Raw genomic sequence first — 59,315 nt, forward strand, 5'->3', positions numbered from 1 at the left:
GTGCCGCGGAAATATAATTATAATGTTTCTTCTGAATAAAAATATTTCAAATTTGTTGCCTTACAGTGAGCAATTATTTTGCACGCTTTTCACATGGATAGTACAACTCGTCTTACATGGAAAAACTTAAAAGTCAGTTTCTTTCTTTTCGTTGGAAAAATAAATAATGTCATTAAGTTGTGACTTGTTAACCTTTACACAATTAAATATCTTGTCGGTAACATAAAGTTTGAGCTTTGACTCTCATCAATATCCATTAGCGTAAAGGCTGATCTCTGATCGTATTCAAACAGGACGAAATCCAGAAAACTTAAAATGGACTCCAAAAGCACAGCTCAGCAAGTTACCATTGTCAAGAACACACAGCCGATCGTTTCTGAAGAACAGAGCCTCGATTCCAGCCGAGCAGATCAACAACTAGCAATGATACCAGTCAATGCAGAGCCCTCTTCAAAGTAAGCGAAGATTTAGTTACAATCAGTTGTTACGACTGAGGTACATAGAAAAGTTATAAATTTTACGGGGAAAATCGGTGGCAAAAATACGGTAAAGTGTTGTATGAGTCGTACTGTTGTAAAGCCACCTAGCTCGGAGAAATCATGGCATGTTAATGACACACTGCAAATTCAAAAAATATGTTTCAGACCCAAAATGCCAATCAGCTCTAGGCCATTTTGGTCACAATTTGGGACCAAAATGGCGCTACCGGGGATCATTTCAACCCACTCTGGTTATCTATTTTAGCCCCTGGGCGCATTTCAGAAGTTTAAACTAGTTTTGGTCTTAGTTATTAGAGTCAAATTAACCCTAAAAGTAACCCTTAGATACATTTCATCCCTAGATGTTAGGCTATTTTAGCTTTCATTTGGCAAAACAGAACCGATTCTTCCGAATTTACTGCGCCCTTTGAGAATGTTTTAAATTGCGAATTTACAAAATATGTTGATTTCTTCCTTTTTTTTTTTAATTCAAGTTTCATTTAGAATTGCGTTTACGGCAAACGGCAAACACAGAGTCCCGCTTATGTTTTCTTAAAAAAAATGAGTATTTGGACGCGAGAATAGTACAAAACAATTCTGGACTTTGATGCTAACGGCAAACTCAGACTCAATTTTGTTGAGAAACTGAAAACAGCGAGCGGCAGATGAAAGATAAACATGGTCACGTGGTCATTTCTGTTTTGTTTGCCGTCAACGCAATTCTAAATCGCTCTGTCATTGGCGAAACAGACCCGATTGTTCTGATTGGGTGAAAATTTACTTTGTTTTTGACCACACTGGGAGAATTAGATCAAGTGCCTAACGCAAAAAAAAAAGAGCGTGTACTGAGTTTTCCACCCCAGCCGCCTTGCTAAATAGACCACTGTTTGGCGTACTTTCAACAAGATGTGCTGCTGAAATTTATGCACGCTTATCACTCTGTACCAACGCCATTTTTTTCTCTTGTTTAGCCTTCCAATAATGCACCACACTGCGATGGAGAGATCGTTGTTTCACCAGTCTGCTTTCCATCCTGTTCATCACTTGTCTCCAGGCTTCCTCCACTTCAACCACGCCCACGGTATGTTCCACGCCAGACCTCTCTCTTCTCCATACTTGCCGGGCCCCCCACACCGTAGCATGCCTGCCTACGGACCACCATCTCCTGCTCTTTATGGAGGCGGATTGCAATTTCTACGATCGCTCCCACCCTACACGCACAAGTTTGTAAACCCAGCTGTTATTGTGGCTAACAGAGCACCGCCAAGAGAGCACTTTGCCTCGGATGATGGTCCTAAGAAATGTCCCGTATGTGGAAAGTCGTACGCTCGCCTGTCAACTCTGAGGCTTCATCTGCGCACGCACAGTGGTGAGAAACCATATCAGTGCTTGGTTTGTCTGAAATCCTTCTCACAAGCTGCCAATCTCACAGCTCATTTCCGAGTTCACTCCGGTGAAAAGCCATTCAAGTGCCAAATCTGCAATCGCCAATTCTCCCAATCTTCGTCCGTCACGACACACATGCGCACTCATAATGGCGAGCGGCCCTACCGATGCCGAGTTTGTACCAAGGCCTTCGCAGACAGCTCTACTCTCACCAAGCACATGCGCACTCATACTGGAGAGAAACCTTACCAGTGCGATATTTGTTATCAGCGATTTTCCCAGTCAGGAAATCTCAATCGTCATAAACGCATACACATGGAGCTGTGAAAGTACTGTCCTACTCGGCTCAGAACAAATTATTTTTGACAAAATCACGTTGAAACATTCAAAGAAGTTTAAATATTCAGTTGTAAATTCAGTATTGATACAAGGGCTTAAAATGTTATTTCATCTAGTATTAGCTGATATAATATTTCCCCTTACGCTATGCGGGGAAACATGTAAAGTTGTTATACATATGGTATTTCCAATTAATCAAGTATATATATTATTGCTAAGAAATGTTTTGAAAATGAAAAAGTATTAATCGAGGTTCAGGATAGGCCAATCGAGGTTGATTAACCAAATAAAGTTCATCGTTCTTCACTTCAGTACCTACCATGATGTTAGTAGTCTATTTGTCCCAGAAACAAAGGCAATAATTATGAAAAGTAACAGAACCAACTACAAACTATATAGCCGTACGCAACTAACGGTCAAGTCAGTTGTACTAGCGAAGTTACAGTTTCGCCGCGAAAACTTTGCACCACTGCTTGCAATACTGCTTAGTGTCCTCTTAGTTCTTTGTTCAGATATACTGCCTCGTTGTTCGAAAGCCGATTAACACTAACCTCCCATTAAAAATTAACCAAGGTTTTCATCTCGCGCGTTAAAAATGTTACATTTAAGCTAATGGTAAAGAAAGGTTCAAGTCAAAACTAAGGGAAAAAATATTTTGGGAGAATCTTTCTTTATTAGTGGATAAAAGCTCATGTTAACCTAGGATTAAGCTTTGAACAATCAGGAGCTGAATAGCTTTCGCTAATACCAGAAGAATCTCAAAAACATTGAGATACAATAATCAAAAAATCAGGAAACAAATCAACATATAAACAAAAATATGCGGGTCAAAATGATTGTTACAGGCACTTAACAAGCTTTGTAAGCTATACAGATTACAGTTCGTGCCATCTTCGGTTGTAACCACGCTTCACAAGCTGAGGTCGTGATTCGATCTGCCAGCTAGCTAAACCCATGCAACACCGAATGTCCAAAACCAGGGTCCAAAACTACAAATGAAAGTGTCTCTAGCTGTGATCCAATGAAAATCAGAAATGTTTGTTGTACAAATAAACCAATTCTACTCACCAACCGTAATACAAGTAAACGTACGGCCAATTCCACAGCGTGAGGGAGGTGGGGGGGAGGGGGGGTTGCTCTGAATAAGAGTGAAAATGAAAAGAACATCGGCTAGAGCCGTCGAGAGAACTCCATGGGAAAGGTAGTCTCCCTCGCAGCCGTTCTGTGTTCTGTGTTCTGTGTTCTGGGGGTGGGGAAGGCGTCGGGGGCGTTCTTCTCAAACGGCGCTAATGTAGTTCTTGGGTGTCAGGACTTTCCAAAATAGGAGCAATAAAGAGAAATCATTTATTAGAGTGACATGAAATTAATGGATTGCATCAGTGATTTAAAAATGCTAGTTGGGATGTGAAGTTATCATCATGGTATTTTACAGCCTCCCACGTATCGTTGTTAGAGAGTCATTTTTTTTTTTTGACTGCGTGAGAGTCTCAATATTTTAGCAGGGCACACTGTGAGTTACGTCTAGTACAAATGTCCCTTTTCGTCAAAAGTGATAATCCATGTTGAAAGAAAAAGTGCCAGGGTTGATTCCTTTGTGTCGGCGTGGTATCCTGCATCCGAACGGTCCTGCAGGATACAACAGCATATAAGGTAAACGTTCGGCACTTGCGAAAAAGAGAGAGCTTTCATCTCTCAGTTTTCCCCCCAGATTTCACTAGTGATCCTATGTGGAGGTGACGCATGCCGTAGCGGGCGAGCGCCCCACCGCCCTAATGTCGTACCTAGATTTCACTCTTCTTTCACACTCACACAAAAAATTAAAAATTTAAGAACACCCGGAAAGCTTGAAGCAATATTGTTATGTTTTCATTAGTTTAGTTTTATACTTTTCATTTGTTTTCACATACGTCAGTGGTTGTATAAAACAGGACAGTGACCAGACTCAGCGCCCGCGACAAGAATTTCATGGACAGCGGTTTATCAAACCCAAGATGGAGGTTTGCGTCTCTGGTTGCGTGTTTTCGTCGTTGGTTTATGAACTGGAAAACAGCCAAGGAGATGTGGTAAGCGGTTCATTCATGGCTTGTGCAATGATTTAATGTATCGATAGTAACTTCAGTTCTATCTTGTCGTCTTAGGAGGGGCTGTTACTTGGCCAGATCACAAGCCGTATAGTCAACACCATAACAGATTCCCAATCAGAGAACTTGAGACATGAACGAGTAGCCAGTGAGTTTTCCGTCTGTTTGCAGTTTGCATCGTTTTATTCGTATTTATTTCTTTGTGGGTAGTTTCCTGGTATTGATCGTTTGTTCAATGCGTTCATTTTTACAGCAATTCAAGGATTCGTGCCGTTTGGTGAAGTCCATCGGTGAGCGGATGTTATAACTTAATTTTACGTTGACAGGAAGTGACAAATTGAAAATTTTAGCTTTTCACTATAGCTAGTCGTAATTACTTTGTGAATATTTTCAGCCAGTTAGTTTAATATGAAAGAATACTTACCTGGATCTATAAAGTATATATAATTTTTTTGCAGCTCAAAGTAGAAATGTTTAATTCTTTCTTTTAAGAAATAGTGTAAATTACAGTGTACATTGTTGTGTGGTATAAAAAGAAGTTATCCTTTCATTTTAAAAGAGTATTAAAAGGCATTGAAGTAATAGTAAGCTAATGTAGCGATTCTCGGATATCTGGCCACCTCATTTAGCACAAAACACATAAAAACCCATTTTTAGTTAATAACATGTAAATTGGTGGCCAGGTATTCTCCAGTTTGCCAAGTTTATTAATACGCAGTGGCTATTCGTACGGCACCCGTACGGCGACTTGTATTTGCTATTTGTACGGGAGTCCGAAGATTTCAAAGGATTTCTCTGTAATTCCTGATTCTCGCTTATCCAATTATCATATTTACCTTTAGAAGGAATAAGCGAATCCAGTGAGTGCCCTTTCTTTGAGCGAGATAAGTTTTCGTACTCTCTGCTCACTAACGAGCCACTCGCGACACTTGGAATTGTTTTGCGCTATATTCACGCACACGTCGCGCGATTACAAGAGACCGTACAGCGACTGGTATTTGCTATTCATTTGGGATTCCTATGAGTATCAGTAAAAATTATCATTAAATTTAAGAATCGCTAACCTGGTTGAGAAATTCAGACAACTGATCCTGACCGGTGGTATACTGATTAAGCAGTTCCGTGGACTCCCGTATTCCCAACCTGCGTGATGCTATTCGTACGGCCAGAAAGCCGCGAAATGGGAGTTTCACTTCATGGAAGAATTTACCTATTGGACACTCGCATTTCCGTAAAGAAATTATGTTGAAGATAACAGAACACACCTCTCCTTCTGACACAGGTATAAATTTTCACTGCAATGACTGAAACTGCGCATACTATAGAAGGAAGAAGAATTCCCGTATGAATAGCAAAAATGCGAATAATTCTTACGGGATTACCAACGTGAGTTCAAATTCATTGAATTACCAAGTTGTCACTTACCCGATCCAAGCCAGTGTATTATAACTATTTATAAGATATAAGAAATTCTTTTCGCACATTTTTAAGCTACAGCGTACTAATTGTAGCCAGTTGATCTGTGAAGAAGAGGTTGCGTGACATGTGCGAGTTTATGTTAGTAGCTCGCAAAAAGTTTGAAGTGTCGCGAGTGGCTCGTTCGCTTAGTGAGCAGAGAGTACGCAAACTTATCTCGCTCAAAGAAAGGGCACTCACTGGATTCGCTTATTCCTTCTAAAGGTAAATATAATAATTTCGATAAGCGAGAATCAGGAATTACAGAGAAATCCTATGAAATCTTCGGACTCCCGTACGAATAGCAAATACAAGTCGCCGTACGGGTGCCGTACGAATAGCCACTGCGTTATTAATATGATTATTATTTCTAACAGAGACTTGTGTGAGGGTGAGGTCTCCACATAGCCCCATAGATTAATTATGTTTATGTTGTGGTTTAAAATTTTTCAAAACAGTAAATTTTTTCTTTTTCTTTGTGCAGTATAAAATTTATAAAAATCAAACTGGTTTGCAAAGTAAATGTTTTAAGGACGGTGCCTACTTTTGTTACTGCGCATATGTTCTGCGCATCTCGAGATACTTGAGTTTCCTGTAGATGGTGCCTACCTAGACAGGGATATTTTTGCGTGGTTCAAAACTATGTGGAGAAAGCAGAACTTAGCAAGTGGACCGTGTTGGTATCCGCATGCGAAAAGAAAATTTGGGGTAACCATGCATTTTCAGAGATACATGTAAAAAAGCTTCAATTTGGGAAAAAACGCCATACATTTCTTTGTATTTTACTGTTTTTTTTTTTAGAGTAATGGCTGCTTTATTATCTCTAAAAAAGGCGTGGTTACTCCCAATTTTCGTTTTGGATTTCCATAGCCATTGCTGAGATCTGCTTTCCCTGCATAGTCATAAACCACACAAAAATACTTCCTTATTAGTAGGACTTGCTGTTTTGCAAGAGGATTAGTATATATGTATATTCACAGGGGAACATGTACACGTATAATTAACATATGGGACTGTGTGAAAATCTTTTCCATGTGAGTAACACAGTAACACAGGTTCTACATGTAGGTCAAAACATTAAAAAATATATATTTCAAGTTACCAGTGTACATTACATTCAGAATCGTATTGAAAACAAAATTGTTCAGTATCATTTTGAGACTTTCTGACACTTTCTGTTGGACCAACTGCAGCTGTACTGTGTACACAGCAAACTTGTGGATTAGGATTCAACTGAAGAGCAGATAATTTTATCCAAAGGATAAATCCTATCCAACAGAAAAATGTGCTCCAGCTAGTACTTTTTATCTGCTGGATAGCAACTTATCCACTGAATATTCTGTTATCCACTCTTTGAGCAACTAGGTCAAAGTCTTAAAATCATAGACTGAGCCAGTCCAACCCACTACACTGGATGATCACTGGGAAAGCTGTAACAGGCCTCAGACCAGCTAATGTTTGAGCCATCTTTTACGTGAACCCCCCCCCCCCCCCCCCCTCGAATTGTTCTTGAAAATTTCTGTTCCATTCAGTTCATGACACCTGATATTTCTAGAATTTTTGATTGAATGGAAAGTGCCCTTTGTGTTGAATATTTTGAAAGATACATTTGACTGTCAATGGAATTTTGTTTCTTGACCTATATCAAAATTTAAAATTGCTGTCATATGGTTTAAAAATTTATTTGAATTATGTGAATTTAAATCAGAAATAACACATTAATTTTTAATAGAAAGTGCTTTCCCAGAATTTTACTACAATCAGTGACTCTCTGAAGGATTATGGTCTCAGATCTGTCTGTTACGTGTACATGTACATGTATGTAGTTTAAACTTATTAGTGGACAGTGGCAAATTATTATCACTGGAATGCACATCGTAATTTTTGGGATGCAATATAATTTATATTGGCTAAAGTACAGACTGAGTATAGTGGCACCAGTTTCATTATTCTCAACTTTGATACCAGAAAATTCAACAAAATCAGCCCAGCAAAATAAACCTCTCATATCTCAGGTCGTTTTATGTATCTTTTTGATAACAGTGACCTTCAGATTTGAATATGATGACAAGATTGAGTACAAGTGCAACTTTTCAAATCTAGTTTGCATGGTGTAGATAACCGCTTATCACACCAATCTCAGTCTAGCATCTCCTTGTCTGCTGGTAAACAACAGGAAGGGGTGAGAGTTCTGGGAATGTTCACGATGGATTTGAAATTTGAAAGTCGTACTCGTACTCTGATCTCAAGGTCTCTAATGTAGAACTGAAGTCCCATTTCCACACCCACAAAGCTTAAATTATGGATTAGCTTTTGAATAAAGTTAACCAAACATTCGAAGGATTTTCACTGGCCAACCTAACCCGTTTTGAAATGTGACATTTTCAATAATAAGTCCTCCCTAAATGATATGCTCTACAGCCTTAAAGTGTGTTAATGAGCATGAAAAGGGGTGATGCAATGAGAAATCACTCCTTTATCCCAAAAAATCCTGTCACCCCACCCCCCCTCCCCCCCCCAAAAAAAAGGGGGAAAAGAGGAAATAAAAGGTAAAGAAAAAATTACAAATTTCTGCTGTCATGGTTACCTAAAGATTTGAAAGTGGTAACTTGTGATTATTAACATTATTTTCATCTGAATGTATGTTTGATATTATTTTTCTGTTAACAGTTTCTACACTGGTATTGGTCAAATAGTTGATGACACTGTTTCAGAGGAACTTAATAACAGTGAAAAGACTGAAGTAAGTACATGTATTAGAGGACTTACTCGATTGGTCACACTTGCTGAGATATGCTGAGCTTATCTGGTTTTAGTTTGGACAATAATTACATACCACTGCAACTGCTTAAAGAACTGTCAAAATGTGTAAATATCCTTGTTAATTAAATGCCTGAGTGTCCTTAAATTAATGTCATGTTCAAACACTATTAATTTAAGGACTGTGCCTAATTTTGTTACTGCGCATACGTTCTACACATCTTGAGATAGTTGGGTTTCCTCTTTAGTGGTGCCTACTAATACAGGGATATTTTTTGCATGGTTTAAAATTGCAGAGAAAGCAGCACTTCAAATGCCAGTGCTTTTGGTATCAAAAATGAAAATTGGGGGTAACCATGCATTTTTCAGAGATAATAAAGCTTCAATTTGCCAAAAAAACCCATCATACATGGCTTTGTATTTTACTGCTTTTTAGAATGATTGTTGCTTAATTATCTCTAAAAAATGTGTGGCTACCCCCAATTTTTTTTTGGATTTCCTTAGCCCTTGCTAAGATTTGCTTTCCCCGCATAGTCATAAACCGCACAAGAATACTTTAGTATTAGTAGGCACTGTCCTTAATAATAATAGTTTCTCAATATAATTGCGGTTATTTTGCAGAAAGTTATTGGTTGGTTTAAGTTTCGTCGCAACACTCAAGCTCTGGTGTCCATGAGGGAGAGATTTATTCATCACAATCTTATTGAAAAGTTCAACTTCACTCCTGCCAGAGGTATTTATTTAATTTCAATTATTTTATTTTTATTTTAATATTACACCCCATTTATTTTTTATTGTATTTCTTCCTGGCAGTTTATGGATATTATGAGTAATATTTTAAAGATTATTGGGCAGGTTGTAATTTCCCGCTACCAGAGTCTCCTGTTTCATCATATAATGGGGGCTTTGCTCAATATTGTAATCAGTTTGTGATTCATGACTCAGAATGGGACAACAAAAATGGTGAAGACCATTGCTCCACCCGCTCACAGGGTTTTTTCTGTATGGGTTCCCATGCTCATGACAAGCTTTCTTCTTTCAATATTGATAGGCTCTGACTAGCAAAAGGTCTCTTGAAAGTGAATTATTGTTTGCCCTTAAATTCTATTCATGACTCTGAACATAGATGTACATGTACAAAGATCAAGGGGAAATTTAATGCCCGCTACCAATCAGTGACTGAAGTTATCAAATGAATGCACTCATGTGTAGCATGTGTGAGTTTGCCATTATTAGCCAAATCCCATAAGTGTCACAGTTTGTTCTCCAAACATGCCCTAATTTGGCAATATTATAATTATACAGATTGGTAAATTATCTCGTCAGAAATGTAGTTTTGTATTTTGTGATCTAAAGGCTTGAATTCAACAAAATTAATAAGTTTCTGACCTTTGCTGTTAAACTTATTTATAAGAAATGTAAACAAAAGGAGAGAAGGTGCTTGGTTGATTCCTTTTTCAAGTTTAGCTTTACCGAGAGAAGTTCTAAAGGATTGAAATCATTCATGCTTTGCTTGAGTTTAACATTTGACATTTCTGGTATGATAACCTGTTTGTACACTGTACGGCAAATTACATTTTTAAATAACAAATTTGGAAAAAAATCTGGATTATAAGGCCATATCAATTTACAAGTAACTGGCATCCTTTTTCCAGGTAGCAATTTAATTTTAATCAATGCTTTATGTAAAAAAAATGATGTGTTTCAAATTTGTCCTTAAAGAATTCATCATGGCAGTCTTCACAGCATCCACAAGCAGGGACATGTCAACTCACAAATTTGACTACACCTTTTGTTGTTCATCAGACAGAGAAGGGTATGACTGAAACTTACAGTATTCTACACAATCAGTTTTGAGTCTGTAGTCTTGAACTTTATTATATCTCTCAGTTAGTACACTTGTTGTGATTGATCATTGTTGTGGGCTATATTTCACTGTAGAGCCCGCTAAATTTGAAAGTTGTTCCTTTCCCACGCTTCTGATTAACCTCAGAGATAAAATAAATATCAGTTACTAATAAACCTTGTTTTCTTGGTCTGTACAGTAAGTTATGGATCGTTGTTTTTTCCTGTTGATTTATGGCCTGTGCGCTTTATGCTTGGGCCATAAATCGACAAGAAAAATCTTGGTCTGTAACTTACATTATGGACCTCAAACTCAGTTAGTAAGAGGTATCTCTTGTCATTAAAAGAATTCAGTAAGAAATAAGGCTAGTTAGCAGGTCAGTTCTTTACAGCTGGTTTGCAACAGGTGCATTATTTTTAGATCGATCCTGATATTATAAATTAATACACTGTCAAAAGAATGTGAAAACAGCGGTGGCACAGTGAGTCTGTCAGCACTCCACTCCCACCAATGTGGCCCAAGTTTGATTCCTAGACTCGGTATCATACCAGAGCTACCTGAAACCAAATTTTATTTCAACATACACATACACTGTGCGAGGGTTGAGTTTTTCATTGGTTGTTGTCTTTGCTGTGTTTTTCTCAACATCTCCAAATTCCAATCCATGCAGTGAACTTTAATACATTGACACTTACTAATAAATAATAAAAGTGATTCATAATGTCATCGTCGTCGTCGTCATCATCATCATCATTATTTTATTTTTAATAATTATTTTCACTTATACTGTAAATTCAGAGGAAGTTAATTCTAAATTGAAGAAGTTGATTTCTTTGTTGCAGGGTTTTTGAGCCACTTCAAGCAAAAATACTTAACCTTGGGGACACGTCACATTCTGAGTACAGGCTAAACTGCCTCTCTGCACAGGCCACGTCAAGCTTGTTTTATGAAGTTATTGATTCTTACAGGTATGATAAGTCAGTAGTAATTTTACAAGTATTTGAAAAAAAGTATTATTGAATGAATACAAGTCTTGGGGTGCATTTTTTTGGGACACAAATTATTTTGGATATTCCAAAATCACAATACTTCATAAAATTAAATATTAATTAATATTAATATTCTTCTTCTAGACAACATTAATAAGAGTTTGATTATTTTACATGTACTTATCCATTTGGATATTTTTTGTTTCCGGGTGTTCCGACAACAGAGATTTTTCAGTGTAATCCTTTTTCAGAATATATCCCAACAAAAAAAAACAAAAACAAAAAAACGTGCCCATGGTGGTAAATTGTGGCTATTCTGGGATTTCAATGTTCCATTTCCAATTCTTCTTTTACAGTTGATGAAATTAACTTTGTGACTACTGTCAGTGTTGAGCTACTGTCAGTGTGTTTATCAGCAGACTCTTGTCAATAATTTCATTATGTGGTTTAAAGAGTGTTAAATGCAGACTGAGGACACATCTATAGGTGTCCTTATGCTACTAAAAGACGTTTTAATTTTTTGAAAAATCAGAGTAGATACAAAAATACATGAACATAATTCATCTTTAATATTTATTTGAACTGCATAGAAAGACCATCACAAATGTGATTTTTTGATAATATTATTATAATTAAGAAATTATTAATAATATTTTTTGGTAGGAATGACTTTGTTGATGATAAAGGATGCATACAACAGTCTTCAAATATGCATGGCATGTACATTACAATGATGAAAAAATTACAGGTATGAAAGAAAAGGCCACATAAATTCTTAAGTCCCTCCTTATTGGACAGGAATTACAAATCCTTTTCAACATCAACAAATTGACATCTCCTTATTAATTTATTAAATTTAATGTTTACTTGATTCAACTTATCACTGGGATTGTATTACAACAATAAAACAGCTGTATTTGTAAAGTACAGCTAAATTTAATTGATTTTAGTCATTAATTTTATTAATTAATAGTTTTTAAATTAACATCTCTTCATTAATTAATTTAATTTAATGGGATAGTGTAACAACAACAAAATGTCTGTATTTGTAAAGTACCAGCTCTGAATTAATTGATTTTAGTTATTAATTTAATTAATAGTAATTAAAATTACAGCTCTTCATTAATAAGTTTAATTTAATGTTTACTTGATTCAATTAATTGATGAGATTGTGTTACAACAAAACAGCTGTATTTGTAAAGTACAGCTAAATTAATTGATTTTAATTATTAATTTAATTAATAGTCATTAAATTAACATCTGCTCATTAATAAATTTAATTTATTATTAACTGAATTCAATTGATTGATGGGATTGTGTTACAACAACAAAACAGCTGTATTTGTAAAGTGCAGCATAATTAATTGATTTTAGTTGTTAATTTAATTAATAGTTATTAAATGATCATCTCATTAATTTAATTTAATGGGATTGTGTTACAACAACAAAACAGCTGTATTTGTAAAGTACTGGCTCTGAATTAATTGATTTTAGTCATTAAATTAACATCTCTTCATTATTTAATTTAATTTAATGTTTACATGATTTAAATAATTGATGGGATTGTGTTACAACAAAACAGCTGTATTTGTAATGTACAGGCTCTGAATTGATGGATGTATGTTATTATTTTAATTAATTAATAATTATTGAATTAACATCTCTTCATGAATTAATTTAATTTAATTTAATATTTATTTGATTTAATAACAATTATTGATGGGATTGTGTTACAACAAAACAGCTGTAAATTGTAAAGTACTGGCTCTGAAATAATAGATTTTAGTTATTAATTTATTTAATAGCTATTAAATTAACATCTCTTCATTAATTCAATTAATAGTTATTAAATTAACACCTCTTCATTAATTAATTTAAAGTTTACTTGATTCAATTAATTGATAAAGATTGTGTAACAACAGCGAGACAAGTGCAGCTAAATTAATTGATTTTGGTTATTTATTTAATTAATAGTTATTAAATTTACATCTCTTCATTGATTAATTCAATTAATTGATGAGATCGTGTAACAACAACAAAATAGCTGTATTGGCATAACAATTAATTTAATTTGTTTACGCATTCAAGTTCATTCAGAGTTAATGCCACAGGTAACAAGCCAGATTAGGTGAACCTACACAAGTCATACAATAACTATCCCAAGCAAGAAATTAAAACAAAGTAAAGTAATACTTAACTTGTTGTCATTCTCAACCCCAGAACCTTTGGCTTGTATACATGTGTAAGTCTTACAAAAGACCCTGGAAAACTTCAACATGTGCCATAACTTCAAATTTCCACAGGTGCATATAACAAATTAAGCAACTGGAAGTATTTGTCTCATTGTTTCAATATTGAATACCAGTCAGAGCTGGAATTGTTCCTGAAGTTTCCTAGAGGTCTTCCTGCCATCAGTCTGGTGTAGAAGGAAAAGGCTCTGGGCCCAGTTGTTCAAAGCCCGATTAAATTAATCCGGGGTTAAAGTGAACTTTGATTCAACTTTTATTGCTAATCAATAAAGATTCCTCTAAAAAATATTTTTGTCACTAAGTTATGACTTACCAATAATTTTAAAGCAATAATTATTATTTAATTCATTTTTCATGTGTTTGTCTTTCAGGAACTGGTTGAATTAGTAAAAATAAGTGAAACAACTGTCTCATCATTAACGGAAGAAGTGGAGATGAGAAGAAAGGAGGTGGAAAAATGCCGGGAGCAACTTGCCAGTGAAAATGGTCAGCATTGTTTATATGCAGCCCCTGTGCATTATTTTTATCTTACATGTAGTTTTATCTTAATCTTTAATTTACTTTTTGTTATGAAGACCTTTTTGAAAACCACTTAGAGGGATGAGAGTTCAGACTTCGTAAAAGATTTAGTATTAATAGTTATTTCCATCATCATCATTATTGTTATCTAGTTGCCCATTGGTTTTGGATGAGAAGTCATGGTTGAGTTATGGTTAAGCACCACGCTGTATGTAAACAATGGAGTTGTTGGCTGCCACCTAAGTAAAGTGGTGAAGGTGTTGTTTGCTAAACTTACCACTGATTTCATTGATACGCGACCCTCGAATAAAAACTCCCATGAGCATTTGGCGATTCGGTTCCATCAATCATGCACTCCTTATATGGTGTTATAGGAATGCTGCTCTTGTTTTCAAAAATATGGCAGCCACTGTGTAGCCTGTTTGTTTGACATGGTTGCTTCTTATTCTTCAAGTTTACGTTGGCGACTGGTGTTTTTGCTCGTGTAGGGGTTGAGCAGTGGCCGCCATATTTTTTGAAAATAAGAGCGACATTCCTATAACACCATATAAGGAGCGCATGATTGACGGAAACGAATCACCAAATGCTCGCAGGAGTTTTTATTGGAGCGTCGCGTATCAATGAAATCGGTGGTAACCCACTGTTAAATGTTGTATTGTTGCAGAGCGGTTTTGTGAAGTTGAGGAAAGAAGGCCTGTACAGCTTAACTCTTTGTCAAGTCAATCAAACCAAGATACTGAAAATGACTATAAAACTGTTAATGAACAAAGACCAACGATTCCTGATGAGGATAACAGAAAACAGCACTCGACTTCTGAAGATAATAACTCAATGGAGATAAACAACCAGCATATCCCAATGAAAAAAGAGCATTCTCGGATGGAAGAAAAACCCCTTCATGGATCTGAAAATTTGACCAGAAAAAGAAAACAAAGGGCACCTGCTAAAGTCGTTAGTCGTCCAACTTCAGATGACGATGATGATATTACAGATGATGAGACACAAACATATTCTATAGATGACAATGTTAAAGGAAATGCAGTGGGCTATGAAGAGACATTTTCACAGAATTTAACTATGGAGTCATCTTCACCAGTTTTCTAGTCCTGTTTTCATAGCTCTATAGTTCTTTTTTAAAGATGGTTTTGCTTTGTTGGAATAATTATTTAGGGGTATCGAATGGTCCCTTAGAAGATCCAAGAACTTTCAAAATGAAGCCTGTGCTGCAGGCAGAATAATTATAACCCTGTCTGCAGGGAATATTATATTCTATCTGCACCTCAGGGTAGCAAAATGTTACTTTTGCCCAAATTGCTTGCCAGACGTTTGTAGGGTCCCTGTTTTTTCATGTTCTCATGATTTTGGCAAGTGCTTGCATGCTCTCACACTCATGAAAGTTGGTTGTAATGCAGTAATTTTTCTTTTAAACAATTTTTTTATGGTACAAATTAATATAAAGTTATCTACCTCTGGAAGGTACTAATCATCTATCGGCTTATCAAGTCAGAATAATTATTATTTCTTTCTTTAGTCAATAGTTCATGTACAATGTACATTGTTGCAAGGTTGGTTAGCATGCTTCAAATAGCCTAGTTTTCATAATTATTATATTTGAGCATGAGATCTTGACTGGTAGCAAATGTTTATCACCAAAGCAAGGCTCCAAGGAATAGTTGTACTTTGAAGTGTTTTATCATAAACATATTAGTGTGTAAAGTCTTCTTTTTACCTCTTGGCATGGTTTTTTAACTTCAATATTCAAGTTACAGTTGACTAATCTGGCAACATTAAGCAAATATTATTGTAAGTTATTCATTAAATGGTACTTGTTTAATAGGAAGAAGCAGAGGGTGAAAAGAATTATTGTAAGCTCTTCCAACACTAAACAAGCTGAAAAGAAAGTTGAAAATGCAAATTTTTCCAATTGCTTGGCAGGGGTGTTTTGCAGAATGCCAAATGCTGAACGCCAAATGCGGAATCAAAGTAATAAATAGAAATAGAACGAAGTCTGTTTATGCAATGGCTGCCATAACAACAACTTAAAGCTAACTGTCTGTATAATCAGTGCTTAACTCTAAACAGCATACAGCAGTGCTTAGACCTAAATAACTTTTAATTCATTTGTTGCTTATATGCTAAACTCTTATAGGTGGCATAAAATGCGATGTTGGGTGTTCGACATTCTGCAAAAAACTATATTATTTTGGTCTACTGTAAGCACTTTCTATATTACTCTTTAGGGTTAGGCACTGATTATACAGACAGTTAGCTTGTACTTGCTGTTATGGCAGACATTTGACATTATGAATTTGGCATTCAGCATTCTGCAAAATACTGCCAATTGCTCACTACTTATTGATGTGCTTATTGCCTTGAAGAGAACCCCGGTTGATTGCTTTTCTTCATAAAGCTAAAAACTGCTTCCAATGGTTAGAAAGAAAATTGCATGCCCCTCAGTTTCATTACTAGCATTTTGCAGCATATTGCAGCCTGCCTTCATACATGCCCAATGTTAAGGAGCTTACTAGATTTTTCATTTTATAATTTTGTACAGTTGTGGTCCTCTCCTATAATATTTCTAACAAAAACACAGATTTACTGGTCAGATAAGTCATAAATGCATGTTTTATAAATAATATTATTAATACAAGTTCATAATCTGATGTTGATTGTAGCTAGTAAATAATATTTTTATTATTAAACATAAATAAATCCAACTATAATTTTCCCTCAATAAACAGCATGCGGGTGAAGACTGAATCCAAGGAGACTCGACAGAGTCATGGTAAGGGCAGTGTTTCACTGAGTAACTTAAACTTGCAATGGCTCGTACAACTTGGTGTGCAGTGGTGTTTTGTTGTACAAAACTTTGCATAATTAAACATAATTGGCAACAGTCAAAATCAGTGAGACATGTTGAATGGAAAGTACCAACATTTGCCTTACTGTCAACAACCATTGACCAACATATTTGGTTATTGCACAGTAAGTTATACTACTGAGAATGTTTTTTGTCCTTTTTGTCTTAAAATGACACTGTGAGACAAGTTGCACCGAGACTTTGCACTTCTGTAGCAAAAGTGTGACAATCCATCTTTCATGGTAAGTAAGAAAAAGATCTGTTAAAGGGGTTGTATTATGGGATAGAAATCAACTCAATTCTTGAAAGAAGTAGATTGCAACCGAGTCTCTTTCTTCTAGATCTGTCACGCTCACATGATTTCTAGTCTATGGAAGAAGCAGCTCATGATCCGTTCTAGTGCAGTTTGAAAATGTAAGAAATGAAAAGAGTAAGCTTGATCTTTTTCAAGTTGCAATCCATTCCAAGCCTGATCTTTTTCAAGTTGTAATCCATTCCAACCCAGCCCATTTGTTGCCAGAGACAACTCTTTTAGTACATTGGGATGGTAATTTATAACAACAAACCTGCGGTCAGATTCACAAAGCCCTCTTAACTTAAGATAATTATTATCCTCATGTATTGTTTCTTAACAATAGCCTATGTTGGACTAACAATAGGTTATTGTTAGTCCAACAATATGCTATTGTTGGATTAACAATAGGCTATTGTTAAGAAACAATGCTTTGATTACATCTTAACTTAGGAGGGGTTCTTGAATCCAGCCTGTACTGGACCGTTATTTTTTAGGTTTCTGTTGATAGAAAGACGTTTTGGGGGTTTTAAAATGACACATCCCCTTTAAGAGGGGAAGGGCTTGAGTATAACTGACTTATAGTGCATTTCTGATCACTTTTTGTTGTTTTAGCTGAGATTCATTGGACTTTTGTATGTGGCCTAGAATTCCTTCAGGAGACGTTTCTCTGATGTTTTATCTGCTGCTTTGCTCTTTGTTTGCAATAAAAAGCTATGATCATGGGCAAAATGAAGCCCAGAGCAGCAGACATTGGAGCAGTGTCTCCTGAAGAATTCAGATCGACAAGCAAAAACTCAGGTGAATCTGAGTTAAAACAACAAAAAGCTATCTGAAATGCACCATAGGTTGGTTATACCTCGAGACCTTCGATCTAAAACCAAGAAAAAGAGGAAACTAAGTGAGGCAATCAGAAATTGCTAAAAAAAATCCTGAATGGTCTGTCCTTTGGGTACATGTGTTCTCTTAGGCCTACATTGGCCTACCTTTTGATTGGTCAGGGGAAAATATAAATGATCCAATGAAAAGGAGAAAAACTGATGAGGGGCATTCAACTCTGAAGTACAATCACTGTATCTGAAGAATGAAACAGATAGATGTAGCACATGTTAATTTCCAGTCCACTGTTTTTAATAATGAGAAATCCTAAATTAATAACAACAACAACAAAGAAACAAGATGCCTGCTATACTGGCATTACGCGTGATGCTGGGGCTGATTCGTTTATTCCAACTGTATGCTTGGCCGATTGATAAAAAAATCGTTGCTGAAGGACTAGTTTGAGTCACGATCGCGTTACGTTGTTTCCCTTGTGTTACGCGACTCAGACTATCACCGGAAATTTTAGCCTCCAACGCAGACATTCTTAGGGCAGGAACGCGTGACGAACCCCTAAGAACGTCTGCGTGGGAGGCTACGGAAATTTGTGAAATTCCATTACGAGAACGTAAGCTTCTCAATGACCTCTTTTCAGTCTCGCGTCGTGGTCTAAGACTGTCAAACAAAGCACGATTTCTTCGCCAGGAACTCACCAATTTCCACCGTTTTAAATGTCGGGTGCTTCTTGGAAGTTATTCTTTCGATTCACCGCTTCAAAATGGTGAAATTTCCGTTTGAAAACAGCACACTTGAGTCCAGAACATGTTAACAATATGGCAGTACAATTTTATCGGTTTTTAATAAATATATCAAATGATGCGTTGATGTCACACAGGTAGGGGTGAGTGGGTCCCCTCCCTCGCGATATGAGCCAAAAGAATGGATGTTGATTGGCCTGCTGTTGTTGAAGACAATCAGAACAATACATCCCGAGTAGGAGAGGGGAGAGTTTAATGAATAAATTAATGTACACATTTGTGGCTACGACGAAGAAAAAAAAAAAAAACAAGAAATCGACCCGTTTTTAGACATGGTATGCCCCCTCAGGGCATCCCGCGTAACAAATCCAAGAGAACAAAAACAGTGTGTCATGTTTTATTTACAATCATTGGCTACAGTAAGTTGAGGTAGGACAGAAAGCAATTGACAGGAATTCATCTTAAATGGCTGCTAGAATAACTTGGGGTCGTCGTGGAAAGCTAAATACTTCATTGTCACAGGCATGAAACCTAAAAATAAAAATAATTACAGTTACTGTTCATGTGAAAGACGAGAAATAACATAAAAATAAATCCAAAAATCCATGAAGTTATTGAATACCCATAGCTCTAGCTCTCCCGATAGCTCTTGATATTTCTGTTTGCTTTTTATCACATAACCCTGCAAAATGAAGGTTAAACTCAAACTTGTTTCATTTTTTTTTTATGCTGAATGTTCACAGATTTAGAAATGGTATTTTAACTTACAACAATAATTTAGATGAGACAATTTCTTTTGGCAAGCACATTGTTGAGTGAGTTCCACCTTTGCATTAGTGCTCCAGGCTTTTAATTTTTTTTTATCATAAAAGACTGTGACTTGAAGATCTATGTGAACCTCAGAGGTAGCATGTAACTTTTAGACCTGAGAATCCGGCAACAGGTAGGGATAGCAACTGTGATACTAATGTCCCCTACTCTTTGTAAACAGTGTGTGGTTCTTTAATTTCCCGCAGATTATTAGGAACGAGACTTTTTCTTTTAAAATTCAAGATGGGACCTATGGTTTATCATCCTTATCCGAGAAGACTGGAAAGTCTGCAGATGTCATTACAAAGGCAGCACTTTCTCTTGAGTTATTTAAAGACTCTGAGTGTTGGTCCAACAGGGGGTTGAACCGGCGACCTCCTGCATGATCAGCGTGATAGTCTGGTGCTCTCCCAACTGAGTTAACTGGTTGGCAGTTCGGAACTTCTCGGCGGTTGGAGTGGAACTTGTAGCTAAGTGCATTTCCAGTATAAACAACACCTTGCCGTTATTTATCTCTACATAAATAACAAAAGTAAACATAACCTATGAAAAATCCCAACTAGCAGGAAGCAGACCAGATGGCTATCTATTATTTTACATTCATCATAGAGAGATTGAACTTTAGAAGGCAAACCCCCAGAAACAAATCGAGCTAGGAGACAGAGTGGGACTTGAGCCCACAGACACCAGATTTCAAGCCCAAGGAATCATTGGTGTTAAAAAGCTACCTCAGTCTCTAAATGTACAAAAAAAATTAAAACCTCTGTCGGCTGGATGAGGACTTACTGCCAGTGTAGAAAAGCACTGACCTGTCAAAGTTCTTCCATAGATTCTTCCAGTGTGTGGTGAAACAAACTGCGACAACAAACGGACGTTCTGCATCAAACAAAAATGAACCAGAGTAAATAAAATTATCATTTACACTGCAGTGGGCATTGGAACAAAAAAAAAATCAGCTAGGTTCAAACTCATGGCCTCCCCCTCTACCCCCCACCCCTCCCCCTGTGGCTTAACATTTGGTAGTTGCATAATTACTTTATAGTTGATTTCTATTTCACTTCTCTTTGGACAGAGTAAGCATCCAGTTGGTCTGTCTTCTTCATCCAATCTCTATAAAATAAATAAAAGAAAGAAGATCAAATAATGTATTTATGCATGCATGGCTGACTAGTTCTTATAAATCAGTTCAGGATTCAGAGTCCACCCATGCAGATACTGAACCACTACAAATAAACTGTAGGACAATAACAGAAAAAGATTTCCCTTCAAACATTAATTGAACAGAACCAACAGGGAAGTTGTACACTTAATAATATTACAATTACTTTAAGGCCAGAAGCGTAATTGTGAAAATAGTGATCAAATACATTCATATGGTCGACTGCCATCTCGTTTCGTTTATCAGCTTTAATTTTATCCCGGTATTAACACTTCTATTGTTTTGAGGGGCGGAAAGACAAGCTTGAAACGTCAAAGTTGCTTAAGTTAATTGCTACGGTAATTTTAATAATATAATAAGAGATCTTGTAGAAATTAAATGTACTTACCCCGAGTCTAGCTCGTAACTGAGAATTTCTACGTTTCCAAAGCTTCCTCTTTTTTTCTACGTAGTGATATTTTCCATCCACTAACAAAACAGAGAGAATTATTTCACAACAAATCTTGACTTTAGTTAAATCCCATAAACTTCCTTACGATTGGTACCATGATCATATGGGCAACGAAATTGTAATTGCTTACCTGGCGTAGTCAGGTGAAAATCATGACAAAGTATTGCTGGAAAATAACTTATGGGTGATAGAAAACTATTTCTGCTAGTTGTTAAGGCAAGCGAAACAAATGGATCCCTTGATAAACCAACCGACATGGAAAGACCTCTCAAGGCCGCCATCTTACTTTTTGAAGAAAACTGCTGGGGACTGCAGGCTCATAAATGTAAAGCTTTCTAACAAATGTTTTTATTGGTCAACGCGAATATGGACCAATCACACCAATCACAGGTATTAAACTATTGCTCTGGCAGTTTTCGAAGAACGCCTGGAAGTTATTTGTTCAGTATGGCCGCATTTGGGTCAGTAGCTCGCCAGTTTACTAGAGTGAGTAGACGCGGCGTTTTCCGAACTGTCCGCGATTTTAGCTTGGGCTCTACTTCCCGCACGTCAGTTGCTGTGGTTAGTACAATTTTAGTTTAAAACAAATTGGTTATATGTCTGTCACCATGTATTTGCTGTTGCTTATATAGCAGCCTCTCAAAAATAGCCCACTTAAACTATTCCCAGGTGCTTTCTGGAAATGGCGTGTTTGATGGCTCGGAAGTTCATGAAGCTTCAGCGTAAGTGCTCTTCATAAATGATTTCGAACTTCCACAAATTTGAAAAATGTTAGTGCGCCAGGCCCCTCATTTTCGTTAAATTGCATGTAAGATCTTCGGCGTGGGTTTCCAAATTGGTGGAGTACTAGAGCACGATCGTGGTCTTTGGCGTAAAGCAGCATAAGACAAAGGTAGTGCTTGGTTTAGGATTACCTCATAGGCGTTTATAGCATGGAGAAAAATTACCTTGGTTTTGGAAAACTGCTACTGTTCAAGTGAACTGTGGTTATCCAAAGATATCCAGGATTTCTCTTCTGGTATACAATTTAGCAGGGAGTCTGTGGAACAAAGTTGGTATGGCGATTGCCATAATGAGGTAGACATTTCCACGTGAACAGAACTCTTTTCGTATGCCCGGCGTGGGGTGTTAACGCATGGCACCCTGCTTGTTTGGGGGGGGGTGGGGGGTGGGGGAGATGGGAAGATGGGGAGCAGTGGGTTTGGGCAAGGCAAATGTAAGGCAGGGCTACTTTCTGGTTGGAAAGTGAGGAAACTTTATGTGTCAAATGGAAAGCCTTTTTCCATTTGTTTCAAACTTGCAAACTCCACTTGTGGATCAAAAAACTTGCTACTGGATGTGATGCTCTTCCATCACATGGTTTGTCCCAGCAGTTTGTCGCCTGTACCTATATATTTACACCTGGAACAAACTTTCTTGTCTGAGGAGACAACACAGTAATGCAGAGATGAACCTTTTAGCCATAGTATTCTTTTTTACATCCTATAGTGTTAAGTTTTTGTTTTGATTATGGTGTAACTGCTTTGTGTTGCATTAATTGTTATAAATTTTATTTGATTGAAGGGTGCTAGTTCATCTGAGCCGTGCAGGAGCTGATGTGAGTATTTATGCTCCAGATATTCCACAGATGCATGTTTTAAATCATGCAAAAGGCAAAGTTGCTGAGGGTGAGACACGGTGAGATATTACAGTGTACGTGACCTAGAAAATGTATGGGGGAGTAGTTTTTCTACGTTTTTTTGTTAACTCAGGTCCATGAATCCTATATTGTACTGGGGTCAGGGGGTTTTATAAAGCATTATGGAACCCATTCCATGTATATGCCTGTGTTCAAAACAAAAATTAAATTATTTAAAGAACTGATTTAGGTGACTCTCCAGTTTCAAGAAATCATTTTTACTAAGAGAAAGAAGAATAATGGATTAAAAAGAAAAAAGTTGTATTTAAGACGTAACTGGAAACACCCTGGCAATATCTTGAAAAGACCTTTAGTCCTTTTTGAAGAAGAGGGGCTGTGTGGGGGGTGGAATGCATACTGAAAGGTCCAATTTTTAGTAATAATAATAATAATCATCATCATCATCATCATCATCATAATCATACAAACAGAAACAGATTCCATCCGCGCCAAAGTATTTATTTAAATTACTCCATTATGTAAATCTAAGATCTTACTCCATTGAACTCGCTTATATTATTCATTCCTTGAGAATGGCGTCATGACGTCACCAAAACGTCGGAACATTATATCGCTAGTTTTTACTTGCCTATATAATCATAATCAACATCAATAATAACATCACTTCAGGGCATAGTCTCAGCTCCCCAATTATGAGCCTTTTGACATCAAACCATATTCAAGAGGGATTTATTTTGTTTGTGGATTGGTTTTTTGACTCTCAATGTCACAACTCAACACGACCAATTGTTTTCTTTATGCAGGAATGTTTTAGCTGAATCAGCAAGAATAGCCCGTGGGAAGATCTCTTCCCTTACTGAACTTGATGCGGCTTCCCACGATGCTGTTGTTTTCCCAGGAGGCTTTGGAGCAGCCAAGAATTTGTGAGTAGAATTGAAAGAGCTGGTCATAATATGATATACAATGTACCTGCCAACCCTCACGCCTGTGGGCTGAAAACATTGATACCACACTGCTTGTTTGTTGCTTAATTATCTCTAAATAATGCGTGGTTACCCCCAATTTTCTTTTTGGATTTCAATATCCCTTGCTAAGATCACCTTTTTCCGCATAGTCAAAAACTGCGCAAAAAATACTTCGTTATAAGTAGGCACCCTACTTAAACTCAAACCAATGTGAGAAACAAAAAGCCTATGTAAAATTAGTAAACAATAATATTTTCCCAAAATGTCTGATTTTTGAAGGTCCATATGGAGCCTAATCATTTCCTTGAGAACTTCAGAATCATTTGGAACATCTTCGGAAATTTTCAGATAAAGTTGTGTTGTCTTCGAAAATCCTGGCTCTTTCAGGAAAAAAATCTGAACAGCCTTTTCCTAAATACATGTACATGTAAGTGCACTGAATAATTAAAAAAAATCCCCATATGCACACTAATTATTATGCATTAATAATAAAGACAAGTAATTGTCTGATCGACAGAAAACACCAGTCTGAAACCTTCATTTGCAAGGTTAAGGTATATGTCAAGAAACTATTTAATAATTTATAAATTTGCTGAATTTATTTAATTACAGTGAATATGAAATCCAGAGTTTTTGTCAGCTTGATCTTTACAGTGAAACTGCATCATGAATGCATTGTCACTTAACTTGTGAAAGGTTGACAAAGATTAGACTACATTTATGAGCAGTCGTCCCTTTTCTCCAGATCCCAGGTGCGAACAGAAATGTATAAATTATTCACATGAACCAATGTGTGTTAGAGTTAACAGGGGGACTATTGAAAAGTTCAGTATCTGATCTTCAAAATTAAATAGTTTTGTCTTAGACATAATTATTAAATAAATCATGGTTTTGAATTTGTTTGCAGGAGCTCATTTGCTGTGGAAGGTGCAGACTGTACAGTTAACAAAGATGTAGAACAAACCATCAAGGCTTTCCATGCTGCTAAAAAACCTATCGGGTGAGAATGAATTGAGATTTTTTGGTTTTATATACAACCTCTGTTTTTTGTCATAAGAATACATAGCAGTAGTTGTATTTGGTAACTAATATCCTATAGACTTAATTTAATGCAATAAATATTGGTTTGTTTTGTTTCACACAGTCTTTGTTGTATTGCCCCAGTGCTAGCAGCCAAGGTTAGTACACTAATACAAACATTAATATTTTTTGAGTACAATGAGAAATGTTTCCATTGTGCTGAAGATACACTTTGAATCAATTTGTTAAGCTGAAAATTAGTAATGATATCACAATAAAGAGTGAACAAGTCTGAGTTTCACCAAACCTCTTTTTACATGAAAGATCTGGTGCCTTGATACGTAGGACCTTTTTTTCGATCCTGTGGTTCATATTTTAAGATTCTATTTAGGGTTTTAAAGAAAATGTAAGATCCCATGAGGTCTTCTAGATAGGATCCTAAAACATCTCTGCTAGGTTCCTAACCATGGAGTGGGTGGGGAGCTAAATGAAGTTTCATAAATATGGTGTGTGTGTGTGGAGGGGGGGGGGGGGGGGGGTGGGTTTCTCACCTTTCCACTCTCCATACCACATTTCACCAAACAATATTTAACAAATCGACGGCAGTTTTCTATGGTCTTTGCTCTTATAGACCATAAAATGAAGTCAAAAAATGTTCAAAACTCAAGTGGAACCACGAGCCGCAGGCGAGTGGTTTCACTGCCAAGTTTTGGACATTTTATGGCGTCATTTTATGGTGTATTAAAATATGTATTAAGATTATATTGTTGTTGTTTAGGAATCTGTGTGGGGTGCAAAAGGATTTTCAATTCATTTATTTTAAAACAAAGTAAAGCTGGTTGTACACTCGCGTTTTTCTTGTGAAGAGTTGGAGGTCATGGTGCAGTATGACTAAAACTGACGTTTTCTGCCAAAAGAAAACTGAAAAGTGATCCAAACTTTCAGTTTTTTTCAAGCTTTGTTCTTGTGAAATGACGATGCATATCAAAGATGAAATCACATTGACGTAGCACGACATTGTGTGTGTTTTATCACACTCCGGGCAAATCTTACTCTCAAACATCCTTCGACTTAAATTGTGAACAAACTTCAGATTATTCCAGGTGTTGCAATAACAGTTGGCCAAGACAAGGACGATGGAGGCCGCTGGCCATATGCCGGGACTGCAGGCGCAGTGGAGCAGATGGGTGCTAAACACGTCAACAAAGATGTTGATATATCCTTTCATGAAAGCTTCCTGTGCAATCCAAGTAATAATAATTAATATTTGTATGGCACAAATTAGCATGTGCATATGATTAAATGCGCCAAGTGTTGCTCTTATAGGTTCCTGTACGTACCGGGCTGCCCTTTTTCTACTAAAATATCATTACAAAATTCGATTTCGCCAAATTTTCTTTTTAGTTAACGTGCCCGCAGTTAAAACATTAATAACTACAAAATATTCAAAACTACATAATTATAAAGGTCAATGATTTGTGTGGCCCTTCTTCGTACTCTCGTACAAACACGCTGTCGTCAACTTTTCAAAACTTTTTCTCTCTTTTGGCATGGGCGACGGTTCCTAACGACGATTTTCGGAGCCAATAACTTGCGCTGCAGCACTTTGCAAGTTCTTTACTCAGCTTATAATGAACTTGGGGTTTCCACTGTATTGGATTGAAATACTGCAAATTAGAAGCAGATTCTCGGTGTGAATTCCTTGACTTTTGAAACGAAATTCATGTGGACGAACAGAACAAAGTGGTTACAACTCCCGCATTCATGTGCGAGACAAAGGTACATGAAGTACACGATGGTATCGGGAAGATGATACAGACGCTGGTGAAAATGGCGGCGTAAAGGTTCTGTTATGAACTATCTACAGCTAAATTTCATGGCAATTTGTGACTTCATGTGTGTTTGTGGATTGACCCGTGGTGAAGCGCACGCGATGAGTGCACACGTCTCCGAGATTCTCAAAAAAGAAAGACGTCTAAGTTTGTAATTTGAAAGAACATAGAGTTGGCAGACTATTAGTGTTAAAGGAAGTACATGTACCGTTCCTGTACTAATGAAGTTAGTTGCTTCTGGTAAGACTGGCTTTTTTTAACAGAACAATAACTAACTACTAGTAACTTTAGACTGTTCAAGGTACTAAAGTACATCAAACCTGAAAAAAGAAGGTTACGAGAATGCGTACTTGTGTTGCCTGTGTTATTGTAGTACTTTATTAATATTGTTAACTGTTAATATTATTTTCATTTGAGAAGAGGCGAAAAGTCCGGTCTCAACTGAAGTATGATTGGCTAACTAGAGATAAAACTAGAGAAAATCCAGGAGGCCTTATAAGATTGTCCCCATTGAAGCATCTACGTAGCTGTCTCTTCCTTTCCAAGAAGGCGCGAGATGCGACGAAAGCTTCTGGGAGGAAGGAGCAACTAGGATTTTTTTGTTTGTGTTCTGGGCAAGAGGACTGTTTTTGGTCCTGGTGTAGCCTAATGGCTAATACGACTTTAATACCTTACGTGTACATGTACGTATTGACTATTACAACATAAATAAATGTACATCCTCAACCAGACAGCTGATCAAAAGAATGATGACGATAATCAATAACCACAGACCCCAGTCATTCTGGCAGCCAATACATTGATTCTTCGCATTATGAAAATTGAAAGTTTACACGATCAAAATACTGCGACTATCAGGCCATTTATATTGGTGAAACCGGTAGGAATTTACAGCGGTTACCAATAACACGCGACCTATCGCCTTCAAAAGACTCCGATAAAGTTGCGTTTTGGTGGACGTCAATTAAAGAAAAGCCGTTGAAATTGTTTTGAATTCTGAGAACATTTCGAGGAAACAGAACGAAGAAATTGACAGTTTTATCCGCTGACGGGTGGTAAACTTTATGAAAGTTGATTTCCAAGAGAGGTTATCCAAACAAATGCGCATTGTTTAGACGAAGCCATATTTTTTTATGAAACATTTGAAATCGCTACACCTGACAATTAAATCAGCGATGCGTGCAAGGAAGCAAATTATCACGTGCAGTGAAAATCGAAAATTTTTAATTCAAAAATACATTTTATTTGCGCTTGATCTGGCTGAAGAATCAATTTAAATAAAGTTTACCTTCTCTTAGCGAGGTAAAATTATTAGTTTCTTTCAGGGTTACCTTGGAATCTTGTCAGAATTCAAAATAATTTCAACGGCTTCTCTTTGATTGACGTCCACCAAAGCGCAACTTTATCCGACTCTTTTGAATGCCGTAGGTCGCGTGTTATTGGTAACCGCTGTAAACATGGGACCAACTGAACACAAACGAGCAACTTGAAATAGTGATACCAACAATCATTTTGCCGAACACCATTTACGAGCGAACCACAGAACCGACTGCGACTCTGCCAAGTGCGTTACCTACAATACAAATTACTATCAACGACTCAATCTGGAAAGCTGGCAGCGATCAAGTCGGAAAGTTTGTTTATCTCTTTGAAAGTATTTTCCCCTAAGACATGGGATTACAACCCCTCTCTGAAGCCTTGCAAAGCAATAGCCTATGATGCAGATATCACGCCCGAAACAAAGACGCGGGCACCGATCAAGTCGGAAAGCTTGTTTATCTCTTTGAAAGTACCATCTCTAAGACATAGGATTACAACCCCTCTCTGAAGCCTTGTTAATCAATAGCCTATGATGCAAATACCACACCCAAAACAAACCAAAGGGGCAGCGATCAAGTCGGAAAATTTATCTCTTTGAAAGTATCGGATTACAATTCCTCTCTGAAGCCTTGTAAATCACTAGCCTATGATGCAAATATCACGCCCAAACAAACAAACGGGCATTGATCAAGTCGGAAAGTTTATCCCTTTGAAAGTATCGGATTACAATTCCTCTCTGAATCCTTGTAAATCAATAGCCTATGATGCAAATACCACGCCCAAAACAAACAAGCGGGAAGCGATCAAGTCGGAAAGTTTATCCCTTTGAAAGTATCGGATTACAATCCCATCTCTGAAGCCTTGCTAATCAATAGGCTGTGATGCAAATACCACGCCCAAAACAAACAAGCTGGCAGCGATCAAGTTGGAAAGTTTATCCCTTTGAAAGTATCGGATTACAATCCCATCTCTGAAGCCTTGTTAATCAATAGCCTATGATGCAAATACCACACCCAAAACAAACCAAAGGGGCAGCGATCAAGTCGGAAAATTTATCTCTTTGAAAGTATCGGATTACAATTCCTCTCTGAAGCCTTGTAAATCACTAGCCTATGATGCAAATATCACGCCCAAACAAACAAACGGGCATTGATCAAGTCGGAAAGTTTATCCCTTTGAAAGTATCGGATTACAATTCCTCTCTGAATCCTTGTAAATCAATAGCCTATGATGCAAATACCACGCCCAAAACAAACAAGCGGGAAGCGATCAAGTCGGAAAGTTTATCCCTTTGAAAGTATCGGATTACAATCCCATCTCTGAAGCCTTGCTAATCAATAGGCTGTGATGCAAATACCACGCCCAAAACAAACAAGCTGGCAGCGATCAAGTTGGAAAGTTTATCCCTTTGAAAGTATCGGATTACAATCCCATCTCTGAAGCCTTGTTAATCAATAGCCTATGATGCAAATACCACGCCCCAAAACAATACAGCGGAAAGTGATCAAGTCGGAAAGTTTATCCCTTTGAAAGTACCGTATTACAACCCCTCTCTGAAGCCTGGTTAATCAGTAGCCTATGATGCAAATACCACGCCCAAAACAAACAAGCGGGCAGCAATCAAGTCGGAAAGTTTATCTCTTTGAAAGTATCGGATCTGAAGCCTTGTTTATCAATAGCCTGTGATGCACATACCACGCCAAAACAAACAAGCGGGCAGCGATCAAGTCGGAAAGTTTATCTCTTTGAAAGTATCGGATTACAACCCCTCTCTGAAGCCTTGTTAATCAATAGCCTGTGATGCAAATACCACGCCCAAAACAAACAAGCTGGCAGCGATCAAGTCGGAAAGTTTATCTCTTTGAAAGTATCGGATTACAATCCTATCTCTGAAGCCTTGTTAATCAATAGCCTGTGATGCAAACACCACGCCCAAAACAATACAGCGGAAGGCGATCAAGTCGGAAAGTTTATCCCTTTGAAAGTATCGGATTACAATCCCATCTCTGAAGCCTTGTTAATTAGTAGCTTATGATGCAAATACCACGCCCAAAACAAACAAGTTGGCAGCGATCAAGTCGGAAAGTTCATCCCTTTGAAAGTATCGGATTACAATCCCATCTCTGAAGCCTTGTTAATCAATAGCCTATGATGCAAATACCACGCCCAAAACAAAGAAGCTGGCAGCGATCAAGTCGGAAAGTTTATCCCTTTGAAAGTATCGGATTACAATCCCATCTCTGAAGCCTTGTTAATCAATAGCCTGTGATGCAAATACCACGCACAAAACAAACGAGCGGGCAACGATCAAGTCGGAAAGTTTATCCCTTTGAAAGTATCGGATTACAATCCCATCTCTGAAGCCTTGTTAATTAGTAGGTTATGATGCAAATACCACGCCCAAAACAAACGAGCGGGCAGCGATCAAGTCGGAAAGTTTATCCCTTTGAAAGTATCGGATCACAATCCCATCTCCGAAGCCTTGTTAATCAAAAGCCTATGATGCAAATACCACGCCCAAAACAAAGAAGCTGGCAGCGATCAAGTCGGAAAGTTTATCCCTTTGAAAGTATCGGATTACAATCCCATCTCTGAAGCCTTGTTAATCAATAGCCTGTGATGCAGATACCACGCCCAAAACAAACGAGCGGGCAGTGATCAAGTCGGAAAGTTTATCTCTTTGAAAGTATCGGATTACAGCTCCTCTCTGAAGCTTTGTTAATCAATAGCCTATGATGCAAATACCACGCCCAGAACAAAGAAGCTGGCAGCGATCAAGTCGGAAAGTTTATCCCTTTGAAAGTATCGGATTACAATCCCATCTCTGAAGCCTTGTTAATCAATAGCCTGTGATGCAAATACCACGCCCAAAACAAACGAGCGGGCAGCGATCAAGTCGGAAAGTTTATCCCTTTGAAAGTACCGGATTACAATCCCATCTCTGAAGCCTTGTTAATTAGTAGGTTATGATGCAAATACCACGCCCAAAACAAACGAGCGGGCAGCGATCAAGTCGGAAAGTTTATCCCCTTGAAAGTATCGGATTACAATCCCATCTCCGAAGCCTTGTTAATCAATAGCCTATGATGCAAATACCACGCCCAAAACAAAGAAGCTGGCAGCGATCAAGTCGGAAAGTTTATCCCTTTGAAAGTATCGGATTACAATCCCATCTCTGAAGCCTTGTTAATCAATAGCCTGTGATGCAGATACCACGCCCAAAACAAACGAGCGGGCAGTGATCAAGTCGGGAAGTTTATCTCTTTGAAAGTATCGGATTACAGCTCCTCTCTGAAGCTTTGTTAATCAATAGCCTATGATGCAAATACCACGCCCAGAACAAAGAAGCTGGCAGCGATCAAGTCGGAAAGTTTATCCCTTTGAAAGTATCGGATTACAATCCCATCTCTGAAGCCTTGTTAATCAATAGCCTGTGATGCAAATACCACGCCCAAAACAAACGAGCGGGCAGCGATCAAGTCGGAAAGTTTATCCCTTTGAAAGTACCGGATTACAATCCCATCTCTGAAGCCTTGTTAATTAGTAGGTTATGATGCAAATACCACGCCCAAAACAAACGAGCGGGCAGCGATCAAGTCGGAAAGTTTATCCCCTTGAAAGTATCGGATTACAATCCCATCTCCGAAGCCTTGTTAATCAATAGCCTATGATGCAAATACCACGCCCAAAACAAAGAAGCTGGCAGCGATCAAGTCGGAAAGTTTATCCCTTTGAAAGTATCGGATTACAATCCCATCTCTGAAGCCTTGTTAATCAATAGCCTGTGATGCAAATACCACGCCCAAAACAAACGAGCGGGCAGCGATCAAGTCGGAAAGTTTATCTCTTTGAAAGTATCGGATTACAATCCCATCTCTGAAGCCTTGTTAATCAATAGCCTATGATGCAAATACCACGCCCAAAACAAACAAGCGGGAAGCTAATCAAGTCGGAAAGTTTATCCCTTTGAAAGTATCGGATTACAATCCCATCTCTGAAGCCTTGTTAATCAATAGCCTGTGATGCAAATACCACGCCCAAAACAAACGAGCGGGCAGCGATCAAGTCGGAAAGTTTATCTCTTTGAAAGTATCGGATTACAATCCCATCTCTGAAGCCTTGTTAATCAATAGCCTATGATGCAAATACCACGCCCAAAACAAACAAGCGGGAAGCTAATCAAGTCGGAAAGTTAATCCCTTTGAAAGTATCGGATAACAACCCCATCTCCATCCTCGGAGACCCAGGGGCAGTCAGTCGGGGGCGGGCGAAATAGCACGAAGAAAGTTTTCAAGAACGGGCGAAGGAGCCCCTGGGTACCGAGTCTCTCCGGACCATTTCCAAACGACTTCGTGAATTCCGGCTACCAGGGGCTCCTCCGCCCTTTCTTGAAAACTTTCTTCGTGCTATTTCGCCCGCCCCCGACTGACTGCCCCTGGGTCTCCGAGGATGCCCCCTCTCTGAAGCCTTGTTAATCAATAGCCTATGATGCAAATACCACGCCCAAAACACAAAGGCAGAGAAATGTTCCCATGACATCAAAACACTATATAATAAAAATAAAATTAATATATTGAAAAGCTTTTCTAATACTGGTTTTTTCAGAATCAAAGTTTTGAATTCAGGAAAACGTTTCCAAATTGGGGAAAAGTAGATATAAACTAGGACGATCCATGGTCAAACGAGAGAGTAGCTGTCAATACCCGCTTAGATCGGATACCATTGTTTGTTTGTATTCTTTTAGGAAAGTAAGTAAGTAAGCTAAAACTTGGTATTAAGTACTAACAAAACCGCTGAAAAAAGTTCACTTCGAATTTCTCAGAAAATAAAATAAAAACAGTGCAACAATATACGTTAAATGACAAACAACTTGTGTCCACCTTAGCTGAGCCAAAACATTTTTGCTGTTAAAGTGCCCATGGGACGAAAATTTCATTTCCCATCTTTTTGCATTTTCGTGTAGAATATGACTTTCTTACTCAAGTTACCAAATTTCAATCCTTTACGGCGATTGGAAGTTTTTTTTTTTATAGCTTTTTATTCGAGATTTTACGGCCGCCATTACTTGGCCTTGTTCCGGAAGTTAAGGCTCAAATTACAGGAAGTGACGTCATTGGCTCAACACGAAAAATTCCACATGGCTAACTTTCATATGGATTCTACTTTATAAACTGTATTCTGCTGTTGCGAACTAAATAACAGCAGAATACAGTTTATGAAGTAGAATCCGTATGAAAATTAGCCATGTGGAATTTTTCGTGTTGAGCCAATGACGTCAGTTCCTGTAATTTGAGCCTTAACTTCCGGAACAAGGCCAAGTAATGGCGGCCGTGAAATCTCGAATAAAAAGCTAAAAAAGATACTTCAGTTGCCGTAAAGGATTGAAATTTGGTAACATGAGTGAGAAGGTCATATTCTACACGAAAATGCAAAAAGCTGGAAAATGAAGTTTTCGTCCCAGGGGCACTTTAAAGGATAAAATAAAACCTTATGCCATCTGCGTATCAACAGTTGCTTTCCTTCCGTACAACCCTACTGTAAAAATTAAGAATAAATGCTTTCTCTGCTTAAGGAGCCGTAGGCTTATTTAAAATTAAGTTAAATTCCCAAATCGCGGCAAAGAAAGAAACGTTTTGGTGCTTAAATGAGGCTAAGGGCCTGTTCACATGGAGGTGGGGGACCCCGGGAAGGTGAGGTACCCCGCCTCGGTGGGGTTACCAATCTCTCCATACAATCTCTCTTTATTTCTTGATCTCGTTCACATGTGAAGTGGGGTACCTCACCGAGGCGGGTTGCCCGGTCAGCCGAGGCGGGTAACCCGCTTAGCTGGGGTGAGTTTTCTCCATGTGAATGCTGGAGGTGGGGTGGGGTGATGTTCATCCGGGCAATTGTCTCTGAATTCAATACAAGCGTGGCGAGCTTTTTCGCAGATATCACCTTCAAAACATCGACAACGATGCCATTGAAGAAAGTTCTGAAGGAGTTGAAGGTGCATTTGTCGAGTCTGATAACCAAGGTGATCTACCGGTCTTGGATGAAGGTGAAGTCGTGCCCGTAGAACAACGAAACGAAAAGTGTCTTCCATCCGCCATCTTTGTTCATATATGTACTTAGCGACCACACGATAGCTTTTTAAACCTCACCCCAGCGCCACGGGGTTGCATGTGAAGGCCTGTTTTTTCCGACCCCGGGTAGATGGGGTACCTCACCTTCCCGGGGTCCCCCACCGCCATGTGAACAGGCCCTAAGTTCTTGATCAACGTAAGCTGGCCTTCTCGTGGCTTTACGCCTGTGACTTCTTGCGTAAGGCTGACTGTTCCCAACCTTACTTGGAAAGTGGTAATCATTGATGCTGAGATACTACTTTAATTTTAAACAATCACGTGAAAAGAAAATGACGGCATAAAATAGAAAGTTAAAGCTTTTTTCGACACGTTTTCAATTGACCTTTTCAATCAACAAACAAACGTTTGGTATTGCTATTATAGCGTAAAACCAGGGTTCAAACTGAGCAAAAATCGATTGAACGATCGACGAAACACTCAGTTTCAAAGAACATTTCGTATTGTTACATATTACGTATACTTATACATCTTACTTTAGTCGAGTACAACCACCACGTACGTTTGGAGAAATTGAACTACAGAAAAGAACATAAAAAACTTGGTCACTACAAACTTCATGAACAAAACATCTGTCGAATTGTATCATTTACTGCTTGTTTCACTTCTTTGATCTTCCAGCAGTAAAGATTTGGGTTTAATTATGAGTTTAAATATAATAAGGTTATTGTAAATTGCGCTGCTAGATAAAACGCTGGAGGCAGTCCACTTCAAATCTCTTGCATTGCCAAAGGTCCCACTACAATATTTGGTAAATAACGAACAACTCAATGTCAACTGCAGCCACAGTGCACTGGACACTGTCTTTCTGTATCGCATGATGTTCAGTGGATGTTCTGATGAATGTGATGGTCACCCCAGGGGGGGGGGGGGGGTACTCCCTTATATGGGCTATATAGGTATGTGCGGCGCCAAAGGGTATGGTTTTTCAGCCGTTTTGGTCATAAATAGGGTATCGATTTTAGCAATTTTGCCGCCATTTTGGTAATAAAAAGGGTATCGATTTTTGCACTCTAGTCTTAAATTCGTTTTTTTAGAAGCTACTTCTTCAATCATGATGTTTACGGCAACTGTGTACGTGCCGCAACGGCTTGTCACGCCTTTAACATTGGTCTAGACTAGGGAAATAATTGTAAGGCAGGTCTGAAACAGGGTATTGATTTAAGGGTCAGGTCATAAATAGGGTAGGGAAAATCGCAGATTTTGGTCATAAATAGGGTAAGGGTCCTGGGAAGCGGGCCGTACACCCCTATCCAATTTTTTTGGGAGTACCCCCCCCCCCCGGATGGTCACCAGCTTATTTAGTTTTTAAATGCGAGTCTCCGCCTATTAATTGAAAGTATCTAGAAAAAATCAGACTAGCAACAATTTTTATAAGAATACAGACACAATTGAGTTTACAAGACATGTTTCGGTCGTACAACGACCGTCTTCAGTTGAAAGTAGAATTAATTTGAAGTTACATTTGAATTTATAATGTAATGCTAAACAAAGATAAATAACAAACGTGCAATAAATTAGGAATCTAACAAAATAGCCAAAGGTAGCAAAGGAAGTATACTAATACATTTCGGAAACCTCTGCGTTTAGCCTCGAAAACGTATGACAAGATCTGCGTTCATATAACACTTTCACACCGTTCTGACACTAGAGAGTGAAGATACCTTTGCGCTTCCAGGTTTTTTTTTTTCCGAGTATTTTGCTGCCTTGTGCGCATGGGTTAATGTGCGATCGTCTGCGATCATATGGAAACTACTTCTGCGATCGTCTGCGATCCTGCGATCGTGATCGCAGACGATCGCGGAAGATAGAACCATGTTCTATCTCCTGCGATCAATTGCGATTGTTTGCGATCTGCGATCTGCGATCCGCGATCCGCGATCATATGGAAACCAGCCTTTAGATAGAACATGGTTCTATCTTCTGCGATCGTCTGCGATCACGATCGCAGGATCGCAGACGATCGCAGACCTTATTGCGATCTGCGATCATATGGAAACCAGCCTTAACATTCGACAACGTAAGCCATAGTTTAGCCTCCAATTTGCAATTCAACCAAATTCCAACAAGCTCCGCTTTGTCTTAAAGGAATGTTCTTTCAAAAGAAAACAAGTGTTTAGCTGGTAGAGTAGAGTTTTTTTTACAATTTCCGTATGATTTTCACAGTAAAGTTACAATTTTGGCCTCATTTTAATGGTTGAGCAGTGGAAAACATGGAAATTATGTCTGAACTGTGGAACATGAACTGCTTACATGCAAATAATACAAATACAAACACCAACGCAATGTTGAGTTGTCGGGTTCTCTTTCCCTCTGGCGTAATAAAGATCAACATTGCATAGAAAGAAAGTAGCTAACGTTCCAACATTTATGCGGACCGAGGTGTTACGAGGCTATAACACCTAAATTAAAAGATCTGTTCATCACAGGCTATTCTGAAGTTTGTTGACAGACTCGTAGAGTTCCCATGGCTAAACATAGTATAACGTGTTGTGGAAATTAAATATCCTGCGCAACAAACATATAAACCAAACAGAAATCTGCAATCTTTTCATTGCGCATGATAATAATAATAATAATAATAATAATAATAATAATTTGAAAAGTAATATATAATGATAATAAGAGTCTTCCCAGAATCGAAGAAAGATGATTAAATCTGAAGAAGTACAAATACTGCGGAGGAACTCACGAACGCTAGCGTATTGGAAAATGGCTGACTGTTTTTTTAGGCAGCCCCCCCCCCTCACAATCACAAGTTATTGTTCGCGTACCCCCCCCCAACCAATCCAACCAGCCCCCCCCCCTCCAATCCCATAAAAAAATGAACGGTCCCTTATCCAAGCGACAGAAGGGAGACTTGCTCTTCTTTTTTCAACACAAAAGTGACTTTATTGCTATACACTGTACTTTAATTCTCATTGCGCTAATACATTATTGTAACAGATCACTGAAGTGAACGTATTAATACTATTTTAAAACACTACAAAGAAGATTAATCTCCGGTTTATTTTAAAATTAGTTTCACAGCTGAAGCCTCTACAGGCGATCAAGAAAAAGCTTCTTTCCACTGAACCTATAAACTGAAAACAGTTCTAAACTGTTAAGCTGATCTAATGTTAAACATTGAGTATTTTACAACATTTTACCTTTGAAGCTAAGGTACGTTACTTATTCTACGAATTGCAGTGACCTAAATGTTGACTGGTCACCGTGACGGTCGAAGGCCTTTGTCACTATTTTTGAGCCACTTACTTAGGGTGCGTTCAATTGGCCCTATTCCGGAATAGGAATACATACAATGATAACAAGAAATCCCTCGTAAAGGTTTTTGAAGTTACTGAGGTACCAAGTCGCTCTTAAATTATCATGTGTCAGTGAAAGTTTGCAGAAAAGTCTTGCCAAATTTACTTAAAAAGAGAAATCTAACAGCTATTTCGCTTGTTCCGGAATACGCTCAATGGAACGTAACCTTAGTGTTAGAAGAAATGGATTACGGAAAGCGTTTAAATTATAAATTTGTAGTAAGGTGTGATACATGAAGCAAATATTTACTGCTAACTATCTTTGAACTTTTTCTTTTTCAAGTATATAAACCTATCGCTTTAAGATCACTGGCTGCACTTCACAGACTTGTCCAGTTATTTGCATTTGGTCACTGGTCACACATATTCCCTAATTTAATTTGCAATGCAATAATTTTAGTTCAAAACGTCATGATTTTGCATTTCTTTTACTAAAGGTAAGTAAGATAAAATGTTTGTTTGCCTGCTGTAGAGCGACGCAAGCACGCGCTGTGGAAGCTCAAATCTTTTCAGCAAATATTAAGGTGCTGTTTCACGAGGCTTTTTTCTGCAACCTGAAACGGACTGCCGTTACGATACAAGTTTGCACGTGTAACACCCATCTGATAATTACAATAACAATGATAATGATAATAATGATGACGATGTCAATGATAACATACTGAATTATCTTATTTATTAAGTTGTCTTGCAAAAAACCAAGGTTTCAAACATTATTTCCAATAAAAACCAAGCAAGCACATTACTTAATTATTAAGTTGTCTTGCAAAAAACCAAGGTTTCAAACATTATTTCCAATAAAAACCAAGCAAGCACATTACAGCACAGATTCGAGTTGTGCTTAAAGCTTAAAACCACCACTGGCTGGTCAGAATAAAAGATCGTAATGTTAGTTTTATAAGGTTTAGTCGGACTACATTTTTGTCTAATCCTTTTCAATAAAAATTATGATCAAAATTTCCTTTTATTGTTGAAATCTCAAGCACTTGGTTCCCAGCTAAGCTGACAAAATTCAAGGCATGTATTTTACTCCCTTTTCTCACTAGTCACTTTTCAATGAGATAAAGGTCCTAATTTCTTTCCATATAAAGCTCTTGGACTGTTAGGGTTCCCTGTCTAAATTTTTTTTAAGGCTGTAAGTTCACCAAGAAAAAATTAAGGATAGCCCGACCTATTTCAGTTTAATGAATTTTAGCCCAGGGATAATATTCTGAATTTACCGCTGCTAAATCTCGAAAAATAAAGTTCGAAATATTAAGTAATGAAAATGACGCAAGGATATTACCTTGGAACACTTCTAGTGGTAAACATAAATGCAGTTTTTGTTACGATCAATTACAAGTATATTTCCGTTCTTATTAACGGCAACATTACAAAGATAACTGAGGACGAAATGATATCCCGTTATTTTAGTTACAAACTTGCCGTCCAGTGTAAAAAGTTGCAGTCTTTCGTTTCCATAATCGCACACAATCAGTTGGTTGAACTTGTCGATAAAGAGTCCGTTAGGAAACATCAACTGTCCGTCACCGGATCCCTTACAGCCAATATCATATAGATACACTCCTGTATTGTTAAATACCTTGACACAATGTACAAGAGGATAAGAAACAAAGAATGTGTCCTGGTGATAAACAGCACACCACGGTTTTGAATCACAATTTGGAGCAATGAAGGATTGCAGCAAGTCATTCCCGTCAGGGGAGAGGACTTTGATATTTTTGTCCTCGCAGTCACACGTGATTATGCGACCACCACTCCCAACAGATATGTTAAGCGGTGTCTTTATATGTTTATCGTTGATGTGTTTGATGAACTGACCACCGTCAGTAAACAGAGAAAGTTGATTCTCGACATCAGGCACAGCGACAATGACGTCACCAGACTCGGTATATACTAATGAACTAGGCTTATTGCTGAGTTCAATCTCTTTCAAGAAATTTCCATCAGAGCTAAACATTTGAATTCGATCATTTCCGGTATCCGCCACGGCAATCGTTCCAGTTTTTTCGCTCACAGCGATATCGCAAGGCTTTTCAAACTCTCCTTGTGCTTCCCCAGTTGATCCAAACTGAAACGCAAATTGATACTGATGAGGAACATGCACAACCCATGGACTACCAGTCAGCGGCTGACCATTAACTTGGATCTCCACTCTATGTTGTCCAGCACACCGTGGTGTGTATGTTACTCTGTACCTTCCATCTTTGGAGCCTTTTATATCTGTTTTCACTTGGCCGCCTCCCGCAGTTACGATGTGGACTTTTATGTCATCACTTTCTTGATAGCACTGCAGTCCATCTGAATCTCGAGTTACAATCGTGAAATGTGTTTCTTTCCCCTCCATTACATCTTTTTCACTTTGTTTTTCTGCTAACGACATCACAGGATCGGTGTTACTAACCACAATTCGATCCAAAATATGCAGCTTATTTTCCAGTATGTAATGCACATGTGGCGGCTTATAAATTTCAGGTTTCCTTGCATTCAATAGTTCTCCACAGCGTCCAACGATGGCCTGATTTGTTTGAAGAATTTCAGCGCTGATGTTTCTTTCTAAGATACTCTCACCTCGTTCAACGCAGCTTTTCAGTTGAGTGACAATCAACTCAAAGTTTTCCATTCGTGTTGCGTGCTGTTTTTGTTGCGCTTCATAAATTTCAGTCAAATTGGCCTTCATCTTTCTTTCATGTTCCCGCAAATAACGAATCATTTCTTCCACTGCCTCAGTCATCTTCTTTTCGGCAGACAATATTTCGTGTTTGTGTTTGTCCATTAATTCGATTTGTTTGTTAATTTCATTTTCATAAATAACAGTTTCCGCTTTCACTTTCTTCACAGCTTCCGCCAGTTGCATCTTTTGTACTTGAGCAGCTTTCTGAGTGTCTGTCATGATGTGTCGATTATGACTCACCACACTGCACTTGTGGCAAATAGGAACTTTGCATTCTTCGCAGTAAAATTCCAGGGGCTGATTTTCATGATATTGCTGTGAACACATGACAGGTCTGTTAATCAATTCTTCGACATCTTGCGCTTGCAATTTGTCGATGAAAACATTGCGGTGACCTCTTGTGGCCTTCAAGCGTTGGTGAGCGTCAAAACAATCTTTACAAAGAAAATTCTGGCACACAAAACAGTAACAAGTTGCGTTATTCAGGTTGTCGTCACAACTGCCACATTTCTGAGCCTGTGCACTGACATCTTTGAGAGCGAGAACATCAACCAGTCGGTTGAGATGAAACGATGTGGGCAAGTAGTTGAATGTATCTCCTTCGGGTATTTGGAATGATGTCTGGCAAACAGGGCATTTGATTGTTGTTTGCAGCTGTCTTCTGGCGAAGCCTGCTAATTTGTCGAGGCACTCGAGGCAGAATGAGTGAAGGCATGGTAATGTCTTTGGATTTTTCACTGTTTCTATACACAGTGGGCATTCAGCCTCCTTCTTAAGATTCTTAAAAAGCTGTTGAACTTCCATGATGAAATTAATGATGGCTCTGAAATCTGGGTGCGGCGAATTATGCGTAAGTTGATAGGAGTTGATATTTTGCCAAAGATGGAATCGTCGGAATGTGTAGTCCAGTGCATCTATGGGCTGATTCATCCCCAGGCTTTGCCGGTGGTAACTCTTGAATAGTACAGGGACCACTTGTACAAACAGCAGCAAAGTGTAGCCGGATCTTTGTGTAGATCAGGATCGGCAATGTTGAATAAAACGTAAAATTAAATGCAAGGCTGATCGGACAGCTAAAATAATTTTATTGCCCAATATTTCGGTTAGACAATACTAACCTTCTTCAGGGGCGGCAAAAAGCTAAGTAAAAATTGGAAATAAACGGTTACAATATTTAAAGACGATACAAATGGGGGCCCCACCCCCAAGGTAGGGAAAAGACCCTGGGAACGAGGTTGATTTCTCAGCTATCAGCTAAATGTTGAACCATTTCTCAGGTATCAATGACTTGAATTTATGACGAATCTCAGTGACTACCCCATGACGAGAGAAATTGTGAGGAGCTTCCAGCCATCTTCGATTGCAACAGCATCCTAGGCCTCTAGGCATTAGCCTAGAGGGTGCTCAACCTTGTTCCCAGGGCCTTTTCCCCCCAAGCTAGGGAAAAGGCCCTGGGAACGAGGTTGGAGGGTGCTGTTGCCATTAGCCATTAGTGTTCAGTTGACGTTTCCAACTCAGTATTACTAGTTAAACAATCCATTCCATTTCCTCAGTTGACAGTTAATATTTTGACCAATTCTCAGCATACATGCATACGTTGGAAATATGTTCTAATGTCAAGACGGGAAGATTTGACTGGAGATCGGATGATGCCGCGCGAAGTCATCAAGGATTTAACGTGGCAACAATTCAGAAGGTAGGATTTGAAAGCTGAAAAACCAAGTTCTCAGAGCGCCTTACCCTTTTTGCTTTCGTTAACATTCGACAAAGTGAGCAAGGCAGTTTTGCATATAATTTGAAATTCAATCAAATTCCAACAAGCTCCGCTTTTTCTTAGTGGAATGTTCTTACAACTGAAGAAAACAAGTGTTTAGCTGTTAGAGTAGAGTTATCGAAAAGATTTTCGTATGATTTTCTCAGTAAAGTTACATTTTTTAGCCATAAAATAAAAGTCGAAACACAGTTGACACACCTCTGAATTGTAGAACACGTACTGATTCTCTTTTACTCCGGGCGTAGTGGAGATCAACATTGCAGGGCGGAAATGATCTGTATTCTGAAATGTATTCTTTTTCACGTCAACCATGCTATATGAAAAAACCTCCTGTACTGAGACGATCTAGGAAACACCGTTTAGAAAAAAATGTTCCCAAAATGTTCCTTCTTTTTTATCGAAGGCAAGTTTCCTTCCATACTAAACGTGCAATTTTTTGCGGATAGACTTTTGCTAAAAATTTAACATTAAAATTTATTTAAGTGTCCAAACATAGGAGTAAAAGTAGATTTCACTCAGTTTAGGAAATATCGGAGCCTTCTCGTATAATGTTTGGAAGTGTCAGGTAAAACACATAGGTGTTAAACACGCGCTGTACTTTCAAATAAGAAATTAGCTTCAGTTTGTAAAGGCGCATAAAGTAATTCCTTTAGAATTTCCTCCATTTGTTAAGCTTACGCATAGCAATTGAGGGACTTGTTAGGAAACCTTGCCATGGAAACAATGGTGCTGCAATTTATGTTGGAAGGGCCGCGACCCTGCACAATCCTTTGTTTTAACGTTCACACTACAGTTGGATATCTTAACAAAAACGTTTCGAGTGGTCAGTTGCTCCAACACATTCCAAATTCTATTGTTTGTGCAGGGTCAAGGCCAAAAAGGCAAACAAAAACATATAACAAAGGAGTTTGTCAGGTTTCATGATCATTGCCTTCAGTTTAATGGCTTACGCAAGTGAAATTGAGTTGTCGAAATACTATTGGCTACGGGTCTTATATATATGACAAATGGTCTTCAGTAAAAGCTTTTGAGTTCTGCCTGTGAGAGAATGAGTCAAGATCTGCAATAAACGCTATGTTCCTGTGAAGAAGATCTGGTCCACTTGATGCACAAGATCCCGGTAGCAGGGCACCTCTCGCTCAGCCACGGAGCCAAATTTCCCAAAAGTCCCTGGAACAGGAGGCGTGCGGGAATGGTATCGACCCCTAACCAATTTTTCACGATTGATCGCTAACGAACGTACATTTTCTTTCTTTAATCGTATATTTAGAGGAAGTAGGTTCATTTCAGTCTATAAGCGGAAAGCTTTTTTTTTTTTAAATCTAGTGCCACTATTATAGTAGCCCGTTCCATTTCAAAAATGTTACGTTTAAATTTGACACTGCAGGCCATGTTAACTTTCTATCACATCTTTTCCGTACTTTCCGTGGCTGTTACTGTCGAAGCGGTCGAAGCAGAATATTTCCAAGATATTCGCTAAGTACCCTCTCTGGACCCAGACTCAAGCAAAAAAACAAAAGACGAACAACTAACGAACAAACCAAAGAATGAACAAAACAGATAATTTAGAATAGAGCGGTTTCAAGTGAGCCTTGTAAATCCAAAACCAAAGTAATTTCTTTGGCTAATCAGAGCAGACACAAACAGTGCAATGAACCAATCAGAACTCAAACCAAATACACCCGGATGTAACTGGAGTAAAAATACACAAGGGGCGAGACCCATCCCCCGAACGTCGTGCTCGCTAATTTTTCGCGTTGTTCCTCGTGGATTCTAGAGCAAAAGAGATACTGCTCGCAGTCTAGTTTTGTCTCTTATTTGTTGAGAAAGTGCCACAAGTTTTGTTAACCAGTTACAAAGTGTATTAAATAAAAACTTAATTATAAATAGGAATTGCTTTCGACGCCACTTTCGACCTTCACTTTTATATATAACTGCGTCTACAGCTCCGGGACAAACCCTCAAAGAGATCAAATAGATCACCTCGTTGCCGAATGACACCAGTAAATTAGTTCAAGAGAACTGAGAATCATCACGCGGATGACGTTAAAGCGTTTGATGAAGTGCTGAAAAATTTATGAAAGACTGATCTTCGATACGCCTGACAATTGTGAGGTACTCAACGCCGGTATTGAAAAGGAAAAGAATTTTGCATTGTACGCGTTACAATGTTTTTAGAAGACTCGTTCTTAGGAGACAGAGTGAGACATGTTGCCGCGTTGAAATAGAAGCGCACAAGAAAGACAACTAACTGTGGCAAAGGCGATCGATATTTGTAAAAGCGGGAAAACAACGGCTTAGCATCTGAAAAATCTCGCTTTACAAACAGTTATTGAGAGGTGACAAAAAGTAAAGTACCAATACCGCGAAGGAATTCACAAAGGCAAGCGTGGAAAATGCTTGACGTTTGCCAAAAGATGTGCCAAGTGTGGAACAAGCGATAACTAAACGAACGTATAATGGCTGAGAATCCGATTAATACAATATCAGATGTGTATTATCTGTTTCTTGCACTTAGAGAACGTTGATTGTTTTATGAATTCATGAATTTTATGAATTTTTATGAATGGGGGGGGGGGGGGGGGGGTGGTGGTGGTGGTGGAATTTAGGGAAGTGTCATTTAGAAATTGTTTGAGCCGCCCAAGCAACTAATTTTACTCATACGAACCCCCCCCCCCCCCTCATTTTTTTGGGGGGGGATGGCCCCCACCTCCGAAGAAAGTTACACCTCTTATTTTATACTGTAAGACGTTTGAATATCTCTATCTTTTTATGTTCTGGATTGTTACATTTCACTTAACAAAATTACAATTTTTGATATGTGCTTGCTATGAAAGCTGTTTATTCACAAATCTCAACTGGTCCCAAAACAGGGGAAAGACAACCTAGTTATCTTTCCTCCTGAGCGTGTTGTAACTGGCCGCTCATCGGTGTCTTCCTCATCAGCAGCAATGAATGCAAGAATGACACCTCTGTTGTCATTTTTTTTCATCTCACTCCTGTTTGACCAGTACTGAGAGGACTAATCTGCTACAAACAATGTCTTACAATAGCCTTTGCTTCTTTATTCTTACTGCTCTTCAGATGCTGCTTCAGTCGATGGTGTTTTAAGTATTTGTCTAACTCTGGCTCAAGGACCTTTTACAGCCAGGTTACATCTTCAAATTAAATATATCTGTTACTACTTTTCTTTTGCCTCCCTACTTTCCCTTGCGCTTTCCACCATTTTCTTTTTCCTTTTAAACTTCATCACCTCACGCTGCTCAAGATGATCTAACACAAACTTCGATTTGACATTGAACTTATCGGCAAATGCAGCTAAGTTTTCCATATCAGATAAAGCCAGCACACCACTGCCATGCAAATAATCTAATTAACTCATTGTTACGTATTTTGTTTTTCGTCTACCACGTTGTAACGTTAGCTTATACCTATTTACCAGTTGTATTTTCAAATTTCAAATTGTAACGTTTTTGTTTATGTAACTTTAGCCTTTTTTCAGGTATCTATATTGTAACTGTTTAAAATTGCAACGTATCTTGCCACAGGGTCAGTCTCAAACATACCCTGAAGAAGAAAGGCCGTGCCTTTCGAAATATTGGAAAATATACTTCCCTGACCGTGAAATCAGCCTTGCTCTTTTTTAGATTATTTGCTTTATAATTTTTTTGCTGATTAGATCCTTCACTACAGGATCCGGTACTTTTATTTTGTCACGGTGGTCCTTGCAAACACAGTTTATCACTGGTTTTCACTGAATACCACTGCCATGCCTTTTCTGTAATCGCACTCTTGGTTGCCAATCGTCTGCTTAATAATCCAGATATTTCGATTTTTTTTGTCAGCTACAGAGGAGGCCACTTTTCAAGGGGACAGATGGTTGTTCAGAGAGATCAGGAGAGTTGTTAAAACTAGAGTACCAGGTAAAGGCGAATGATGGACGAAGACTGAACTACGTTATAACAAAGCAACAAGAGGCCTTTGAGAAACTGGGTGGTCTTTTTACTGAGAAACTGAAAATAATGACTTCACGCTCTTCCAGGCCCATGGCACTGCTCTGAGGCAGGCTTATTTTTTTTTTAAGCAGACGTTTTTAGCAATGCGGCAGGTAGCAGGATGCTCACCAATCTTAAGCCGGACATAAGAGATAGGTCATGCTACATCCTGAAGATTATCACACGGAAGACACGAGCGCATAGGAAGAAGAAGACAATTACGAGGGGGAAAGGAACGACGAAAGAGGAAGAAGACGCTTGAACATTTTAATGATTTGTATAAGAGAGACACAATCTTACGAATTATAATTTTTAAACCTTTTACTATTGAAGAGCTATTTTTTAGTTTAACATTTGACGCCTCTAAAGGCGACCAAGAACAAGCTTTTTCCTATTGAACCTGTAAACTGAAAACAGTCCTAAACAGTTAAGCTGATCTAATATTTTTGCATTGAGTATCTGTTGCACTGATTTTACCTTTGAAACTAATGTATGGTGCTTATTCTACAAATTGCAGTGACCAAGTGCAATGAAAACAATAATTATCAAATCTACCAAACTGTTCACTTATCACCGTCCAAGGCTTCTATTACTACGTTTGAGCTTCATACTCAGTGTTGGGTGAAAAGGATTACGGGAAGCGTTTGAATATTTGTGGTACTGATTGATAAACGAAACAAATATTTACTGCCATAACATGTCTGACTCAAAAAAGAAATGACCGATCTCCTTTTTTTAACAATTTTTTTCCGTGTCATGTAAGGCAAATAAAAATTGTTCAAAAAATGACCGACCTCCTACTTTTTAGTTATATAAAATACTTGTTCAGTTATTTGCATTTGGTCACTGGCAGAGATTCCTTCATTTAATTTGCAATGCAATAATTTTAGTTCAAAACGTCATGACCTAAACTTAGTAACGCGCGTTGGAAGCACAATATTTTAAACAGATTATAAAGGAGCTGTTGGGCAAGGCTCTTTTCTCCAACCTTCGAAGCAATGCCGTTTGGAGACAAGTTTAGGTGTGTAACATCCATCTTATAATAATAATGAGAACCGGACTATGATAATGTACTAAATCATATTAATTATCAACTGGTCTTGCAAAAAAACAAGTTTTTAAGCCTTATTTTCAATAAAAAAAAAAAAACAAGCAAGCACATTACAGCATAGATTGGGATTGCGGTTAACGTTTAAAGCCGCGACTGGCTGGTCGGAAACAAAGATCGTAATGTTAGTTTCATAAGATTAAATCGCTCTTTTTTTGTTTAGTCTTTCATATATAAACAAAAGTTATGATCAAAATCTCCACTTAGCATTGAAATCCCAGGCACTTGGCTCCGAGTTAAGCCGACAAAATTCAAAGCATGTATTTTGTTCCCTTTTTTTTTTAAACTTTTTTCATTAGACCTTTTATGTCACTTTTCAATGAGGTAAAGTCCTAATTTCTTTCCATATGAAGCTCTTGGACTGTTACGGTTCCCTGTAAAGTTGTTTAAGGTTGTAAGTTCACTGAGCGCGCCCACAGTGTACTGTTTTCAACTGTCAGCAAAGCAAGAACAAATTAAGGATAGCCCGACCTATTTCAGTTAAATGAATATTAGCCCAGAGATAATATTCTGAATTTTACGCTGCTTAATCTCGTAAAATAAAGTCCACAACATTAAAAAATGAAGGAATGACCCAAACTTATCACCTTCGAACACTTCTAATGGAAAACATAAATGCAGTTTTTGTCATGATCTGTTACGAGCACATTTCCGTTCTTATTAACGGAAACACCACAAAGAAAGTTGGGGACAAAATGTTGTCCTGATATTTTAGTTACAAACTTGCCGTCCAGTGTAAAAAGTTGCAGTCTATTGTTTCCAGTGTCGCACACAATCAGTTGGTTAAATTTGTCAATAACGAGTCCGATAGGACAACTCAACTGTCCGTCACCAGATCCCTCACAGCCTATATCATACTGATACACTCCTGCATTGTCAAATACCTTGACACAATGAGCATGAGGATAACAAACAAAAAATGTGTCCTGGTGATAAACAGCGCAGTACGGGAATGGATGACTGAAGGACTGAAGCAAATCACCGCCAGGGGAGAGGACTTGGATTTCTCTGACCCCAAAGTCACACGTGATGATACGATCATGTTTTCCAATAGATATGCCACCCGGTTTCGTTAGAGGTTTGTCGTTGATGTGTTTGATGAACTGACCACCTTCAGTAAACAGAGAAAGTTGATTGTCGCTCTCAGTACGTACAATGACGTCACCAGACTCGGTAAATGCCAATGAACTAGGCCGATTGTTAAGTTTAACCTCTCTCAAAAAAATTCCATCAGAGCTAAACATTTGAATTCGCTTATTCATGGAATCTGCCACGGCAATCGTTCCAGTGTTTTCGCTCACAGCGATATCGCAAGGGTTGTTGAACTCTCCTTGTCCTTTCCCAGTTGATCCAAACTGAAACGCAAATTGATACTGATGAGGAACAACCTGCACAACCCAGGGACTACCAGTCAGCGGCTGACCATTAACTTGGATTTCCACTGTATAATGTCCAGCACACTGTGGTGTGTATGTTACTGTGTACCTTCCGTCTTTGGTGTCTTTTATATCTGTTTTCAGTTGATCGCCTGGCGGAGTTAAGATGTGGACTTTTATGACATCACTTTCTTGATAACCCTGCAGTCCATCTGAATCTCTAGTTACAATCGCGAAATTTGTTTCTTTCCCCTCTATTACCTCTTTTTCACTTTGTCTTTCAGCTAACGACATCGAAGGATCGGTGTTGCTAACCACAATTCGATCCAAAATATGCAGCTTATTTTCCAGTATGTAACGCACATGTGGCGGCTTATAAATTTCAGGTTTCCTTGCATTCAATAGTTCTTCACAGCGTCCAACAATGGCCTGATTTGTTTGTAGAATTTCAGCGCTCATGTTTCTTTCTAAGATACTCTCGGCTCGTTTAGCGCAGCTTTTCAGTTGAGTGACAACCAACTCAAAGTTTTCTAAACGTGTTGCGTGATGTTTTCCTTGCGCTTCATAAATTTCAGTCAAATTGGCCTTCAGGTTCTTTTCATGTTCCCTCAAATCACGAATCATTTCTTCCACTGCCTCAGTGAACTGCTTTTCGGCAGACAAAATTTCGTTTTTGTTTTTGTCCATCAATTCGATTTGTTTCTTAATTTCATTCTCATAGATAATAGTTTTCGCTTTCACTTTCTTCACAGCTTCCGCCATTTGCATCTTTTGTACTTGAGCAGCTTTCTGAGTGTCTGTCATGGTGTGTCGATTATGACTCACTACACTGCATTTGTGGCAAATAGGAACTTTGCATTCTTCGCAGTAAAATTCCAGGGGCTGATTTTCATGATATTGCTGTGAACACATGACGGGTCTGTTGATCAATTCTGTGACATCTTGCGTTTGTAATTTGTGGATCAAAACATTGCGATGTCCTCTTGTGGCCTTCAATCGTTGGTGAGCGTCAACACAACCTTTACAGAGAAAGTCCTGACACACGAAACAGTAGCAAATTGCGCTAATCAGGTTGTCGTCGCAACTGCCACATTTTTGAAACTGTTCGCTGACATCTTTGAGAACGAGAACATCCACCAATCGGTTGAGATGAAACGATGTGGGCAATTTGTTAAATCTATCTCCTTCGGGTATTTGGAATGATGTCTGGCAAACAGGGCATTTGATCGTTGTTTGTAGCTGTCTTCTGGCGAAGCCTGCTAGTTTGTCGAGGCATTCCAGGCAGAATGAGTGAAGGCATGGCAATGTCCTGGGATTTTTCACTGTTTCTATACACAGTGGGCATTCAGCCTCCTTCTTAAGATTCTTTAAAAGCTGTTGAACTTCCATGATGAAATTAATATACGGCCCTCCTTCTGCATGGATGCGGAGACATATGCAAAATTAGATGGAGTTGATATCTTGCCAAAAAATGAATTATCGGAATGTGTAGTCGAGTGCATCCATGTGCTGAGTCGTCCCCAGGCTTTGTCGGTGGGGTTGAGCGAAGCTGAAAATAAACCTTAAACAAAACAATTTTAACATACAGTATTCTTTTGTTTATGCGCAATCAATCAATCAATCAATCAATCAATCAATCAATCAATATATTTAATGTGTTCAGAACGCTTTGCAAAAAAAGCTAGTTTACAGGTACGCCACGGAAAAAAAAAGGAAAAAAAAATTAGAAGAGCCTTTTGAAGGCATATAAATTTAAAATAAATTAAGGTTAAGAACTAGCTAATATTAAAATATAAGAATTTAACAATGTTGTCACCAAGTAAAATGTACCAAAAAATGTGATCATTGAAAGTAGTAAACATCAGTCAAGGATAGATCCCACATCGCATTCAGAGTCCCGTGAGATGTAATGCAAATAAACCCTTCTTGCTTCTGTGAAGGAAAAATATTCTTTTGAATTTCGAGCTTTTAAGAACGAGATAAAAAAGGCTTGTTTGGATGCTAACAAGAAAACACTAAGATGGAAGCCATTTTGGAATAAGGTTTATGAGAAGGGATGCGTGTAAGAATTGAAATTTTATTCTGGAAGACACACAAGGGAAGACTGCCTATGTTATGTACGATAACTTTGCTATTGCAAGCGAGAAATCAAAGTATCAGCTGAGTCTTGGAACTTACTCGGGTGAGCACTCTTTTAAAGCAAACGCGTCCCTCCTCGTCCTGAGGGTCCCTTCCCCTCCTCTTTCGAGAACGGAGGAGAAGCGACTGTGCGAATGAGGTTAAAACAACACAGCGCTAGTGTCTTCACATCAGTAGTCAATAAAAATGTGAACCGTTTGAGAGCCCCGCTAAGACACTTTTCAGGATCCGAGCATTCACGATAATGGGTTTCTGTGGTTGTTGATCTTCTTGGAACTGAATGTAAAATGTAATTAACAGTAATTTATTTTAACACGTTCCGCAAAATGAGTAATGGCTCGGTAAACGGCAGCCTCCCACGCAGTCGTTTTTAGGGGACTCGAGGAGGAGGTAATACTAGTCCCCTAAAAACGGCTGCGTGGGAGGCTAGGTAAAGGGATCACTTTAGTTGAATTTTAGGAAATTGTAAGTGAGGTATAGGATTGCTTAAACCTCGAGCAGATAATAAAGGCCACTCTGAAAACTTCTAAGATTATGACGTGTAACGAGAATGGTTCATTGAAGAGGGTCTGCATGAGGGGGGTGGAGGGGGAAAGAGAGGTAAAATATCAGTTATCATGATTGAAAGATAAGTCATTTCGCAGCTATCAATGACCCAAATAATTACGGATCTCAATTAACTTTTACTTTGTGCATGTTTTTGCTGTTTTGTGTCGTATCAATGGTGTCCCTCCGAAATTAGCCGGACAGTTCTGCATGTATAACTTAACCTGTTGTACGTCCGCTGGCCGCTCCATTGCCGGATTAGCTTTGCTAATGGCAATTTTGCTAATTAAAGATTAAAGATTAAAGATCATCCGAAGCTCCAAGTCATCTTCGATTGCAACAGTATCCTCCAGGCATTAGCTATACAAGTTATTGCCAAGTTCAGAGTTTGTAAGTAAAATTCACACTATATTCTGGCAAAGTTTAGACATCTCAACTGAAAGTTTTCAGTTGGCGTTTCCGACTCAGTATTAGTTTAAAAATCTGCCATTTCCTCAGTTGACAGTTAAAATTTTGGTCAATTCCCACCATCCATACATACATTGGAATTATGTTCAAATATCAAGACGAGAAGATCAGGCTGAAGATAGCTGTTGCCGTTAGAAGATAAAGTACGTACAAGGGCCTGGGTAGGCCACTATTTCGCTCCGTCGGCCATTGTTAAGATATGAGCTGAAAACAATGCTTGCTGAAATCAAGTCGATTGCCAATAACCGCCCCATAACTGTTGTTATGCTGTTTTGAAATCCTGCAGATTTCACAGCCTTGATACCGGATCACTTCTTGTTGCAGAGAGCTACGCAACTTCCGCCTGGAGTATTTGTGAGCGGGGATAAGTTTTCCCGCAGGCAATGGAGGAAGGTCCAGTTCCTTGTGGATCACTATTGGAAGCGCTGGATACTAGAGCATTGGCCGGCTCTTCAAAGAAGACCAAAATGGGTCAAATCAAGAAGAAATGTGCAGCCTGGCGACTCGGTAATTATTGAAGAGGATAGCGTTGTTCGTAAAAGATGGGCACTTGGTCATGTGTTGGAAGTGTTCACCGAACAAGATGGAGGTGTGCGTTCGGGCAGAATCAAGACAGCTAGCGGAGTTTTTCACCACCCGTTACAAAGATATGCCATCTGCAAGAAGCTAATGGTGAGCAGGGGAGCAGGGATAGCGCGGTGGTGAGAGTAGTCGCCTCCCACCAATGTGGCCCGGGTTCGATTCCCGGACTCGGCGTCATATGTGAGTCTAGTTTGTTGTTGGTTCCCGTCCTTGCTCCGAGAGGTTTGTCTCCGGGTTCTCAAGCTTTCCCCTCTCCTCGAAAAGCAACATTTCGAAATTCCAATTCGATCTGGAATCTGAGGCCCACAGGTTTGTCAGTCGTAACAGTTAATTAATTTATTTATTTATTTATTGACTTTGTTGAGTTAAAGACACTTAAATTAAATTAAACAAACGAAATGCGTAATTACAGCTTGTGCAAATGTAAACCCCAACTAAAAATGGCCTGCAAGACCAATCATCAATAAGTTGTTGAAATATGCAAAAAAACTTTGCATGTGCCTTCCCATTTTCGATTCTGTCTCCATAAGGGATGAACCATTCTATTTTTGAGGGGGGGGGGGGGGGGTTGGGCAATTACCAAAAAAGATTCCTGCACAGAAAAAGTAGAGAAATAAAATTATGCACAGTGTGCCAAGGGAAAAAATAGGGCAAGCCTTTCTACTCGAAGGATCCTGTTAGACCAAATGAAAAGCTAATCTCTAATTTTTGTCATAATTTAATTTCAACAGACAAAAATGCTGTAACTACTGGTATAATAACTCACCTATTTGTGTTTCATATCATAAATACATCATTTCCATCTATGTCTTGTATTAAAACATAAATTTGAACCTTTTAACTGAATCTGGTATAATTTAAAATGCATGTCATAAAATATCACTTTCCATCTCTTGTACTAAAATATAATTTTCAGCTATCTTCAACATATCTGATATCTCAGGCCCTCAGGAAAGGAGGGTGCGACCGAACTCCCCCCACAGGCTGCGAAGGTCCACTTTTTAGTTGATCAACGATTCAAAAAAAGTGAATTTTAAAAAAATGTAGATAGTATAGTTCCGTTCTGATTCACTGTTAGTGTAGTAAAAATGAAATAAATAAGCAAAGAAAATATATACTGTCGATTGCATCTACCCGTGAATGCACTGGCGCACAAAGCATGTTTTCAAATGACGTCAAACATCCAAGTTTATCTAACACACATTGATCTGTTTGCTAAGAAGTACCCAAGGAGGCTTGAGATCATGATGATCAGCACTGCTTGAGGTACATGTATTATTTTCTGTTCCATACTTACATAGGCATGCCTCATAAAATGCTCATTTTAGGTAATACGAAGACTAAAAACCGATGGAAAAAAATTCGTGCACAACCTTAAGGTGCTAACAAAAATTCTTGCACAGCCCAATGGCGAAAACAAAAATCTTAACAAGACAAAATTGCCCAACCCCCCCTCCCCCCTCCCCAACTCAAAAATAAAATGGTCCATCCCTAAGAAAGTGAAATAAGCAATATCATCACGATCACTCCCGATTCAATTGGTAAGAAACTCAACGGTTTGCAAAACGTTTTAGTCAATGACATCATATATGGCTGCACTAACTAAAACCGACTTCGAGCTTTGTGCTATTCTTCAGTTGAGGCAGCGGTTGATAAAGAAAACTCAGATATTTCGTCTCGGAGATGCAAAAAGGGTAAGAATAATTAAGTTTCTTCGTAAATGTAGTATTTTCAATAGCGTAACGCGTGGAGAAAACACGTTAATTTTTCGACGAAAAAAAGATGAAAAAATCTGAAGCTCCTTGGCAAGACTGGAATAACAATGAAATTGCCCTTACAAATGTGAGATGAGAATATATCAGCTTCTTGTTTATTAAGTTTCTCTCCTTGTCTCTCTCTCTCTCTCTCTCTCTCTCTCTCTCTCTCTCTCTCTCTCTCTCTCTCTCTCTCTCTCTCTCTCTCTCTCTCTCTCTCTCTCTCTCTCTCTCTCTTTCTCTCTCTCTCTCTCTCGGCTTTCTCTTTGCAGGGGCGTAGCGACCATATACGCACGTACGCACGTGCGTACCTCGAAAATCTAAAAAAGAATATTTTATTTATTTATTTACTTTATATAGATCTTTTGGCGAAAAGCGACTTATGCACATGCGAGAGTTTTCTCTTATTATTGCTGCTATTTTACGAAAATAAAACTGTGCGAATATTGCACTACTCATTTAAATATAAGAGTTCAAAACTCAGTCATCACAACGGTGATGGTCGAGACACTTGTGTCAACCTGTGCTGCCGAACGCAGTTTTAACGGCACGAAGGGACTGAAATCCCTCTTCGAAGCACTATAAGTGAGGAGAGGCTGTCCTCTTTGGCAATACTCCACATACACAAGCACAAGAATGTGCATGGATATTGACAATCTAGTTTCCGAATTTTCCCATCGTAAAGGGAGACGTCTCTCCCTTTTACTGTAGCCACATTTACATTTACAATACACAAGTCCAAATATACACTTATATCAGAACTTCCAAAGGCTGACAAATAAACAACAAAGTCACTGAATAGTTAGCGGTTTTTTATGTTTGATTATGTAACTTCTCTCTGGAAAAAATGGGAAATAGCATTTCCGAGGTCCTAAAAATAAAGCTTTTCAGGGGAAGCATGCCCCCACACTTCCTAGAGGCTCGCGAATTCAGCGATCGTTTCGCTACGCCCTCCTGTGCGTACCTAAACGGAAAAACCACGCTACGCCCCTGCTTTGGAGCCCTTGCTCGACTTGCTTGCATGTGCTGGTGTTAGATTTGCTTTCAGTGGATCAGGAAATTCGGCTGTTGGAAAAAATCCCGCGAACAAGCAGCAAGCCAACGCTTGCACTTCGCGATATCTTGTGCTGGTTTCGGAAATGGAATGAATACTTTCTTCCCTGGTTGCTCAACCTCTTTGAGGGATTTTGGCCACTTGTCAGGATACCTCGCGCCTGTTTTGCATTCACCCCAACAGCAGTGTTTGGTGCTTACCGTTTCGTTCCGTCTTGGACGCTAACTGCGCGATTTCACCAAGTTTTTCGCTTTTTGGTATTGCTACGGCAGTAATCGCTCATACATTTAACAATTGTCTTGCCAAATCGCGCTGAATATCGCCTGATACTTAGCCGACTAGGCCGAGTTGGCTAAAATCAGGCGATATTCCGCAAGAGCAGGATAATTGTTTTATTATTCAACACATTGATAACAAAACGCAGGTTTATAGCAAAAAAGCTGGAGGCGATCTTTATTTGTCAAAAAAGAAACTTGTAACATTTTCCCGCGCGCCGACCGGCATGAATGAAAGTGGCAGCTTTGTTCAAGTTTGAATGAAATCGAGAGCGTTTTGCATCAAGTCATTAAAAACTGATTGAGTACTCGTCTTGTGCGCCAATCGTTCCGGCAAAATTTCCCACAAATTTCTTGCCTCAAAAGATAAAACCAAACAGTATTTTGAAGCTGTGAAGGATTTGTTGTGTCAGCCGGGCCGAGCTGACCAGACTGGAAAAGCTTTTAAACGATTTCTCGGGTTAGTGTTTCTTTGTTTAAGTACTATAAGCAAGCAATTTCACGATCTTTCCTCAGTGGTTTGGCAAACGCATCTTGTGCCTTGTTCATGCTTGCAAGAACTCTGGATCTTTTATGAAAGTAAACGGTTTTCCAAGCGGCTCCGATGCTTTTGAGAATAATTGCTTTGTACTCCGTCTCTTTTTTGTCTGCCAGAAAGCTCAAATTTCTCGAGACACGTCCGTCACAGGCCCGTAGCAAGGCTAAAACAACTGAGGGGGCTTAGCAAAATGGTGAAACAAAACTACCCCACCTCCGTTACTCAAAAACAGACAGATCGAGAACATAAAAAAACCCGGTAGATTTAGAAAGTAAAACATTAACTTCGCACCTGCATCACATTCTTAGGTATATGTTTTTGCCTTTTCTTTAACGTGGACTACTACGTGAAGTTTCCTAAATTCACGTTTGAAGGAGGACGTAGACAAACGACGACAAATTTTTCTTTCTCCTTTTAAACTTGGAATCGAACAGTAAGAATCCGACTGCAGGATAATTTCTTTTTCTCTGGTCTTGGGGACATATTTGTGTGGCTTTTTTGTGTGACAACGTGGGAACACTAAATTGTTATAAACTAAGGACATTTGTATTGCTTAAAATGAGCGGATGTCTTAGCGAACAAGTAGTTTATTTCGACAGTTTTCACGGCTTCAGATTAGTTGATTTCAATCCATTTTGATTTTTATTTCCGATTCACAAGATAGGAGTGCTTGTTAGAGAAGGAAACTGACGGGTAGTGAAAAGGCACTTGCAGCGTCAGAATTCAACATTAATTTGTTTTAATTATATATTTTTGGGCACATTGCTTTTTAACTTCTAAAAACTCTGGGGGGGGGGGGGGCTCAAGCCCCCCCCCTGCCCCTCCCCCCGCTACGGACCTGCGTCAGTGCGAGCTCGGCGGATTTTACCATCTCTTCAAGACGAGTCGAGATCTATTTCGGGTGCGAGAACCAATCTAAGGAAATACATGTGCTGTTTGTAATTTCTGAGCCCTAGAATACGGTACTATCCAAAAGTCTAGCGAAAAATATATGAAACGTTTTTGCTGAACTGTAAAGCTTAATTTGCCAGTTCATAAACAGAAAGGTATTAAAACTAAGCAGTCGTTTTTGCACTAACCATTACAATTCTTAACAGCAAACTTGGTTGTCTTCTTTTTGTTCAGTACAAAACAGTGTTATTAATAGTTTGGCGTTCTAGCGAGGTCGCAGTTACTTTTTGAAACTACAGTAACACATGAAAACTACGTATATCGCAGGATATCTGTTGTGTGCGGGCGACGTATATTGAGTTCACCATGACCATATTTGGGCAGTTTCACAATATGTTGAATAACAATTTCCTTTACCACATCCCGATGTTTGTCTGAGTCTGTACGGTGGGTCTCATGGGATCTCGTGTGACAAAATCCATTTTCAGTAATAGTGCACAGTGCTATTAGCACACCACGGATCAGCCACACTTTGGTGAGTTTAAATTGTTCCTTTTGCTGTCGTTTTGTCCTAATGTCCTTGGCCCCGAACTTGCATAAGGTTAGCCAAAGCTTCAGCATTAGGCTCTGCTATCCCTTGCAACAAGAAGCTCAAAATTACCAACTACATTGTGTTAATGTGAACATACTTCGTCATGTACATGAAGTCCAACAGCACTTTTCACAGGTACATGTGAGATACATGCACATGTTCCACGGACGCTAAATTTGTAACACCTTGTAATTACTGTAATAAGTTGTCGACCTCTTTATTTCATTCGACTGCGGTGCTCTGGCCGAGTGTGCTTTTCTACATTTACATAAATGTGCTCCAACTTAAATATGCGTGTGCGAACATAATATACAATTCGCGCTAATTAGCACATGCATACCAAGTGTTAACAATGACTGAACTGAACGGTGTAATGGTAAAGGTTTAGGCAATTAATACAATGTAAGTTATTTCATTGCTCGCGTAAAAAACAACAATGTGGAGGCGACTGAAATCATTGATTTAATGCAGAGAGAGCACAATAGGATATTATGAAGGTCATAATTATAATAGATAATTACTTCGGCAGTCGGTGCTATGAATACAGCGAGTTTGCCTTTTGGTCGAGGGTCGAGGGTCGAGGGTAACTAGTCGAGGGTCGAGGGTAAATGGTCGAGGGTCGAGGGTGAATGGTCGAGGGTCGAAAAATTATTCAAAATTATTTTCAAATTATTTCTGAACTTCGTCAACTCAAAAGTTCACAGGCTCGCAGTGTTTACTCGAGTTTCCGGTGCCTGTTTTTGCCGAATTTGAGTTTGTCAAAAACTTTAACATTCCCACGGACTCTCCGGCGTGCTGAGCTTTCTATTTTTACGGTTAAATTATTTTTTTCCGGACCGCGGATTCGAATTATAGCAGAAGCCGGATAACGCGAACGCTGAAGATGCTGTTACGTATCGTTGTAACACTCAAGTTTTAAACCAATATTGTTTATTCAGAGCAGAAACCCAGTGGTTTTTTTTTTGTCTAACGATTCACTCGCTTATGAAAAGATTAGGGCCTATCCGCACTAGCAGACAAATTCGCATTTAACTTCGTCCAATCTGAACAAAAAATTTTGTCGTGACAATTTTTTGTCTGAAAGTTTTTATCCGCACTGAACACTATTTGTAGTCTACAATCTGTCAGATATGTCAACAACTGTAAATGGCGGTGATGTATATTATATTTCGTTCTAATTTATTCTAAGACCCACTGGTCTAAAACGAAGACCCTGTGGTCTAAAACGAAGACCCACTGGTCTAAAACGAAGACCCACTGGTCTAAAACGAAGACCGTGTGGTCTATTTTTGCATAAATTAAAATGTCATCTGAGAGCGCGACAAACTTGACAGTTCAGCTTGACAGTCACCGCAATGGACTGTAGATGTTTGATTTGTTGAGGCTGATCTTACTCAGAGGTAAAATTTGCAGCATAACACAAAACATTTATTTAATGGCGATCAATTAAAGGAGCGCAAAAATCGATAAAGACGGCAAATAAAGCGTTAATTAACATACCAACTAAGGTGGACCAAAGATCCGTAGGAACCTCTTAATTCCCGGCAGTTCGGCGATCCGCTATATCTGTGAAATCCACTAATCTGCTCTTTTTATTGTAAACGTACGCAATCTGTTTGCTTTTAAAAACAGGCTAAATCCGTCGATGCCCGAACCTATTCACCCCTACCCTCCTATACAGTAGTTTAAAGCGGCCTATTAAGAAGTTAAAAGTTGTGACTTCGGGCTTCAGAAAAGAAGCAATCATTTCATTGGACTTTCACGTCTTCGTTATAATGACAGTTTCAGTTGCGATCTTGCGATTTTGTGATGATTGACGAACATTATTGCATTTCTCCTGTTCATCTAGTGCCATCGAGAAATTTGTCGTTTATTAGGGAACGCTTGAGTGGTAGTAGTAAAGGGTCTTTTAGAGCTTCTATTGGGCAGTTGAAAGTAACTTAATTAGGGCTTCAAAAACAAACAATTTTTTTTTCGTTTTCGCAGAGTTCATGTTCTCCGATTATGATTACTATCACTGATAAATAACTATCACTGAAACATGATAAATGGACACAAATTTCGAGCGTTAACAGAAAGGTTGCAGTTTCAACA

The 59,315-nt window shown here is 38.6% G+C and overlaps 7 protein-coding genes across 7 annotated transcripts; 4 read left to right on the forward strand and 3 right to left on the reverse strand.

Annotated features, from left to right (window-relative positions):
- The first annotated feature begins 305 nt into the window (after positions 1–305).
- LOC146470501 (uncharacterized) lies at positions 306–2,192 on the forward strand. The gene is made up of 2 exons (XM_085121940.1): positions 306–455; positions 1,451–2,192. The coding sequence occupies exons 1-2, from the start codon at positions 316–318 to the stop codon at positions 2,190–2,192; spliced, it is 882 nt and encodes a 293-aa protein (XP_084978066.1). The 5' UTR covers positions 306–315.
- A 1,997-nt stretch (positions 2,193–4,189) lies between these two features.
- Positions 4,190–16,868, forward strand: LOC146470502 (BRCA1-A complex subunit Abraxas 1-like). The gene is made up of 10 exons (XM_085122541.1): positions 4,190–4,267; positions 4,343–4,433; positions 4,539–4,575; positions 8,411–8,483; positions 9,122–9,233; positions 10,223–10,316; positions 11,189–11,314; positions 11,999–12,083; positions 13,956–14,070; positions 14,768–16,868. Exons 1-10 carry the CDS (start codon positions 4,196–4,198, stop codon positions 15,205–15,207), a joined length of 1,245 nt encoding a protein of 414 aa, XP_084978667.1. The 5' UTR covers positions 4,190–4,195; the 3' UTR covers positions 15,208–16,868.
- A 2,331-nt stretch (positions 16,869–19,199) lies between these two features.
- Positions 19,200–21,561, reverse strand: LOC146470503 (uncharacterized). The gene is made up of 6 exons (XM_085122543.1): positions 21,383–21,561; positions 21,190–21,269; positions 20,678–20,752; positions 20,452–20,518; positions 19,455–19,514; positions 19,200–19,363 (listed from the first exon to the last, which is right to left on the reverse strand). The coding sequence occupies exons 1-6, from the start codon at positions 21,531–21,533 to the stop codon at positions 19,305–19,307; spliced, it is 492 nt and encodes a 163-aa protein (XP_084978669.1). The 5' UTR covers positions 21,534–21,561; the 3' UTR covers positions 19,200–19,304.
- Positions 21,562–21,660: 99 nt separating this feature from the next.
- On the forward strand, positions 21,661–27,055 carry LOC146470504 (ES1 protein homolog, mitochondrial-like). The gene is made up of 8 exons (XM_085122542.1): positions 21,661–21,813; positions 21,922–21,974; positions 22,816–22,929; positions 23,695–23,814; positions 24,764–24,856; positions 25,001–25,034; positions 25,970–26,092; positions 26,593–27,055. Exons 1-8 carry the CDS (start codon positions 21,700–21,702, stop codon positions 26,716–26,718), a joined length of 777 nt encoding a protein of 258 aa, XP_084978668.1. The 5' UTR covers positions 21,661–21,699; the 3' UTR covers positions 26,719–27,055.
- Positions 27,056–37,028: 9,973 nt separating this feature from the next.
- On the reverse strand, positions 37,029–41,017 carry LOC146470505 (E3 ubiquitin-protein ligase TRIM71-like). Its single transcript, XM_085122544.1, has one exon. It carries the CDS (start codon positions 40,931–40,933, stop codon positions 38,753–38,755), a length of 2,181 nt encoding a protein of 726 aa, XP_084978670.1. The 5' UTR covers positions 40,934–41,017; the 3' UTR covers positions 37,029–38,752.
- Positions 41,018–41,717: 700 nt separating this feature from the next.
- On the forward strand, positions 41,718–46,518 carry LOC146470506 (uncharacterized). The gene is made up of 2 exons (XM_085121942.1): positions 41,718–41,825; positions 45,749–46,518. Exons 1-2 carry the CDS (start codon positions 41,718–41,720, stop codon positions 45,962–45,964), a joined length of 324 nt encoding a protein of 107 aa, XP_084978068.1. The 3' UTR covers positions 45,965–46,518.
- A 446-nt stretch (positions 46,519–46,964) lies between these two features.
- LOC146470507 (E3 ubiquitin-protein ligase TRIM71-like) lies at positions 46,965–49,777 on the reverse strand. Its single transcript, XM_085122545.1, has one exon. It carries the CDS (start codon positions 49,769–49,771, stop codon positions 47,606–47,608), a length of 2,166 nt encoding a protein of 721 aa, XP_084978671.1. The 5' UTR covers positions 49,772–49,777; the 3' UTR covers positions 46,965–47,605.
- Between the last annotated feature and the right edge of the window lie 9,538 nt (positions 49,778–59,315).

The sequence above is a fragment of the Pavona decussata genome, unplaced genomic scaffold (genome assembly GCF_977016875.1).
Source record: "Pavona decussata unplaced genomic scaffold, jaPavDecu1.1 SCAFFOLD_114, whole genome shotgun sequence".
Taxonomy (NCBI): Eukaryota; Metazoa; Cnidaria; class Anthozoa; order Scleractinia; family Agariciidae; genus Pavona; species Pavona decussata.

Bases quoted from the DNA above. Each gene is read 5' to 3' on its own strand.
- LOC146470501 (XM_085121940.1), top strand. From the start codon at position 316: ATGGACTCCAAAAGCACAGCTCAGCAAGTTACCATTGTCAAGAACACA. The intron at 456-1,450 runs GTAAGCGAAGAT...TCTCTTGTTTAG, and splicing joins AATGCAGAGCCCTCTTCAAA to CCTTCCAATAATGCACCACA.
- LOC146470502 (XM_085122541.1), top strand. From the start codon at position 4,196: ATGGAGGTTTGCGTCTCTGGTTGCGTGTTTTCGTCGTTGGTTTATGAA. The intron at 10,317-11,188 runs GTATGACTGAAA...TCTTTGTTGCAG, and splicing joins TGTTCATCAGACAGAGAAGG to GGTTTTTGAGCCACTTCAAG. The intron at 11,315-11,998 runs GTATGATAAGTC...ATTTTTTGGTAG, and splicing joins GAAGTTATTGATTCTTACAG to GAATGACTTTGTTGATGATA.
- LOC146470503 (XM_085122543.1), bottom strand. From the start codon at position 21,533: ATGGCGGCCTTGAGAGGTCTTTCCATGTCGGTTGGTTTATCAAGGGAT. The intron at 20,753-21,189 runs GTAAGTACATTT...TTTATTTTATAG, and splicing joins AGTTACGAGCTAGACTCGGG to AGATTGGATGAAGAAGACAG. The intron at 19,364-19,454 runs GTATTCAATAAC...TTTTATTTTTAG, and splicing joins CGGGAGAGCTAGAGCTATGG to GTTTCATGCCTGTGACAATG.
- LOC146470504 (XM_085122542.1), top strand. From the start codon at position 21,700: ATGGCCGCATTTGGGTCAGTAGCTCGCCAGTTTACTAGAGTGAGTAGA. The intron at 21,814-21,921 runs GTTAGTACAATT...AACTATTCCCAG, and splicing joins CCCGCACGTCAGTTGCTGTG to GTGCTTTCTGGAAATGGCGT. The intron at 22,930-23,694 runs GTGAGATATTAC...TTCTTTATGCAG, and splicing joins GTTGCTGAGGGTGAGACACG to GAATGTTTTAGCTGAATCAG.
- LOC146470505 (XM_085122544.1), bottom strand. From the start codon at position 40,933: ATGGAAGTTCAACAGCTTTTTAAGAATCTTAAGAAGGAGGCTGAATGC.
- LOC146470506 (XM_085121942.1), top strand. From the start codon at position 41,718: ATGCATACGTTGGAAATATGTTCTAATGTCAAGACGGGAAGATTTGAC. The intron at 41,826-45,748 runs GTAGGATTTGAA...TTTTTTTGTCAG, and splicing joins ACGTGGCAACAATTCAGAAG to CTACAGAGGAGGCCACTTTT.
- LOC146470507 (XM_085122545.1), bottom strand. From the start codon at position 49,771: ATGGAAGTTCAACAGCTTTTAAAGAATCTTAAGAAGGAGGCTGAATGC.